The sequence below is a fragment of the Propithecus coquereli genome, unplaced genomic scaffold (genome assembly GCF_000956105.1).
Source record: "Propithecus coquereli isolate 6110/MARCELLA unplaced genomic scaffold, Pcoq_1.0 Scaffold232, whole genome shotgun sequence".
Lineage (NCBI taxonomy): Eukaryota > Metazoa > Chordata > Mammalia > Primates > Indriidae > Propithecus > Propithecus coquereli.
In genome coordinates, this window is record NW_012147864.1 from 3411823 (window position 1) to 3477077 (window position 65255).

General features: G+C 61.8%; 6 protein-coding genes across 7 annotated transcripts in view; 5 read left to right on the plus strand and 1 right to left on the minus strand.

Moving 5' to 3' along the window:
* The window catches only part of ARID3A (AT rich interactive domain 3A (BRIGHT-like)), a 27387-nt gene extending 17433 nt beyond the window's left edge, over positions 1–9954 (plus strand). Inside the window, exons 3-8 of the mRNA XM_012645439.1 lie at positions 2017–2089; positions 5084–5267; positions 5665–5912; positions 7926–8222; positions 9075–9173; positions 9548–9954. Of these exons, the coding sequence (XP_012500893.1) occupies positions 2017–2089; positions 5084–5267; positions 5665–5912; positions 7926–8222; positions 9075–9173; positions 9548–9804 (1158 nt within the window). The 3' untranslated portion in view covers positions 9805–9954. The remainder of the gene's footprint in view (positions 1–2016; positions 2090–5083; positions 5268–5664; positions 5913–7925; positions 8223–9074; positions 9174–9547) is intronic.
* Positions 9955–16552: 6598 nt separating this feature from the next.
* On the plus strand, positions 16553–24072 carry WDR18 (WD repeat domain 18). The gene is made up of 10 exons (XM_012645406.1): positions 16553–16833; positions 17880–17990; positions 20005–20138; positions 20430–20571; positions 20995–21138; positions 21221–21285; positions 21393–21517; positions 21598–21764; positions 23446–23514; positions 23676–24072. The coding sequence occupies exons 1-10, from the start codon at positions 16591–16593 to the stop codon at positions 23805–23807; spliced, it is 1332 nt and encodes a 443-aa protein (XP_012500860.1). The 5' UTR covers positions 16553–16590; the 3' UTR covers positions 23808–24072.
* A 4201-nt stretch (positions 24073–28273) lies between these two features.
* On the plus strand, positions 28274–36320 carry GRIN3B (glutamate receptor, ionotropic, N-methyl-D-aspartate 3B). Its single transcript, XM_012645407.1, has 9 exons — positions 28274–28709; positions 30473–31068; positions 31442–32474; positions 34203–34348; positions 34437–34552; positions 34720–34871; positions 35191–35355; positions 35450–35520; positions 35771–36320. The coding sequence occupies exons 1-9, from the start codon at positions 28284–28286 to the stop codon at positions 36195–36197; spliced, it is 3132 nt and encodes a 1043-aa protein (XP_012500861.1). The 5' UTR covers positions 28274–28283; the 3' UTR covers positions 36198–36320.
* Positions 36251–46697, minus strand: TMEM259 (transmembrane protein 259). 2 transcript variants are annotated; one of them, XM_012645408.1, is made up of 11 exons: positions 46316–46697; positions 40728–41009; positions 39865–39964; positions 39138–39248; positions 38721–38843; positions 38534–38634; positions 38392–38449; positions 38235–38318; positions 38030–38162; positions 37815–37914; positions 36251–37530 (listed from the first exon to the last, which is right to left on the minus strand). In XM_012645408.1, exons 1-11 carry the CDS (start codon positions 46538–46540, stop codon positions 36979–36981), a joined length of 1869 nt encoding a protein of 622 aa, XP_012500862.1. In that variant the 5' UTR covers positions 46541–46697; the 3' UTR covers positions 36251–36978. The 2 variants fall into 2 exon arrangements, with proteins under 2 accessions (XP_012500862.1, XP_012500863.1); XM_012645409.1 differs by having other exon boundaries at positions 36253–37530; positions 38235–38267.
* Positions 46698–53354: 6657 nt separating this feature from the next.
* On the plus strand, positions 53355–60217 carry CNN2 (calponin 2). The gene is made up of 7 exons (XM_012645410.1): positions 53355–53484; positions 56819–56940; positions 57435–57501; positions 57591–57728; positions 58218–58334; positions 58485–58631; positions 59218–60217. The coding sequence occupies exons 1-7, from the start codon at positions 53422–53424 to the stop codon at positions 59491–59493; spliced, it is 930 nt and encodes a 309-aa protein (XP_012500864.1). The 5' UTR covers positions 53355–53421; the 3' UTR covers positions 59494–60217.
* Positions 60218–62755: 2538 nt separating this feature from the next.
* Positions 62756–65255, plus strand: part of ABCA7 (ATP-binding cassette, sub-family A (ABC1), member 7) — a 16671-nt gene continuing 14171 nt past the window's right edge. Inside the window, exons 1-8 of the mRNA XM_012645361.1 lie at positions 62756–62821; positions 62908–63001; positions 63152–63293; positions 63383–63495; positions 63640–63716; positions 64092–64172; positions 64705–64915; positions 64999–65138. Coding sequence (XP_012500815.1) covers positions 62756–62821; positions 62908–63001; positions 63152–63293; positions 63383–63495; positions 63640–63716; positions 64092–64172; positions 64705–64915; positions 64999–65138 — 924 coding nt within the window. The remainder of the gene's footprint in view (positions 62822–62907; positions 63002–63151; positions 63294–63382; positions 63496–63639; positions 63717–64091; positions 64173–64704; positions 64916–64998; positions 65139–65255) is intronic.

Genomic DNA, 65255 nt, shown 5'->3' on the forward strand with positions numbered 1-65255 from the left:
ATGTGTGAGTCGTGGACTCGGGTGGTGGAAACGCTCTTTGAGAGGGTACCCGGGGCAGGGGTCGCACAGCCGAGGGGTCGCATATGTGGCCATATATGTGCATGTGCACGCATGTCCATGCATGTGTGTGTGTGTGTGTGTGTGTGTGTGTGTGTGTGTACCGGCGCTCATGGGCCCAGCCAGCCCGTCTACCTGCAGGCCCCACGCCCCTCAGGCAGGGAAGGGGAAACACGGGCCTCTCTGGCCACCATAAATCAGCGCAGGAATGCGGGCCGGCCAGTCTGGCGCTGGGCTGGCCGGTGGGGCGGAGACAAAGGCCTGGCAGCTGGCCCTCAGTCTGCCTCGACCACCCAGGGCAGAGGTCTGCGCCCCCGGCTGCCCCGGCCCCTTTCCCGAAGCCCTCGCTTTGTCTCCGTTACACAGATGGGGAAACTGAGGCCCAGGGAGGGGCAGAGTGGTTGAGGGGTGGCTGGGCCCTTGACCTACCTCCTCGGATGTCCCCGCGGCAGGAGCTGGGCGTTGTCCTCCTTGTCCTGGTTCCTTAATGATGGATCATCCCAGCTGGAGCTAATTGGTGGTTTCAAGGCCCCCTCCCCAATCCCAGCTGGAGCTAATTGGCAGTTTCAAGGCCCCCCACTGTCCAGCCGGCACATTTTCCGGAGCTTAATGTGAAGCCTGGTATTTGTCTCTGCCCCTCCCCGACAAATTGCCCCCCCGCCTGCCTGACGCTGCTGTCTAGTTATCTCTGCCGGCCTCGCACCCCACACCCCCTACCTACCGGCAGAGCCTGTGAGCTGGCAGCCGCGGGACCCCCTGCCCTGGTACCCCAGATGGAGGCCCTCTCCACACGTCACTCCTGGGGAATAAGGTCTCGCTCCTCCCTGACCATAACCCCGGCAGGCAGCGACTGCCATTTTATAGCTGGCGATCGAGACCCCATGGTGCCGGGCTCTGGTCTGGCACCTGCCATGATGCCTCAGTTTCCTCATCTGCCAAACAGGGCCGTCTCTTGGGAGCCAGTGGGCTTGTGTGAGACCCTCAGGACAGTCAGGTGGGCGCTGCCGTGGCACGAAGTGTGGCCCCCAGAACGGACAGGTTGAAGTCCTGGATCCCCGGTACCTGCAAAGGGGACCTTATTTGGAAACGGGGTCCTTACAGGTGTCTGGTCGCACGCCGGACTGAGGTTTTGGTTAAGGACGTGCCGCGAGTTTCGACGTGTTTAGATACACGAATACTCACCATCTTGTCACAGTCCCCCACGGTACTGGATACGGGAACGCACTGTGTAGTTTGTAGGTCGGAGCCGTGGGCCGTACTGGGTGCCCCGGCTGTGCGGCCGGCTGTGCCGTCTCGTGCCGTGTGGGCGCACCCTGCGTGTCACTGGCGACGCCTGGTTGAGCGATGCGCGACTGCAGTGCGTGCGAGGTTGGCAGGAGGCGAGGCGGCCCCGACTCCAGCGGGCTGCGGTCCTCAGAACAGGGGAGACAGGCAGAGACTGGAGTGACGCGGCCACGAGCCGTGGATGCCAGGAGTCCCCAGAGCTGGGAGAGGCGGGGCAGGGTCCACCCTGGAGCCCTGGGAGGCAGTGCGGGTACCCCGACACCTGGATTCTGAACTTCCGGGCTCCGGGGCCGTGAAAGGACAGCCGGCTGTTGGTTTGTGCTGTGTTAGGGCCCGGGAGGCCCCTACGTGTGCCTTTCTGTCTCGGGCCTCAGAGTCCGGTTCCCCATCTGCCCCGTGGGACCTCAGGAGATGCTCGAGGGCTGGTGTGGCCTCGGGGCCACACGTGGCCTTCTGGATCCTTGAGTGTAGCCTCTTGACTGAATCCACATTTTACAGAACAAACCCTTTTAATTTGTTCTGCGACATTTGGATTTGGTCGGGGGTGTCTGGGCCCTGGGACCCCCATTCCTGTCCCTGCCGGCAGCCCCCTCCTCCCGGCCCTGCGTGCAGTGGGTAGGGGGACGTAGTTCCCACGCTGGCACTGGCTAACCCGTCCCCTCTCTGTCCCCATAGCTCTACGAACTCGACGGGGACCCCAAAAGGAAGGAATTCTTGGACGACCTGTTCAGCTTCATGCAGAAGCGAGGTGAGGACCCCCCTGTCCCGCAGGGAGGTCACAAGAAATGGGGTGCAGTGGGAGGGGCCCTGCTGGCCACGGGTGTGTTGGGGCAGCAGTGAGCTCCCCTTGGCTGTAGGCATCCAAGGCTCCTGAGCTGGGAGGGACGTCGGAGATTTCCAAGGGGCACACGTGCTCTGCTGCAGGGGCTTGATGCGGGTCCCTCGGGGAGGACAGTGCCGGCTCCCTCCTTGAGCTCTGGGGTGCAATGAGGGGGTCCCCGCTACCGGGATCCCCCACAGCCTCTGTGTTTGGGGAGCAGGTCAGGTCCCAGCTGGGTGCGGGGGATGGATGGAACCCTCCCTGGGGCCTCGGATTCGAGGGTCAAGTCCTGGCCCCTCCTCTGCTCCCACCGGGGGCCTCAGTTTCCCCATCTGTAAGATGGGCTGCACACAGTCCCTGCTGTGTGGCAGCACCCCCAAAACTCAGCCACGAGCAGGCGCCCTGAATATGCCAAGGCAGGGCCGCTGGTATGTCATGCACATTTATTGAGCACCAACAGCGTACCCGCTGAGCCATCCCCCTGGTCTGGGCCAAGATGGACCCTGGACAAAGCCCCTCCCCCACCCCGGGAAGTGTCTTGTGACCATGGCCAGAGGACTGGGCTGAGGGCAGGTCTAGGCAGGCGTCCAAGTGGGGAAACTGATGCCCAGACACGGAGCCTCGGGGTGAGCGAGGCTCAGAGAGGAGCTGGTGGGGCGGGGAGGGCGCACAGGGGCCGGGGGGACCCGCTCCAGCCCCCCAGACGATCCCGGGGGCGGGGGGCAGTTGCAATCCCTGCTTTTCAGGGAAGGAAACTGAGGCCCAGAGCAGCCTGCAGAGGCAGGGGGGGTGGGGCGGAGGGTGACATCCCTATCCCCTCGCCACTGGTGTGGGGAGTCCAGCTGCCCTGCTTTGTCCAGACAGCCACCCGGCTCTGGCTTGGCTTCTGTAAACACAGGCCCAGCCCTGCTACGGCCCCCACAGCTGAGGGAAGGGAGGGGGGTGGAGGCTGGCCCAGAGCCACTGCCCAGCGGCCTGCATTAACCCCTCCCATGCCGGGGTGGAGGAAACCGGCCCAGCCCCCCAGGCCCTCCTGTGTTATCCTCTTAGCCCAGCCCTGGCCGGGGCCTGTGGCCCCTCATGAGGCCAGAGAGATCTGCGCCCACTGGCTTTATCACCTTGTCCGTGCTGCGCACCCCCTCCACCTCCGGGGCTCCCAGCTCCCAGGTCCAGAGCTGACCTATTTTGCTGGGTCACCAGTGCCCGGCACAGCACCTGGTATCCTGGGGGAGCCCCAGGTGAGTGTGGGTGAGGCTGGGGGCCCAGATGCCTCAGTCCAGCCCTACCTCCCTCCATTTCTGGAGGTCAGGAACCAACAAGCTCCTATACATCCCTCAAAACCCAGCCTCAAGGACCCCTCTTCCTTGCTGCCTTCCTGGACTGTCCCCCTCTGTAATGGGTGGGCCACTGGGGATGAGAATCTGCTGGACCCCCCACCCTTCACCCTGGACACCACTCTCTGCATCCCACAGGCACTTTCTCCTTCACTCCAGGTGGAGGGAAAGTAGCTGTTTTTCCGGCATCTCTAAGTAAAAGCTTTGAACCAAACTTCTCCGGGTGCCGAGGAGGGGTCCTGCCTGTGCCCCCTCCCTGCCACGGCAGCCTGACCACCTGACCCTGCTGTTTCCGTGACGACCTCCCAGCCTTTCCTTATCGGGCAGCTGTGCCAGGCCCTGCACCGCGCTCCCAGCGCCTCTGTAAACATCCTCCGCCCGCCAGCACGGGCGCAGCCTGGGGTTCCTTGTACTTTCCCGACTCTGAGGCCTGCGCTGGTGTCCTGGGGGGAGGGGGGGCGGCTCTGGGCCTTTCCGAGGCTGTCTGTGTGGCCGAGGCCTGCGCCGGCTTCTCCCTCTGTCTGGCTGAGAAACCGGGTCTGGGGGCCGTCTGGGGTCTGTCCTCCTCCACCCCAGGATGTCATTTCACTGGGGGTTTTGCAACCTGGGAGGGGCCTGGAAGTGACTCAGGGTGGCACGAGGTGGTTCTGGAAGGCGCGACATCAGGGCCCGCCCAGCCCCTCGCCCGAAGCTGGACCCAGTCTCCAGCAGGTCAGACCTTGGAGCCTCGGTTTCCCCATCTGAAGGGACTTACCTAAGGAGCGAGTGGTCAGCAGCTGTGGCCTGGGATGAGGGCCTGTCAGTCTTCGCCATTGCTTATTGAGTGCCTAGTGTATGCCAGGCTGGGTGCTGAGGACCCCTTGCAAGCAGGACGGGCATGGGGGCCACAGACGGTCTACAGCTGGCTTCATACGCCCAGGGTGTCACAGCCAGGGAGAGGGGTTTGAGAAGAGGGGCGGGGGTGGGGTGCCTGTAGCGGCTTTGGGGAGATGAGGCTGGAGGGATGTCAGCTAGCCCAGCGCCCTGCCCTGCCCGGGCTAGCCCACCACCTTCCATTCCCTAAACGGGAAATTGGGCTCACCAAGCCCTCCCCCAGCCCCGCTGTGACTGCAGATCTCCTGGGAAGCTGGCGGGAACGGGCCCTAGGAGGGCAGCGGAGTTGTTTTGGCAGCTGTTGTGGTTGGCAACATGCAGAAGGAATAACAAAGGCCTGAGTGTCTCGTGCACGTCCCCAGGTTGGCCCCCAGCGTCTCCCTCCTCTTTACAGCCTGCCTCCCACGCCGTGAGATTGGCACAGCTTACTGGCGGAGAAACCGAGGCAGAGCTGCCACCTTGGTGCTCTCTTGAGCAGCAGTTCTCACCCTGGGCGATTCTGCCCCTCACCACCGAGCCACATCTGGGGACATCTGTGGTTGTCACAACTGGGGCTGCTCCTGGCGTCGGGGGGGGGCCAGGGACGCTGCTCGGTACCTGCAGTGCCCAGGACGCCCAACCCCAGTGTCCACCCAGCCTGTGTCCGCCACGCTGACCGTAGACTTGCGCCGCGGCGCCAGCGTCCCCGGCTCACCCTGTCCCGCCCTCCCCGCAGGGACGCCCGTGAACAGGATCCCCATCATGGCCAAGCAGGTGCTGGACCTGTTCATGCTGTATGTGCTGGTGACGGAGAAGGGCGGCCTCGTGGAGGTCATCAACAAGAAGCTGTGGCGTGAGATCACCAAGGGCCTCAACCTGCCCACTTCCATCACCAGCGCCGCCTTCACCCTGCGCACACAGTGAGTGGTCCGCCGCAGCGCAGCAGGGCGCTCTGAGCAGCGCGAACGGCCGGTGCAGAGGGCCTGCGGCAGGAGGATCAAGGGGGCGGGAAGGGGGCTGCCAGTGGCCACAGAGGGCAGCTGGCCACGCCATGAGCCTGAGGCCCCAGAACGTCAGGCGGGGGGCATGAGCACCATCAGGCACGAGGTGACGCGGTCTGAGTGTGGAAGGGCCAGCCTAGGCAGTCACAGGGAACAGCATTAAGACAGAGGGAATAGCATTAGCTACTCTGGGGGCTGCCTGGCTAGTCCAGGGCTAGAACCCGGGATGGTGGCACCACGGTGGGGTTTTACTTTATTCAGAGGGCCTGGGGAGGGGGGGCCAGGTGCCATTCTGTCCCCTCGCCTCTGCCCACAGATACATGAAGTACCTGTACCCCTACGAGTGTGAGAAGCGAGGACTCAGCAACCCCAACGAGCTCCAGGCAGCCATAGACAGCAACCGGCGGGAGGGCCGGCGCCAGAGCTTCGGGGGCTCCCTGTTTGCCTACTCGCCAGGCGGGGCGCACGGCATGCTCTCCTCGCCCAAGCTGCCTGTGTCCTCCCTGGGCCTGGCTGCCAGCACCAATGGCAGCTCTATCACCCCAGCCCCAAAGATCAAGAAAGGTGAGGGGCCGTGTGGGGCCTGGGTTTTGATCCCAACTTAGCTTCAGCCTGACTGCATGACCTTGCACAGGATACCTTTTCCCTTCTCTGGGTAACCAGGACAGTAGAGCCAAGTGCTGGTGTGGCAGAAGGCAGGCCATGCATCAGTGCTATTCCCCTGGCAGACATTACCAATCGATCACCATCTCCCCAACCCACACAGGTGGTAGCAGACATTGCTAATCTGATCAATCTATATAAACAGTTATGTGCCACAGCAGACATTACGAATCAAACACAATTTTTCTATCTTTTGGCCACAGCAGACATTATTAATTGATCACTGTTTTTCCTGTCCACCCTAAATCAGACATCATTAATTGAACACTGCAGACTTTCCTAATCCAGGCATTGCTAATCAATCATTGCAGCGTCTGACCAGTCTTTATTCCGTAGCTGACACTGTTCGTTTCCAGGGATTTTTCCAGTCCCTTGTGCATGGCGAACATTACTGATTGGTCCCTGTGGTCTTTCCCTTTGGGCTTTAGAATCCTTCTCAACACAGTCCTGGCAGACATGGAAAGTGTAACGTAGATCTGTCAGATTCGCCCTTGAACCATGCCCGAAGCTATTGCTAGGTGCCCCTACTTAGGTCATTGCCTCTTTTTGAGCCTGGCCTTCCTTATGTGTAAAGTGGGGGAAACCCCCTTTTCTCTGTACAGTTGTTGGGGGGCGTTCAATGTGTAAAGTGCCCGGCGTGCAACCACCCCAGGTTTGCAGATACCTGACGGTGAGTTCCCGCCACAACCATAGCAGACAATCGATCACAGCTTTCTCTCCCACTGAGCATCTGAATCCTTCCTAACACGGAAGCACCAACAGCAGCATATGGCAATGTGACTTCTGTTTGCCTGTCTGAGTCCCTACTGCCCATCCCCACGCGGGCTGGGCTGGCCTGGCAGCTCTCTGTTCCCTACCATTGGCCTGAGGATCCAACGTGATCCCCACGGTACCCTGAAAACTAAGGATTGGTCACATATAAGGTGAATGGGTCTCGCAGACACTAGTCCATTTGGTTCTTGGTGGGCCTCAGTCTGCCCCTCCTAGCCTTGGGGAGTCTGGCAATACCCACTAATGGTTACAAAGCACCCACTGTGCGCGAGGCCCCGTGCTGAGCAGGGACAGAGGAGGTTGTGACCTGGTGGAGCTCTCAAGAGGGCCAGCGACTGCCCTGTTGTTGCAGTGGCAGGTCCACAAAGCCGGAAAGGCCAGTCGAGGCGTGCAGAGAGACACGCGTGGCTCCCGAGGAGGTGGCATTTGAGCCGAGACCAGAGAGGTCTCAAAATCTGACAGGTCTGGGGCCAAAGGTCTGGGGTGGGGAACCCAGCAAGCAGAGGCAGTGCCAGGCGCAGCTCTGGGAGAAAGCTTTCGAGGAGAAGAAGATGCAGCAGCTCAGAGTGGGACCAGTGAGCAGGACCCACGAGAATGTTCGTTTCCGCTGCAGTGGAGGGGGATGGTTAGGAACTAGTTCTGGAGTTGGGCTGCCTGGGCTCGAATTCCAGCTCTGTGACCTTGGGAAAGTTATCCATCCTCTCTGAGCCTCGGTTTCCCCATCTGTAAAATGGGAGTGATAAGAGTGCCTAGGTAGATGTGGGTTATTGAAAGGGTCCATCAAGGTGATTTGTGTTGAATGCTTAGACAAGACGTGGTAGCTCTTGTTTAACTAGTATTTTATATGATTACATACTATTACAGTCTCTCTGTGATGCCAGTGCCAAATACTACTGTAATACTGTTATTATAACTAGTATTGTTAGTTATAAGGTAACCCATATGCCATGGTGACCTTTAGTCACCCTGCTGTTAGAAGGGATTTTATAAGCTCTTATATCTGTTCCAAAACCTATCAACTTCCTTGGATAGGAAGTGAGCACCCCATCCATAGAGGTATTCAAGAGGGTGCACATTCCTGCCTCAGCTAGATGGCAGGGCCCAGTTCCCCCTGGCCACCGATTCCTCTTGTCTCCTGTCTAGAGGAGGACTCAGCCATCCCCATCACGGTCCCCGGCCGCCTGCCCGTGTCCCTTGCAGGCCACCCCGTGGTGGCAGCTCAGGCAGCAGCAGTGCAAGCGGCAGCTGCCCAAGCAGCTGTGGCAGCACAGGCAGCTGCCCTGGAGCAGCTGCGGGAGAAGCTGGAGTCTGGGGAGCCTCCCGAGAAGAAGATGGCCCTGGTGGCTGATGAGCAGCAACGGCTCATGCAACGAGCTCTGCAGCAGAACTTCCTGGCCATGACAGCCCAGCTGCCCATGAGCATACGGATCAACAGCCAAGGTACTGATCCAGCACCCAGACCCTCCTTGTCTCCCGCATGGGAAGCAAAATAAGGGCCTTGGAGCCAACATATGTAAAGAGTACCTACAAATCAATAAGAAAAAAAAAAACAGTAGAAAAAAGGGGTAGCTATGACTTGTAAATTCATATGAAAAGGTGGTCAACTCCATCCAGTCAGGGATCTGCAAATTAGGAAGGAGATATTGTCACCCACCCACAGCTTAATAACATCAAGTATTAGGCAGGATGTAGGGAAATGGGCCCCCTTGGTCCTGCTGGTGGGTGTGTGCATAGGTGACAATTTGGCAATGTTTTTTTTTTTTTCTGGTTGTGGTAGATGGGGAGATAGAGTCTTGCTCTGTGGCCCAGGCTAGAGTGCAGTGGCATCATCATAGCTCACAGCAGACTCCAACCTGGCCTTAAGTGATCCTCCCGCCTCGGTCTCCCAGAGTGCTGGGATTATAGGCGTGAGCCACCTTGCCTAGCTGGCAGTCTCTTTTAAGATAAAAAATGTGTTCACCCTGTGACCTGTTGCTACTGCCTGGCACCTATAGCAGAGAACATTAGTGCAGGTGCCCGAGGAAACATGTATTTACATGGGTGTTCACATCGCAGTCATTCACGTGATGTCATTTGTCATAGCGAAGCCTTGAAAAAAGCAAACTGTAGACAGATACGCTCTTGTTCAACAAATATATATCGAGTACCTGCTGTGTGCACTGGAGACAGCTTAGCTGTGATGATACAGTCCTCTCCTTTGCAATGCTGGTCTAGCGGGTGAGACAGACACGAAACAGAAAGGTTCCCAGATGTATTTATGATCCCAAACGGCCGTTTTTCTTCTCCCCACAGCCTCCGAGAGCCGCCAGGACTCAGCCGTGAGCTTGACCAGCACCAACGGCAGCAACAGTATTAGCATGTCTGTCGAGATCAACGGCGTCATGTACACAGGTAGGACGGCCCTGATCCTGCTTGGCACTGTGCTGGGCACAGGAAGGAGTCCACAAGCACGGATTCATGGTTAAGCTGAATTTTCCACTTGTCCTGTGTAAAAAAATGTGGAGTTGGGTGCATGGTTCACAGCGGCCACCAGGTGGTGCTGTCAACACTAAGCAGCCTGGTTGCTGCGTACGCAGTGGATAAGGCTAATGGAAGAGAAGCTCGCAGGAGGGCGTTTATGTCCTAGCAGGTCCAGGGGGTCAGTATACTCCTGAAATTAAAGGCAAAATGTGGGTACAGTCATGCTGAATCTTACAGGGGCGAGGGCCAGCGTGTACAGAGGGGACTAAATTCTCCACAACGTGTCTCTTCTGTCCTTGCGTTAGGAGTGCTATTTGCTCAGCCGCCGGCACCCACGCCACCCTTGGCTTCCAGCAAAGGCGGCGGTGGAGGTGGCAGTGGCAGCGGTGGTGCTGGCAGTGGTGGCGGGAGCAGCGGGAGCAGCGGGACCAGCAGCAGCAACCACCCAGGCAGCCGGGGAGCAAACACCGGGACCAGCAACAGCGGGGGCAGCCAGGCCGGGCCAGCAGGGTCGTCTGCAGTCCCCACATCTTCTACCTCAAATAACTCTACGTTGCCTTAACCGCCTCACTCCCCGCCCACCACGTCCTGCTCCCCAGGAGCCCGCCAGACCGGGCAGTGGGGGGGGTCGAGGGGGGCCAGGCAGGGGCCAGGATGGCGGAAGATACGGGTGGGGAGGGAAGCTATCCACAGAGGAGCCACAGCTGACGCCAAAAAGAAAAGAAAAAGATATATACATATATATATATATAAAGAAAATTTAATAAAACGGGGGAAAACCAAGGAACACTTGAATTTCTCAGGTTTCAGACATTCGGAGAGATGAATCGTGAGGACAGCAACATGGATCAGAACACAGAAGGAGGCAGGTCTTTCCGAGGGCTTTCCTGCGGGGCCCGGTGTCTGGTCGGACCAGCTGCAACGTCGGGCCAATCTTGTTTACCTCATACACCCCTGCACTGTGTGTTTTCATTTTTTTGTCGTTTTTCCTTTTTTTTTTTTTTCTATTCATCACACACTCACCACTCCAAGCTCCTTGTGTTGAATGAAACCCCTCAGCTGAGATCACTGAATTTTTTTTTTTTCTTATTGCTTTGGGAACTTTTTTTTTTTTTAAGTCATAGTGACATTCAAACTCTATGGGGACTCTTTTTTTTAAAATAGGTTTCAGGGGTTTTGTAAATATTCTTATTTTATTCTTGGGGGGGAAAGGAATCAAACGTTAGGAAGAGGAATATCTATATATCTATATATCTATATATATGTGTTCATTCAGGGAAACCGAACTTGAAAAAGCAAAAACAAACAAACAAAAAAGTAATAACCTTTTTGTTTTTCTCATGGCCGATATGGGTTCCTTTGTGCGTGTGCTGGGGTGCGTCGTGCAGCCAGCGGGCCCAGGAGGCTGCATCCGTGGGGCCAGAGCTGCCACAAGGATGAACTCAGGTGCTGCGGGCGGGGCCGGGCCGGGCGGGGGGTGCATGCCGGGCCGTGGGGGCGGGGTGACGCGGCTTGGCGACTGTGATGTTCCACGATGCTTTTCTTGCGCTGTGGTCTGCGGGGAGAGCGCCGGGCTCTCGCACCTGCAAGTCTTAATTAGAAAGTGTGGAAAAGGGGCCCGGAGCGTGGGAGGGGCTTCCCCTCGTCACGGCCCCCAGGCTCCTGTCTCAGGGATGAATGTGGCCGTCTGGGGGTTCTTCTCTTGCCTGTGAGGGCTGTTTCAGGGAACTGTCGATGTCGGGGAAGGGCGGTGAGGCCGGGCCTAGCTCAGGGTGAGGATACGGGGGGCCACGGCATCTGATTACCCCCCACCCTTCAACATTCTGGCTCCTTCTCTCTCCCCCCACTTCGGCACGGGGCCGCCCCGTGGATTGGGACCCCTCCCCCAGGTTGGAAGAAAGTGGGGTTCAGGGTGGCTGAGCTGGGTTTACTGCGGCTCCAGCTTGAGGGGGGCAGGAGCCCGGCAGCCCTGCCACCGGACGGCTTCCTGCGGGACAGCGCTGGGTTTGCTTGGGTTTCTCTTGGGGAGGACGGCGATTAGCTCAGCTGTTCCCGGGGTGAGTCCGGAGTCTCTATAATTGGTCCCAGGGAGCCCCCCAGCTCCCCCTACCCCAGCCAGTTGCCTTGGAGACCTTGGGGGGGTCCCCGGGCCCCCAGAGTCTGAGTTGGCTTTCCTGTCGGGCTGCGTGGTGTGTCTTTGGGGAGGGAACCTCTCTTTCTTTTCAGCTCTCAGGGTCGCTGTCAAGCAGCCCCGTTCCAGGAGGGGAGGTGGGCATCCCAGGGGTCTCCTCTTGTATTTTTTTCTTCTGGAAGGTTCTCTCTGCCCCAGCTCCTCCGGGGCAGGGGCCTTGGCAGCACAATCATCCCGGGGAGGGGGGTCTTTTTGTCCTACGAGGTTATCTTGCCCCCCTGCGAGAGCCACCTGGACTTGTCTGAAGTCGGCCTCGACACCGGCCACCTCCCAGGCCATGGAGCCCCTTGTCCTGCGAGGCAGGCCCCGCCCGGTGTGGGGGGTGGCGGGGAATGTCTGCTGCATGTTTCTTTCTACCTCAGGTCTGACTTTTGATGCCAAAAACCGCACCCCTGGGGCTGGGCCTCCCGTCCGTCCCTCCCGCGTGCTCTGGGAGCGGCAGTGGCAGGACCTCCACCTGTGACCCAGGCGGGTGCGTGGACAGCACGTGCTGTGTGTGCCTGTGCATGTGTCCGTCACGGATCCAGCCTCCCGGAGGCGGGCGGACGGGCTCTGACTCGGGGGACGTGGCCCACTGTTGGATCTGGAGTTCGCAGGGCAGGCGGGCCCTGGGCTGGGGTCTGGTCCGCTCTCGCAGAAGTAGCTGGAAGGCAGTGGCCACACTGGCCATGGGGATGTGAGGGGTCCTCGCGGTTGGACGGACGCTGAAGCCTCCAGGGTCCCCCAACTCGACTCCCTGCCACACGCATCTCCCGAGGCTTCTTTTTGGGGTGCGACTCAGCACCCCGCTATGGAAACTGGGCTGGGGAAGGGGACAACTGTCCCAGCCTGGAGGACCCTGAAGGCGTGGCTGCTGGTTGCAGGGCCGGCGGGCTTAGCTGCGTGGCAGGCGGGGACCCCGCACGCTCAGGGTCGGGAGGGGCTCATGGGGCCCCCATTCAGGAGATGTTTGTGGACAGGCTACTTCTGGAATCTTCCTGGGGACCTTTAGGGCTGGCCACGGGGCTATCTGGCTGTCCAGCTGTCAGGACAGGCGGGAGGGCGGGGCCGGGGTCGTTGGGGCCGGCTGGGTTAGTTTTTTAACACTTTGTGCATTTGTACAGTTGCATTTTTTTTCTTTTATCATTTTTGCCCACTTTGTTTCTTTTTTTTTTTCCCTAATTTTGCCTTTGCGTTTTTTTTTTTTTTCTTGACAAGCATGAATTCAGCCTTTCATTCTTGACCTGTGAAATTTCAGTTTCTCTGGGGTTTGTCAGACGGCGTGGGGACCACGCCTGAACTCAGGTAAAAGGAGGAAAAAATTTTAAAAACTTTAAAAAAAAAAAAAAGGTATAAACTACTCTCTCTACCTCTGGCTGGGCCCAGCCTGTCACACCAGGTGGCCTGTAACAATTTCAGTTTGTTTTTTTTTTTTTTTTTTGCAGAACATTCAGGTATTAAAAGGGAAAAAAAAAAAAAGACAAAAAGACCAAAAAAAAAAAAAAGTGTGTGAAATTTAAAAGAACACTGAAAGTTTACATTTTATAATAACATTATTATGCAGATTGTATTTAAACTTCAGAAATATTTAAAACAATTGTAACCCTGTAAAGCTGATGAGATATTAAAACAAGACAAAACACTTCTGACTTTTAACAGAAAACTGTCTCCTGAAGTAGTGTTTTTGTTGACATTCGACCCCGAGGGGACCCTGGGCGATGTCTGGGGACATTTGTGGTCATCACCACTGGGGGTGCTCCTGGCGGGGAGTGGTGGCTCCAGCCTGTGCCAACAGAGAGACCTGGGTCTAAGTCTTGGCTGAGAGGGGATGCCCAGCCACTCTGGGGTTATCTGACCGAAGCCCCCAGGGCAGGTAGAGGCCTAGTCCTGCCTCAGGACCTTTGCACGAGCTGTTCTTACGGCCGGAATGGACTTCCTTCCCTGCTTTGAGAGGCTCCTTCTCATGCCCTATAATTGAAACACACACAATCCCCACCCGCCCATGTCTGGACACAGAGGACATCCCTGTCCTATTTGGGTGAGACATGTGTAGCTCCCCGACCTCCGCCCTCTGCAGCTGCCCAGGTGGAGCATCTGGGGCTTCCAGGACGCTTTCATTCCCCTCCGCGGAGGGCGGCTCCGCCACTGCCTGACCCCAGGGACCCACCAGCTAGGCACAGGCGAAGCCTGTGGAGGCCGGGGGTTGGGGGTGGCAGGGGCCTTCTGCTGTTCACACCATCTTCACTTTTTACCTTTCCGCACCATGTGGCCCCAGGAAACAAGACCAAGGGTGGAATTTAGCCCTTGGGTGGCCACAGTCTGTAACCCCCAGACTGTCCCTTGGTCTTGGCCCCCAAAGAGAGCAGCAGGGCAGGAGGTTTCCGGGGTGTCCAAGCTGCCCTCTGCCCTCCCGTGCCCCACGCCCAGGGGACATGACTCGCTGAAGGTCAGTGTGGCCGGAAGGTGGGCAGGCCCAGACTCCGGCTGCCGGCTCCCCTGCCCACCTGCTCCGGCCAGGGCTGGCCTGGGCTGGTGCCTCCCCAGGGCTGCCTGAGGAGTCAGGGATAAACAACCCTCCCCCTACCCGTCCCAGCCAGTTGGTTCCCGAAACCAATTTTAAACACGGGGGCATTTTCCACTCCTGCCAGAAGTGCGTCTGCCGCACCTCGGCACCTCGATGCCGCAGTGTGGAGGTCACCCCGCCTGTCCCCCAGGGAGATAAGGGAAGAGCTATGATTTAAAAAAAAAAAAGGGCCCCTTTCCGACAAACTGGATGGTCAGGTCCTGTTCATTCCTCCCTTCCTGGCCTCCCCCAGGGCCCAGGAGGCAAAACTCAAAACCACATTGGATGAGCAGAGTGCAGAGGCTGCGGGGCTGAGACAGCCCAGAAAGAGAGGGTTTCCCTTGAGCCATCTGCCTTCCCCTCCACTATCAGCGCAGATTCGGGGAGGCCCCGGAGCTGCTGGGCTGGTCCGTGGGTCCCGGGAGCGAGATGGGTCTGGTTTGGCTCAACCATGCGTTCCCAGTGCTGCAAATAGGCGGTGCTCCATAAATCCATGGGGAGTGAAGAAAGCGGGGCTTATACCCAGAGGGGTTGTGTGTGTCTCTGCGCCTCAGTTTCCCTGTTCCGCTCACGACCCCCCAGCCCTTCATTCCCTTCCAGCCTCAGATTTGGGAGCAGCTGCACAGCTGGCACCAATGAGGTCTGGCCGCTGGGTGGTCCAGAGACGTCCCCAAAGTGTGCCTTTTGTCCGCTGCGCTGACACAACTGGTCTGTCCTCATTCCAGGAACCAGGCTGGGGGCGGGGTGACCTCTGACCTCGCACTGAAGCCTGGCCGGGCAGCGTCCCTGGGGAGGGGAGGAGGGAGGCGAACACTGGCTTGGCTGCTTAGCCAGCCGGGGGGCTAGGCCGTGGCAGGGGCCCAAACTGCAATCCATCTGCCCCGCTAGCGTCACCGGTCACCCGGGCATGCACCATTAGCGCCCCCACTCCGGCGGCTGCCACTTCTGTTGCACAATTGGTCCCCTGCAGCTCACACCTGCTGGGTCTGCCCCAGGGTCCTGGAACCCTGGAATCTAAAAACCCATACAGGCCAAATGTCCCTGGATGAGGACCAATCCCACCACCCCTGAAGAATCTTCCAAGGCGCCCACCACGGGGAACCACAGCATCCTCAATTTGCAAGTGGGGAAACTGAGGCTCAGGGCTGCACCGTGACCTGCCCCATAGCTCAAAGTGGTGAAATCAGCTGGGTGTGGTGGCTCTCCTCTGTAATCCCAGCACTTTGAGGGGCTGAGGGGGGGAGGATCGCTTGAGCTCAGGAGTTTGAGATCAGCCTGGGCAACATGGTGAGACCCCGTCTCTACAAAAAACAATTTTTAAAATATTAGCTGGGCATGGTGGTGCACACCTGTGGTCCCAGCTACTCAGGAGGCTGAGGCAGGAGGATCACTTGAGCCCAGGAATTGGAGGCTGCAGTGAGCTATGATGACGCCACTGCACCCAGCCTGGATAAGACCCCGTCTCTAAAAAATAAAAAATAAATTTTTAATAAAGTGGTCAAATCAGCCCTATGTCCCCCTGAGTTGGTGTTGGAAAGGTGTAAATTAGCATTCAAGGATTTCTCTTCCTTGCTCACACTTTAAAAGCAACCTTGGAGGAAACTGGAGGCATCAGCCAGTCCTTCCCTTCCCGGATAAAATCAAATCAAACCCGGGCTCCACTCACTCCCAACAGCCCCCTCCACAGCCCTGTCACAGGGCCTTTGCACAAGCCTCTGCCCGGCGCACCACGCCCTGGAGGGTGTTAGCTCCCTGCTCAAAGGCAGCTCCTGGGGGACGCTGCTCCTGCGGACCCCCAGCCCCGGGAGGTCCCCCGCGGGGGTCGCGCTCGTGTCTAGGGGACCTAGAGAGGGTTAGGGTTACCTTGCCCGGGCCTGCCCCAGCCGGTGGCTCACGCGTGCCACCTGGCGGCCGAGCCGGGCCGCGCGCCCCCTGCCCGGAGCTGCCGGGGCGCCAGGGTCCGGGGCAGGAGACCACGACTTTCACCCAAATTCTCCCCGTTCCAAGGGCTGTAAACGCATTTTTTGTTTAAATCCTGTTTTCAGACTTGGCCCGGGGCCGGCAACCGCGACCCGCGCTCAGGCGCTGCGCGGACAGAGCTCGCGACCCGCACTGAGCCGCCCGTTGGATATTCAAATTCGGGGACCCCAAAGCGGCGGGGTCAAAGGGGAGACGCAGGCGTCCATCAGAAAGCATTTAATTACGACGCACGGAGCGCCAACCAGAGACGCGGCGGTCAGGGCGCCGTCTGCTCTCCTCGCAGTGTCGCCTTCAGGCCCGTGAGGTCGGGACCTTGCTATTCCTATTTGCACATTAAAAAAGGACCCGAGAGGTTTAGTCACTTGGCCAAAAACGCCCAGCAGGGAAGGCCCAAGGCAGACCCCAGGCTCTGGAGCTACTGTCTTCTCGCAGAAGGCCCTCGGCCTTGCAGGAAGTCGCCTCCGAAGACCCAATCCGCCCGCGCGACCCCCAGTGCCCCAGTAAGCAGAAAAGCCCCTCCAACAGGGCAGGGCCCTCCCCGAAGCTGGTGCGCACGCGCGGGTCCGCCAGCCGCTGGCCCCCGCGCAGGCACCGCTCTAGCCCACGCCGTGCAGTGGTCCCGCGCCTCGCTGGTGATGACGCACATCCGGGGCGGCTTGGGAGGTAAGATGGCGGCGCCCATGGAGGTGGCTGTGTGTACGGACTCGGCGGCTCCGCTGTGGAGCTGCGTCGTGTGGGAGCTGCACTCGGGCGCCAACCTGCTCACCTACCGCGGCGGCCAGGCGGGACCCCGCGGCCTGGCGCTGCTCAATGGAGAATATCTGCTGGCGGCGCAGCTGGGCAAGAACTACATCAGCGCCTGGGAGCTGCAGCGGAAGGTGCGGCGGCGAGGGCCAGCCGCTGGGCTCCTTTGTTGGGGAGGAGGGTGCGCGGGGTGCCCGGGACCAAGGTCGGAGGAAGGGCCAGTGGAGGGGGTGGGCCGCACGCGCCCTGAATCAGGGTGGGGAGGTCTTGGTCAGGGCGCATGCGCAGGCCTGGGGGCTTTTGGAGGGAGGGAGGTGTGCGCCCTGGGGCGTTTGGGACCAGCGGGACACTCTGCGCACGCGCAGAGCTGTGGGTGGGCTACGGCCGGGGCAGTTAGAGGGGCTCTGGTCTCCAGGCAGCCGGCCTTGCGCATGCGCACATGTAGAGCTGAGGCGAGGCTGGGGTCCCTTGGGGCGACTGCGCACAGGGGAACCTGGAGCGCGAAATTTGATTAAGGATGCAGTGTGGGGTTGCGTGGATCTCGTGGCTTTGGAGGAAGAGAGAAGGTCTGAGGTCTGGGCACCTCCTGAAGGGGTAGCCCTAGCCCAGGAGACTCATACATTTGTAGATCACAAAGTGTGGCACAGACCTTCGTCATCCGCCCACGAATCCACCCCCCTCTGTCAGCAACCCCAAAATGCAGCCCCTGAAGCTGCCCCATCTCCCCCCTGAGATCTCTTGGGGCAGACTCTGTGCTGTGGCATCACCTGGTCAGACCCACACACAACCTATGCAGTGTACCCACTTTAGAGAGGAGGAAACTGAGGCTCAAGGTCATAGGTTGGATGTTAGGAGAGGAGGGATTAGGGCCCAAGCCTACTGGCCATTGGGCTCTCAGGCCCCAGAGCCCCCCTGAACCCTCTCTGGCCCCTCTACCCCCAACACTGGCCTGCTTATGTCCTCCACCTCCAGCCTTCAGAGCCTGCTGTGAATACCTCCTGGACAGACCGTGCATTTCCTCAAACCACCCTGTTCCCGACTCCTTTCTAGCGCTCGGGAGTCTGGTGCTCTAGACTAACCAGCTAGGTACCCCTGGGCGTCCCCTCCCCTCACCACCCTCCACTGCCGCTGGGGCCCCATGTCCTGCACGAAGCTCACGAGGCCTGTTGTGTGTCCCTAGGACCAGCTCCAGCAGAAGATCATGTGTCCCGGGCCTGTCACCTGTCTGACCACGTCACCCAATGGCCTTTACGTCCTGGCGGGAATTGCAGAAAGCATATATCTGTGGGAGGTAAGAGGATCGGTGCACAGGGGTTTTCACATAGGACACACCTACCTCGAGAGGGAGCCCACCTGAGTCTCACCTTCAGGGCACCAGGAAGCCACCATGAGGTTTAGATCCCAGGCCTGGGTCACCTGGACCAGTGATCGCTTGGGGGCCTCAAGACCCTTGCGAATCCCAGAGAGGCCTAGTCTTTAAATGGCCATGAATGCTCACCACGCAGAGTGCAGGGCAGCCTGGTCCCTGGCCACCCAGCTCTGTCCTGGTCAGAGAAAGCTGGTTGGGTGGTACGAAATGAGTGGGCATGGAAGCGTGCCCATAAAGCTTTATTTGCAAATTCAGACCTCCGTGGGGCTGGGACTGCAGCTGCTGGGTTGGCTCACTGGCCATGTTGTTACGAACTGGCCGTTACAAACTGGGGGGAGACCTGCCCGCGCCCCGTGTGGAATAGGGTGGACAGTGCTGGACGCCTCCCCCAGGGCGCTGCCCAGGGAACTGTGTGCCCAGCTGTGAGGTCTCTGAGTGACGCGGTATCCAGGGCTTTTAAATCTCAGTCTATGATTTTGAAACAAGGATGCAGTTGCTTGGGCACAGAGGGAAACTGAGGCAGGGAGCCATGCCTCACAGGTTGCCCATCACTATAGAAGGCCTCATCTTGGTCACTGACAGCCCGGTGCGAGGGACACAGGTAGAAATGAAATGGCTCATGAGATGATGGGAGGTGTCCTAGTTCCTGAGGGCCTGTCTGTGTGCGGTGGGGCAGGGTGCTGCCTGGCCGGGGCTCCCCCAGCCTCCTGGAGAGTTTTTGACCCATATGAGCTGTGGCCACAAGAGGGCACCCTACATGGCCAGCCAGAGGCCAGAGCTCAGGCCAGGGGTGGCCTGGCTGTACCTGCCACCGTTGTGGGGTGCAGGTGAGTGGAGAGAGAGGTGTGAATCCTAACGCAGGGCTGTGGGCTCAGCGGCTGGTCTGTCCCTCTTGCTGGCACCTGGTGACAAGGACCTCCCGGGGGTGGGTGTGACAGGCCCCATGCTGGTCCCAGGCCTCAGACTCCGAGACAGTAGAGGTCACGTGAGCTGGCCTCTTCGCAGTTTGGGGTTGACCCGGAACCCATTTAATCTGGTACCATTCAGTCCTCCAGTCCCCTGAGTTAGGCCTGTCTTGCAGGCCAGGAAACCCAGGCCCGGGTCGGGGGAGGTGGCTTGTCAGCCCCCGGGGGCTCCAAAGGCACAACAGAAACATATGCCCTCCCAGTTCTGGAGACCAGAAGTCCAAAATCGAGGTGTCCGTGGGGCAGCGCTCCCCCACCTGCCTCTTCCAGCGCCCGGGGCGGCCAGCAGTCCTTGGCGTTCCTTGGCTTGTAGACGAGTCACTCCAGCCTCTGCCTCCATCGTCACATGGCCTTGTGTGTGTGTGTGTCTGTCCAAACCTCCCTCTCTTTACAAGGACCCCAATCGCATCAGATTCAGGGCCCACCCTGCTCCAGCCTCATCTTAAGCAATTATGTCCGAAAGACCCTATATCCAAATAAGGTCACGTTCGCAGGTTCCAGGAGTCAGGACTCGAACATGTTTTGGGGGACGTACAGTTCAGCCCATAACAGCATCTCTCCCCACCCCGACCCTTCCCGGGCATCCTGCAGTAGGTTTCTCCTCCTCCCACCGCCCCGGCACCTGCCAACATCCCTCTTTCTTAGACTGAACCGCCAGCCTTCCTGCGGTGCTCGAGTCACCCACGCCGGGGGCAGCACCCCCAGCCCTCTGCCAGCCACTGTCACAGCCTGCCCACAGGCGACTTCCCATGGTGACCAAACAGTCCTGAGGAAGACCATAAGGTCAGCCCGCAGGTCCTAAGTGCAGCCGTTCCCGAGGAACCCACGTGGGAAGCCCTGTGCCGCCTCTGCAGTTGGTCCTGGGCCAGGGGTCGCCCACTGGGGCGACCCCATGCTGTAGTGGCAGTGGGGGGTGCTGGGAGCTGCAGCCCTGTGTCCTCCCCTGACCCAGTGCCCCTGCCCCCTCCCAGGTCTCCACCGGGAACCTTCTGGTCATCCTGAGCCGGCACTACCAGGACGTCTCGTGCCTGCAGTTCACGGGGGACAGCAGCCACTTCCTCTCGGGGGGCAAGGACTGCCTGGTGTTGGTGTGGAGCCTCTGCAGGTAGCGCCCGGGACGCGCAATCCGGGGTCCCACTGGGAAGCCGTGCACCGAGGCGGGGGCAGAAGGGGGCTGCGCCTGGGGGCTGGAGTGCAGAGGACGGGGCGATTGTCCAGGGGCCTGGCTGCCTGCGTCGGGGTCCAGGATGCTGTGGGGCCCATTCTGGAGTTGACTCGGGTGAGGTGGCAGATGCCGGGTGCAGGCAGGTGTGCAGGCAGTGAATGCAGGAGGACCTGGCCTGGGGGCCGCACCCCTCCCCTGCCCTCCCCTCCTGAGCTCCTGCGCCTCCCCCAGTGTGCTGCAGGCCGACCCCTCCAGGATCCCGGCCCCCCGGCACGTCTGGTCTCACCACACGCTCCCCATCACAGACCTGCACTGTGGCTTTGGGGGACCTCTGGCCCGGGCGGCCACCGCCTCACTGGACCAGACTGTGAAGGTAGAGCCCGCCCCACGAGGTCTGTGAGCCGCAGGCCCCTGGCTGGGAGCAGTGACTCGCCGCCTCCCCCGCTGCTGTCCGTGCTCCAGACAGCTTGTAATCCCCGATGCTCTCAGCCCAAGGACATCCCCAGAGGGCGGACAGTGCAGGTCTCTGTCAGCCTGGAAATTCCCACTCAGCCACCCGCGCCTGGCGCCCTGGCCAAGCCTGGGGAAGTTTGAGGGCATCACTGCCCTTGAGTCTTGGCCGGGGGTCCGGGGAGGGAGACCCAGGGGTCACTGGCCCAGGGAGGGAGCCCCGTTTCAGGACAGGCCGACTGCCTCAGCCCCAGAACAGCGTCTCCCGGTGGGGGCTGGCCCGGCTCGCAGTGCCCGTGCCCCGGCCCCTGTGCCCACTCGGCCCCCACGTGCCCCTGCCCCGCAGCTGTGGGAGGTCTCCTCCGGCGAGCTGCTGCTCTCGGTGCTCTTTGACGTGGGCATCATGGCCGTGACCACAGACCTGGCCGAGCACCACATGTTCTGTGGCGGCAGCGACGGCTCCGTCTTCCAGGTGGACCTCTGCACCTGGGTGAGTGGCCGGAGGGCGGCGTGGGAGGACTGGACCCTGCGGGTGCCAGTCCCTGCTGCTCACCCCCACGTGACCCCCACAGCCCGGGCAGAGGGAGCGGAGCTTCCAGCCGGAGCAGGACACCGGGAAGGTCTTCAAAGGGCACAGGTGGGGACTTGGCCCAGGGCTCCCAGGTGTGTCCTGGGGGCAGGGCGCTGGCACCCTCCTCAGTGCACCTGAGCAGTGGGACTCTGACACCTGCCTGTCCGCCCCAGGAACCAGGTGACCTGCCTGTCAGTGTCCACTGATGGCAGCGTGCTGCTCTCGGGCTCCCACGACGAGACCGTGCGGCTCTGGGACGTGCAGAGCAAGCAGTGCATCCGGACAGTGGCGCTCAAAGGTGGGGTTCGGTGTGTCCCCGCGGAGGTGCGGGAGGGTGAGGCGGGGCCGGGGCGGGGCCTGACCGCTGCCCGCCCCCAGGCCCCGTGACCAACGCCACCATCCTGCTGGCGCCCCTCAGCATGCTGAGCTCGGACTTCAGGCCCAGCCTGCCGCTGCCCCACTTCAACAAGCACCTGCTGGGCGCCGAGCACGGCGACGAGCTGCGCTGCGGGGGCCTCACCCTGCGCCTGGGCCTGCACCAGCAGGTAGGGCCCCTGTGGGTGCCAACCCCCCCGGCCCTCGGGAAGAACCCCCAGCTCTCACCCTTCCCTCCCTGGGTTCTGGCGCCCACGGGGCTGGCTCCACCCTGGCCGAGTACCGGTGGGTACGTCCTGCCGAGGGAACGGTGACGACGAGGTGGCCTCCACACGCCCTCGGTAACCATGGTCACTGCAGTGCGGACTGGAGGCTCCGGAATGTTACCCCCCTGCCGTGACCCTGGAGGGCCAAGCTGCCCACCCCACACGCCCGCCTTCCTTCCGTGGGCGGCTCCAGGACGCTCAGTGAGCTCTTTCTGCAAAGGGCCAGGGCAGAAGGGTTCCTGTCTGGGCTTCTGAAGGTGCAAAAGCGGCCCTGGGTGCAGGGGGCGGGGGTCCTGGGGGACCTGCAGTTCCCCAGTGCGCTGGCGCCGCCTCCCAGCCCTGCACACACTTTCCATCTGTGGGGACGGACCACGGTTCTGGGACGTTCCACGCGGTGGGGGCAGGCCTCAGGACACTCGTGGGAGCCAGTGCGGTGGGCTGGGGCGAGCCAGGGATGGGGGCTGAGGGGTCCCTGGGCTGCCAGAAGCTTCTCGACGACCTTCAGAGAGCTGCCGGCATCCTTGGTGTCTGGTGTCACTGTCTCCCTCGCTGGGCTCCGGGAACTTGGCACTCCTCACCACGCGGCTGCCTTCCTACGTGAAGTACAAATTGATTTTTTAGCTGAAGGGCGCCCGTCCTGCAGGCCCCGCACCCAGGAGATGCCGTTCTCTCTGCTGGGAGACCTGCGTGTGGCTCTGTGTCTGCCCAAACCCGCAGGCAGCAGGGACAGAAGCCGCCCACGGTCTGGCCGTCCATGTGGCAGCCTCTCTTGCCACCTGCTGGGCCAGGGGCATGAGCTGGACTGGCTGCTGGCAGCGTGGGGAGGGGGCACCTGAGTTCCAAAAGTGCTGGGACCCTCCGGAGCGAAACCGGTCTCTGCCGCTCGGTGGCGTTTTGTGTCCTGGCCCTGCCTGCTCCAGCGGGGCAGCTGTGGCTCCGGCGGTTCGTGGGAGATCGTGGCCAGGCCTTCCAGCGGTGCCACCCCCTGCCTGGTTCCCTCCCTGACCCCAGGGCTTCTAGCTCTCTCTACCCCATGTTCCCAGCCGGCCCCACCTGACCGTCCTCATGGGGGGCCTGGCTGCACTCAGGCCGTGCCTTGTCCATTGCTGTGGAATCACCTGAGGCCCCCGGGGGTGTCGGCTTTCCTACAGACGGGAGTGGGGGCACCCATGCTGGGCGGGTGGTCAGGCTGGCCCCCAGCCCCCACAGCCACGTCCATCTGCCCTGCCTGGTCCCTCTGCTCAGAGCAGTGGCCTAGCTGGGCGGTCAGGCTCCCCCTGCGGACTGTCCGCAAGGCCCTTGCCCGGCCCTCTGTTCTGGAGCCTTCTTGACTCTGGTCTGGTCCTTCACGCCCCATGCTGTGCTGTGGCTGGTCCCAGGTGCAGAGGCCCAGAGCAGATTTGAAGAGTTGGGGGCACGTTGTGGGCTTGGGGGTGTAGCCTGCAGCCTTGAGAGGGTTGGCAGTCACCCCCACCCCGCCTCAGTCTCCCCTTCTTTTGGGGGCATCCTAATTAGGATGACGCGGGTGCAGCGCGGGGTGTGAGACAGGAGCCCCGGGGTCACCTACTGGCCCCTTGTGTTGCAGGGCTCTGAGCCCAGCTACCTGGAGCGGATGGAGCAGCTGCAGGCGGTCATGTGCAACACCATGGAGAAGGTGGGCGGGGCTCAGTCTCAGGGGGCGGGGCCTGGCTGGTGTCTGAGGGGGTGGTGCCCCGCCCTTGGTCCTACTCGGGGGAATGGGTGACCCTCATCCTTGCAGCTGGGGTGGGTTGTCCTTGGTCGCCTCTGTCCTCTGACCCCGTGCCCCTCCCCCAGAACGTCCTGGGCGGCCAGGACCAGCTGCGGGTCCGTGTGACCGAGCTGGAGGACGAGGTGCGAAACCTGCGCAAGATCAACCGCGACCTCTTCGACTTCTCCACGCGCATCATCACCCGGCCCGCCAAGTGAGGCCAGGCCGCTGCCGGGGCAGACCCCGCCCCAGGAAGCTCCCCCAGCCGAGTGCAGTCCAGGCCCCTGCGCCAGCCTAGCGGAGCGAGCCTTGGCGGAGGTGGCCCCCAACGCTCCGGGGCCAGGCTCGCCGAGCCACTCTTGTGTTTTCTTTGGGGTTTTTCCTCCTGTGATTGGGTGGATTTGTCTCATGTCACTGCACTGATGTCTTGTGTCACGTTAGGTCATGTTGGTGCTGGTCTGTTTTTAACAAAAGATGACATGAAAGCTATCCTCTTTGGCTGGGTGTGTGCCCCGCGAGGCCTGGTGGCCCGGTGCTCGGGGCCCTCCTGGGGCGGCAGAGGCAGGCCTCAGCTGCACTCCGCCACGAAGAGGCAGATTTTAGATCCAGTATCCAGGGACACTGCCATTCTCTCAAATGGGTCTGCTGCCTTGTCCCTAAGACCAACCCGGTCCCCTGTGGAGCGGCGTCTGAGTGGTGACGGCCACATGGGGTCCCAGTCCACAGGGGGAGATCGGTCTAGAGAGACCCTGGGGGCCGGCCCAGGGGTGAGCAGTGCTCCCCCCACTGCAGCATCTAGCTCTGAGTGTCACAGGGGCCCCTGGTCCTTGCGTGAACCCACCACTCTGGAGCTGGCTGGTGGAGGGGGTGCCAGGTGTGGCCTGGGACTGGGCGGGCACCTTGACAAAGGCTCCCGCTGGCCATGCCTGGCACAGAAGCCCCACTCCTCCCCGCCTCCCCAGGACCCGGCAGCGGCCCCTTCCAGCATACAGTGGCTTGAACGCTGTAGCAGGGCGTTTCTCTAGGAGGAGACATCTGGCCTTCTCAGGCAGGGGGTGGCTCACCCCACCCAGCGAAGGTGGGTCAGGGCCGCGGTCCCCAAAAGGGACATTCCTGTTGGCATCAAGGTTTGGAGGAGGCTGGGCCACCCACCCCCCCACTGCCATGGGGAAGCTGCCAGCTGCAGCCAGCATCTGGAGGCAAGCCCAGACAGCCGCGGAACCTTCCAGAAGCCTGCCCCCGACTGACAGCCCTGCTTAATGGTCCAGAAAATCCATGTGATTTAGCGGGTGCTGTAATAACTGCGGCCACAAGCCAGCCGCCAGCTCTGAGTTCATGCTTTTAGGCTAATGCGTGTCCTTGTTTCCAGCTTCGGGGCTCTGTGCCCTCGTGGCTGGTGGCCCGGCCGGGCCATGCTGCGTCAGGACGGCTGGGGCCTCGTCCTCTCCCTGCCTGGTGTCTGGTGGGCAGGGCGCCACTGTGTTCCCATCCCTGGCTGGGGGCGAAAATGGAGACGTCACCCTGTGGGGTCAGGTCCTCCCACTGGCCAGGCTCTGACTCTGCGGGGCAAGGTCCATGCCCCCTGGGTGGTCGCTGCCAGTCACACCCCAGCCTAGCTCTCTCCTTTAGCTGACCCCAGGTTGCCCCTGTGCCAGAATTAGGTGCTCACTCTGGGGGCCTGTGAGGCTGGGCCCTGCCTGCCGGGAGCGGGCAGGTTTTGGGTGACGCGCCTGGGGGACCCTGTGGGAGATATTGACAGAAGCCGTAGGCAGTAGCTGGCATCCCCACCCCTATCTGCATTGTTGCCCTGGGGGGCTGTTCCCTCCGCCCCCTTCCAGGTGCTCCCCCGACCAGCGCGTCAGTCACTGACCTGAGGTCTGGTCGGGTTAGAGTTCACCTCGCAGCAGCCGGCAGGCCCCACCCCCACCCAGGCCCCAAATCACCTGCTGGCCTCAGACAAGCCGCACCTGGCCCTGAGACTTGGTTTTCTTACCTGTGACAAGGAGACTGTCCCTGGTAGGTCTGCCCGGAGCCCCTGGGAGCTTGGCAGGTGCACGCACCTCGAGATCCTTCGTTTCCCTGTTTCACGTGCACGTTCCGCAAGGGGGCCTTGGACACCAGCCCCTATCGATGCTGGCTCAGTGTCCCCTCCCAGGGCATTGTCACACTGGGGGCACCACCACACAGAACACAGCGGAGGGGGAGATCTCTGCGTAACTTACACGCCTGGTGAGATGGGACAATGGAGACCCCACAAGGAACCTGCTAGGCGCTCTGCAAGCCCGTAAGGAGGAGGCACAGGAAGGCCCAGCAGCCAGTGCTCGTGGCGGGGGGCGGGGGGTGACCCTGGTGTGCTGGCAGAGCCTGAGTATGCGCAGACCATGGCATGCTCCTGGTGGCTTCACACCACCAGGAAATCCAAAAAAACAGAAAATAGCAAGTGTCCGCAAGGATGTGGAGAAAACAAGGCATCCACTGTGGAAAACAGTCTGGCTGTTCCTCAAAAATGAAACCTGGAATTAACATTTGAGCCAGCAGTTCCAGTCCTGGGTTTACGTTCACAGCAGCATAAGCGACAACAGCCGCAGGGTGGGGGCGGCACACGTGCCCATCAACAGGTGAGTAGACACACACCGGCACATCACTCGGCCATGAAGAGGGACACGAGGCTCTGACACAGGCCACAGCGTGGGTGGACCTTGAGGACGTCGTGTTCGGTGAGAGATGCCAGACACAGAAGGACACACAGTGTGAGACTCCGTTTATGTGAAACGTCCAGACCAGGCAGCTCCACAGAGACAAGATGTGGATTCGTGGTCAGCAGGGGCTGGGGAGTGAGTGTTTCATGGGGACAGAGTGTCAGTTTGGGAACATGAGAAAGTTCTGAAGATGGAGGGCGGTGATGGTTGCGCAACCACGTGTGTGTACTTAGTGCCACTGAGCTGTGCACTTAAGAATGGTTGAGATGGTACATTTTATGTGTATTTTACCACAATAAAAAGATTTTTTAAAAAGCCTTCCTGTGTTCACATGTTCAGCCTGCATGGCAGCTGGGAGTAGGAACTCCTGTTGCCCTTCTGTGAATGGGGAAACTGAGGCACAGAGCATGAGCCAGCACACAGCACTGTGGGTGACTAAGCGTCAGCTGATGGCATCTCCAGCCCCGAGCCTGTCCCAATTTCTGCGGACTCTTGCTCCGTCCTAGGAAACTGGCCCCAGGGAGGGGTTAGCCCCGGCACCTCACCCAGAACCAGGGCAGGTTGGGAGTCTGGGGGCCCTCGGGCAGCAAGGGGCCCAGAATCCAGGACCCAGGGGGACACCCTGGTTCCTGGGGTACCTGGCCAAATGGCTGAAGGAGGTGACCTCTCGGTCCCTGGAACGGAGCCACCCAGCCCTCCTGAGTGTCTCAAAATTCAGTCCATTTTGTTGGCTGGTACTTGGCATTTTGTTCATTTAATGGAGTTTTTTTCCTTCCTCTCCAGCATTGGCACCAAAAGGAGATGAGGTTTGTGTGTGTGTGAAAAAAATCACCCAAGTCTAGATCCATTCATCAGAGCTGACGTCCCCGCTGCCAGGAGGGATCTTGGGAGACGCCCAATACTTGCCGCCTCTGCCACCCCGGGAGGACAGGATGAGAGAATTCCATGCGGGGTGCTGCCTGGGCAGGAGGAAGTCCTTCACTCCCTGATTGGGCCAGCCGGCATTTATGAAGCGCCTGCTGGATGCCAGGGCCACGGAAGGACCCCTGGACAGCTTGGAGATTGGTAGACAATGGGGAGCTACAGAAGACTCTGGAGCCATGGAGGAGGGTAATGGAACCAAACATCCTTGTTGGGGCAGTTCAAGCAGCAAGCAAGTATAGAGTACCTACTGTGTGAAAGCCCTGGACACAGAGCAGCTACCAAGCCAGACCCACCCCCGCCCTCCCAGAGCTGAGTCCAGGAGAGGGTCACTAAACAAGGCAAATAAACAAACAAAAAGCCTGTGATGGAGATAATGTCAGCAGTGGGTGCTTAAATGGGGTGGGGGTGTATGTGCATCTTCCTGGGTGGCAGGCAGGGAAATTTTTCCAGAGCAGGGCATTTGGCACTGGGTTTTGAAGGGTGAAGAGGAGTCTTCTGGTCCAAGTTGCCTGCCAAGGGCTGGAAGGCAGGAGATCTACTTTCTAGGTTCCCATCAAACATGCCTCAGTTTCCCCAGGATGCACTCCATGTTAGAGCACCCCCATGGGTTGGTCTGGTTAGAAACTGCTCCCTGGAAGTGGGAGGCTAACCTGACCCTTCTTGGGCCTCCACATCCCTATCAGAGCAGGGGGGAACATTCCCAGGTTGGGGCAGCGAGGGGCCAATTTTAAAGCGCAAAGTCCCTTCCTGGCGCGGAGCCTCCGTTTCGTCTCCAACCTGGCTCAGACCACGATGGGAGTGGTTAGGGGAGCCCAGCCCCTGCCAGGTGTGGCTATCAGCAAACGACCCCTCTGAACCTGCTTCCCGCCCTGGGCACTGGGTCCCACTCCTCCCTAGTGGGTAGCTGGCGCTCGGGGACCGCAGGCCGAGAGGGAGGGAGCGGGTCGGCGGCCCGGCAGGGAGGGGTGCCCGGCGGGGCGGGGAGCGAACGGCTGGGCCAGGTCGCGTTCCCCTCCCCTGCGGTGGCACAGGCGGCTCCGCCCCCCGGCGAGAGGCGCCCGCAACTTTGCGATGGAGTTTGTGCGGGCGCTGTGGCTCGGCCTGGCGCTGGCGCTGGGGCCCGGGCCGGCCGGGGGCCACCCGCAGCCGTGCGGCGTCCTGGCGCGCCTGGGGGGCTCCGTGCGCCTGGGCGCCCTCCTGCCCCGCGCGCCCGTCGCCCGCGCCCGCGCCCGCGCCGCCCTGGCCCGGGCCGCCCTGGAGCCGCGGCTGCCGCACAACCTGAGCTTGGAGCTGGTGGTCGCGGCGAGCCCCGCCCGCGACCCCGCTTCGCTGGCCCGCGGCCTGTGCCGGGCGCTGGAGCCGCCGGGCGTGGCGGCCTTGCTCGCCTTTCCCGAGGCGCGGCCCGAGCTGCTGCAGCTGCACTTCCTGGCGGCCGCCACCCAGACCCCCGTGCTCAGCGTGCTGCGGAGGGAGGCGCGCACGCCCCTCGGCGCCCCGGTACGCGCGGACGGGGGACACCCAGGAGGCGGGATGCTGGGGCCCCGGGTCCGGATGCGGGAGTCCTTGGGGATGCCCAGGAGGCAGGAGGCGGAGGGCAGGGGTACCCGGAGTCCGCATGAGGGGGATGAGGGAGGCCCGGGACTGCCCCAGGAGTGCGGAACCCGGGCCGCTGGACGCAGGGTGCTCCCGGGGCTCAGGGACGGTATTCAGACGTGGAAGACCCTGGGTCCCAGGAGCGTGGGGTTCCCAGAGCTGCAGCCCCAGGGCACAGGGACCTAGACGGGAGGCTGGGAGCCCCGCCGGACGCCCTTGGACCCTGGATGCCCAGACACACAGGACCCCCCTCGGGAGTGGAGAAATGCCCATGCAGACCCCTTCCTGGGGCCCTGGTTATGGAGACCCGCCACCACGGCCCCTGCCCCTTTGCCCGCTGACCCTCCCTGGTCCGTGGGTGTGGGGCGTGGGGCTGGAAGGCAGGCAGGACTCCCTCCTGCTCCACGGGGTGCACAGTTTCAGGCTCTGCGGTCCGGACCGGGACCCCCCTCTGCCCCTCCCAGAGGCCTTCAAGGCCGAGCCCTTTTCCCCCTCCGCGCCCCGCAGCCTCCTGGGTGCCCCTCTCAGGTCCCCAGAGCGACTCCCTTTCCAAACCCCGCTCCGTCCTCCACCCGCTACAACCTCGCAGTCCCCCCTCCTTGATCCCCGGCCCAGATCCTGGGAGGAAACGGGGCAAGGAGAAGAGAAGGGCAGTTGGCTGGGCTCTGGGAACCCCGTTGTCCCCCAAAGACCCCCCTTGTGGGGCCAGCAAGGAGGGGCTCAACTCGGGACATGGGGGCTTGTCAGGGAGCTGGGGAAAGGGGGTGGGCGACGGCTTCCCTCTAGGGGAGGGGAGACCCCAACCCTGGGGGGAGTCTTGTTAACCTGGATCTCCAGGTGCCCAGGCAGGTCCCCCACCCCGCTTCCACCTGGATCTGGAGAGAGAGGGAGAGGACCCAAGCCCAGGCCTGTGGCACCCTCTGCTGCCGCCTCCAGGAACTGCACCATGCCCGCCTCTTGGAGGCTTGGGACCCTCCGGCTTCTCTGGGGCTGGACCCTTAGGGACGGGGCGGGGTGGCTACATTCCCCAGCCCATCTCCCAGCACTCAGCACCCTGTTCCCACCCTGGGCAACACCCTGCGCACCTTAGGTGTCTGGGAAACCTCTCCCATCTTCAACTGGGCACGGCAGGGCACTCCTGTGTGCCGAGGGGTCCTGAGAGGAAGCCGTCTGGCATGGCTCTGAGGCACCAGGGCACCCTGGAGGTTGCCACTATGGAGCCAAGGCTCCAGGCCCTCGAGGGGCTCCCAGGCAGGTGGGGGGTGGAATGAGGTCAGGACTGGAGCTGAGGGAGGGGCCCGAGGCTGGGAGAGTTCAGAGGTGAAGCCCAGCTTCTGCCTGGAGGACGAGGAAGTCTAAATAGAGGAGGGGCAATACAGCTGGGTTTTGAAGGATGTGTAGGAGTTGGCTGGCATAGAGGGAGAAAGGTATTCTATCTGGGGAATGGGGTGCTACCAAGGCAGCCAGAGCCAAGCAGGCCCTGAAAGGCTGAGGAGGCTGATGATGGGAAGCCTGGAAAGGGCTTAGAGCAGGGGTGGGGCTGGGGGAAAGGGGGGGGAAGGGAGGGGAGGAGAGGGGGCCAATTGTCAGGTTGACAGCTACCTACGGATGGAGGCGGCCAGGTGTCTGGGACCTCGCCAGCCCTAACTGTGGCCGTCCCTTGCCAGAACCCATTCCACCTCCAGCTGGACTGGGCCAGCCCCCTGGAGACACTGCTGGATGTGCTGGTGTCTGTGCTGCAGGCACATGCCTGGGAGGACATCGGCCTGGCGCTCTGCCGTGTAAGGGACCCCAGTGGCCTGGTGGCCCTCTGGACAAGCCGGGCCGGCCGGGCCCCGCAGCTTGTGCTGGACCTGAGCCGGCAGGACATGGGAGACACAGGGCTGCACGCACGCCTGGCCCCGCTGGGGGCGCCCGTGGAGGGTGAAGCCCTGGTCCCTGCGGCCGTCCTCCTCGGCTGTGACGTCCCCCATGCCCGTCGGGTGCTGGAGGCCGTCCCCCCTGGCCCACGCTGGCTCCTGGGCACGCCGCTGCCAGCTGAGGCCTTGCCCACGGAGGGCCTGCCGCCGGGGCTCCTGGCACTGGGTGAGGTGGCCCGGCCCCCGCTGGAGGCCGCCATCCACGACGCTGTGGACCTAGTAGCCCGAGCACTGGGCAGCGCGGCCCAGGTGCAGCCGGAGCGCGCCCTCCTCCCCGCCGCGGTCAACTGCGGCAGCCCGCGGCAGCCGGCTGCACCAGAGTCCTCGGGGCACTTCTTGGCGAGGTGAGTGGGGACTCTGCTCGGGAAGGGTGGCCATGGCTCACAAGAGGCAACATTCATTATTGGGCACTTGCTGTGTACCAGGCTCTGCTTCTCCACAGTCCCAAAGTCACGACACTTTGCTGACAGATGTCCTAGGTCCCTGGGAGCAGCCACTGCTTCAGTCACTGGCTTCAGGCCACAGCGCCCAGGGGGTGATGCCCCAGCTGGTCAAGGGATCTCGTGGAGTTGGGGGGACACCAGTAGCGTCCGATCTTGCCCCGTGATACAGACGGGGCTGTCGAGTGATGTCGGGTGTGTGCTCAGCAGAGGTGAGGGGTGTGGGCTTCTCTGAGGGCTTCCTCTGCCCCAGCTGACACCCCCGTGCCCCGCCCAGGTTCCTGGCCAACACGTCCTTCCAGGGCCGCACTGGGCCAGTGTGGGTGACCAGGACCTCCCAGGTACACGTGTCTCGGCACTTCAAGGTGTGGAGCCTGCGCCGTGACCCACGGGGCGCCCCGGCCTGGGCCACAGTGGGCCACTGGCGGGACGGGCGGCTGGACCTGGAACCTGGGGGTGCTGCCGTGCAGCCCCCACCCCAGCCGGGTGCCCAGGCCCGGCCCAAGCTGCGAGTGGTGACGCTGATAGAGCACCCGTTTGTGTTTGCCCGCGAGCCGGACGAGGACGGACAGTGCCCGGCAGGGCAGCTGTGTCTGGACCCCGGCACCAACCACTCAGCCACGCTGGATGCGCTGTTCGCCGCGCTGGCCAACGGCTCGGCGCCCCGCGCCCTGCGGAAGTGCTGCTATGGCTACTGCATCGACCTGCTGGAGCGGCTGGCGGAGGACACGCCCTTCGACTTCGAGCTGTACATCGTGGGTGACGGCAAGTACGGCGCCCTGCGGGACGGCCGCTGGACTGGCCTGGTGGGGGACCTGCTGGCCGGCAGGGCGCACATGGCGGTCACGAGCTTCAGCATCAACTCGGCGCGCTCGCAGGTGGTGGACTTCACCAGCCCCTTCTTCTCCACCAGCCTGGGCATCCTGGTGCGGGCGCGCGACACGGCGTCTCCCATCGGCGCCTTCATGTGGCCGCTGCACTGGTCCATGTGGCTGGGCGTCTTCGCGGCCCTGCACCTCACCGCGCTCTTCCTCACCCTTTACGAGTGGCGCAGCCCCTACGGCCTCACGCCCCGCGGCCGCAACCGGAGCACGGTGTTCTCCTACTCCTCGGCCCTGAACCTCTGCTACGCCATCCTGTTTGGACGCACCGTCTCCAGCAAGACGCCCAAGTGCCCCACGGGGCGCTTCCTCATGAACCTCTGGGCCATCTTCTGCCTGCTCGTGCTGTCCAGCTACACGGCCAACCTGGCCGCCGTCATGGTCGGGGACAAGACCTTCGAGGCGCTCTCGGGGATCCACGACCCCAAGGTGAGCAGCTGGCAGGGTTGGGGGACTAGGCCCAGGCCGGGCTGCACTGGGGGGTCAGCAGGGTGTGCAGGACACCCACCCAGCCAACTCCTGTCTCCAGAGACACTTACTGAGCACCGAGTGTGTGCCAGGCTCTGGGGACCCAGCAGGGACAAAACATGGGGAGCTGACAGGAATCCAAGATAAATCAGGAAAACAGGTGATGTGGAAAAGGCACCACGGAGATAGGCGTGGGGTGGGCACGGGGAGAGTCCACTGGGGAGGGACAATTTCTCAAGGGGGAGGTTGGGGAGACCTGTGTGTGGGGTGACGCTGCGGGACTTTAATGTAGATATCAGGGAAAGGTTCCAGGCAGAGGGCACAGCCCGTGCAAAGGCCCTGGAGCAGGACGCATCTGACGTGTTGGAGGCACAGCATGAAGGCCCGTGTGGCTGGAGCAGAGGGAGGAGGGGGAGAGAGGGAGGAGGGAAGGGTGCGGGAGGGGACAGGAAGGTTGTGCAGGGTCCTCAGGTTGCAGGGAAGACTTGCAACAGGCTTTGACCCTCAGGAAGGTGGGAGCCATGGAGGTTTGTGGGCAGAGCAGGGGAGTACCCTGGTCTCCATATTTTATTTTCAATGAAAAATTTCGAATACTACCGAGTAGGATGCAATGAACCCTTTGGCTCCAAAATCAGCTCCCAGCTGGCTCCACCCACGCCCCACCCTGAACACTGCACCCCACCCTGACTGTGGCCGCCAACAGCAAGCATTGCAGAGACTCTGACACAATCAACTAGACCCCTGATTTCCAACTGCCTTTTTTTTCATGGCTTGTTTGAATCTGGATCATTCGATGCCCAGCCCTTGCGTACGGTGGGACCCCTCCCTTTTCCCTCAACCTCTGGTTACCCCCCCACCCCTTTAATTTTTGCCCTTGCAATCTGTTGGAGAAGCCAGGTTTTCTGTCCCACAGTGTCTCCCACCACTTGTGTCTGGTCCATTCTGCTGGCCTCCGGCGTCCCCAGCAAACTGGTAGTAGAATCCAGACGCTGCGCTGTCCGATGAGCGCGGCTTCAGTGGGCGCGCTCCACAGCCGCGGTGGGCAGCACAGGCACACGCAGAGCTCCCGAGCTGCTGTAGAGGCGCAGGCCCCGTCAGGAGGCATTGGACGGAGGCCAGATCCACTTGCTCCCAAGTGTCCTTCTGGGAGCTGCTGGGAGACTAGGGCCAAGGGGACCAGGCCAGATGCTGGGGCCTGGCTGGGTGGGGGTCATCCCCGGTGTTCTGAAGGTGGAGCCCCCAGGGTGTGCAGATGGACAGGGCGTGGGCATGGGGGTGGGAGAGGGGGAGGGAGGCGGGGAGGACAGAGGTGCCGGGGTGGGGGCAGGTGCAGGGGGCAGATCGGGAGTGGGGTCTTGGACACCCTGAGTGTGGGGCTCGCGTGGGACCCAAAGGGGAGGCAAGAACGCGGCGGTGGGAAGGAGTCGAGTCCAGGGTGAGGTCCGGTGGAGATGGACTTGCAGGTGGTCAGAACAGGGGGTCTCAACGTGGGTGTCTGCCCCACCCTAGGGGACCCTGGGCCATGTCTGGGGACATCTGTGGTTGTCACACTGGGTGGGGGGGTGCTCCTGGCACAGAGTGGGTGGGGGCGGGGACACTGCTGGGCGCCCCGCAGCACCCCCCAACAAGGGCCCAGCCCACTGTGGGCCGCCCTGAGGGGCAGAGGCAGCTGACGGGGTCCCCGCGCAGCTGCACCACCCGTCGCAGGGCTTCCACTTCGGCACGGTGTGGGAGAGCAGCGCCGAGGCCTACATCAAGAAGAGCTTCCCCGAGATGCACGCGCACATGAGGCGCCACAGCGCGCCCACCACGCCCCTGGGCGTGGCTATGCTCACGTGAGGCTCGCGGTCCGCGCGGGGCGGGGCGGGGCGTGGGGTGGGGAGGGTGCAGCGCAGCCGCTGACTCCACTCCTGGCACCCGCAGGAGCGACCCTCCGAAGCTCAACGCCTTCATCATGGACAAGTCGCTCCTGGACTACGAGGTGTCCATCGACGCGGACTGCAAGCTGCTGACTGTGGGCAAGCCCTTCGCCATTGAGGGTGAGGGGCCGCCGGCGGGCTGGCTGGGCGGGGCTCCAGGGGTCTCCAGGGAGCGGTGGGGAGCCACGGAGGGTGCAAGGCTGGCACGGGTGAGGTCCATGTGTGTGGGCGGAGTTCCCCTGGGGCTGCACACCACCCAGGCCCCACCAGGCCCCTGACTCCTCCAGGCTACGGCATCGGACTGCCCCAGAACTCACCGCTCACCTCCAACCTGTCCGAGTTCATCAGCCGCTACAAGTCCTCAGGCTTCATCGACCTGCTCCATGACAAGTGGTACAAGATGGTGCCTTGCGGGAAGCGGGTCTTTGCGGTTACAGAGGTGGGGCAGGACCCGGGACACAGGGCGGGGGTAGGCGTGGGGGGCCCTGAGCCTTGTCTGAGCTGGCCAACCCACTGTTCATTCCCAAGATGTGCATTTGTCTGATTTTTGCACACTTCTATTCGTCCTTCAAAACCCCAGCTCCGGTGTCCCTTCCTCTATGAAACCTCACTTCCAGCTATGGAGCTCTTGCCTCCCCACCCAGTTCCACAGCCCCAGCCCCCTCTCTCTGGCCCAACCTCCATCTCCCCCAGCCCTAGGCTCCGCAGGGTTTTGCCATCACGTGACCATGAGGGGTTCCTGCCTGTGTCACCCCCAGACCCTCCAGATGGGTATCTACCACTTCTCCGGGCTCTTTGTGCTGCTCTGCCTGGGCCTCAGCAGCGCTCTGCTCAGCTCGCTGGGCGAGCACGTCTTCTACCGCCTGGTGCTGCCACGCATCCGCAGGGGCAACAGGCTACAGTACTGGCTGCACACCAGCCAGGTGAGGGGGGTGCTGGCTGCACGCCAGCCAGGTGAGGGCTGTGGGCGGGAGGCCAGCCCGACCTCGTGGCCAACGGGTCTGTCTGGGATCTTAGAAAATCCACCGCGCCCTCAACCTGGAGCTGCCAGAAGGGCAGAAGGAGGAGAGGCTGGAGGCTGAGCCCAGGTAAGCGGGATCCTGCCTGCCCATTCCGTGGTCGCCGCCCCCCAGCCCACCAGCTCCAACACTTGCCCTGAAGGAGAAGCCCCTTGGCGCACCTGAGCTCCTTGCTGGTGGTGCCCTGCCCACTGGCCCCCCAGCTCTGCCCACACTTTGGCTCCGTGGTGGTTCCTGGTGGCGAACCTCTCCTCCCAGATGGCAGCGCGGGTGCGGCTGCCCTGGGAGGATGTTGCCCACCCTCGTACCCTGTCTGCAGTCGCCCAGAGGAGCACCAGCAGCAGCAGGATGCTCCAGCAGCGCCCGAGGGCTCTGGGGCCTGTAAGCGGGTGCGCCGGGCTGCTGGTAAGGAGCGTCGCGTGCGCTTCCTGCTGGAGCCCCCTGTGGCTGCGGCGCCGGATGCAGACGCAGAGGCCGGGACGCCGGAGGGCCCCGTGTGGCTGTGCTCCAACGGCCGCCCGCCTGCTGCGCTGGCCACAGGCCCCCCGCGGCCCGGAGAGCTGCAGGAGCTGGAGCAGCACATCGAGGGCGTGCGGGAACGCCTCCGCCAGGCCCTGGTGCGGCGAGGCGAGCTGCTGGTTCAGCTCGGGGACAGTGCCCGGCATCGGCCGCTGCGCCTGCTGCAGGCCAGAGCGGATGCCGGGGAAGCCCCCATCCACTCGGGCCCGCCGGGGAGCCGGGAATAGAGGCCGTGGCTTGGGTTCCTGTGGGCGCACGCACACACACAGACGCTGACTGGGCCGCTGTCGACAGTTTATTCTATATACAAACACAATTTTGTACACTGCAATTAAATAGAATGGAATGAGCGCGCCTCCGCAGTCCTCACCGAGTGATTGGCTTGGCCGTCTAGCCCACTCCCACCCTGAGCAGGGCTGACCCCTACTCCCGGCCCTGTGCTGATGCTGGCGCCTGCACCCCACATCCCCGTGCCCGAGGCACAAGCTCTGCTCTCCCAGGGACCCCAGGCCTGGCGTGTACGAGGGGAGGGGGCCGGGCGTGAAGGCACTGCACACGAGCACCAGGCAGAGCCCTGAGGCTGGGACAGCAGGAGGTAGTGCTGCCCGGCCCATCCTGCCCGCCCTCCTCGCGTCCACCTCGCTCACAGACCTGCACTATCTGGCTCTGCCCTCGGGATGCTTTGTTCCAGACCTTTCACCAAGCCCCTTCTAGAACCTTCCATGGAGCCCCCACCCCCTCTCCTCACTGGTCACCACAGACATGGCTCACTAGCAGGGACAAGCCCCAGGCTGGACCCCACAGCAGAGAGAGAGACCCCCCACCTCCTGGGCAAACCTGATGAAACCCTGAAACTACCAAAACAGGCTGGGCAGGCCCAGAGGAAGGGGGAGGGCCCTGGTGCCCCCACCGGGGACAGCCTCCCCCAACCCCATGGGCTGCCACGAGGTCACATCCAGCCAGCTGAGGACAGCCAGGGACAGAGGTGGCTCAGCTGCCGGTGGTGGCTCAGGACCCAACCTCCGAGGGTGCGTCCGCTGGGGCTGTGGACACCGGGCTGGGCGCGCTCCCTAGGGCTGCTGGGGGGACTGTGTCAGGTGCCAAGGAGTCACTCTGGGGGACACTGTCCTGGGGGGTGTGAGTGTGGGGGAGGCCCCCACCAGGGCCCAGGGGGGTGGCCGGCCGCCGCTCCAGGAGGGAGGCGCTCAGGCCGGACAGGAAGGAGGCATCAGTGATGATGGCAGCCGTCTCTGCCATCCAGCTCAGGTCACCACCAGCTGCTGCCGCCACCGAAGCTGCTGCCGCCACCAGGGAGCTGGGTGCTGCGGCCGCAGGCCCAGGACTCCCACCGGCACCCTGCGAGCCAGGGCCCAGGGCAGGGGGCTGGCCAGTGGGGTCGGGGGCAGCGGCCAGGGTGCCGGAGTTGTTGTTGAGGTCGTCGGGCAGCGCCGTAGGGGTCCCAGGGCCCAGGGGCGGGGTCTGCAGCAGCATCTCCTGGATGCGAATCTGCTGCAGGATGGCGGGCAGCTCGTAGTGGTGGAAGAAGTAGATCATGGAATGCTGCGGGCAGGGGCGGAGTCAGGCCGCGAGCCACGCCCACCGTGGACGGGCCCAGTGCTTCGCCCCAGGACAGCCACCGGGACCAAGACACAAGACAGGGGCTGGAGTCTGGGGACTTGCGCTGCCCTCCGCCCCCGGCTTGGCCCACCCCAAAGGGCTTCCCCTTCCTCGGAGTCCAGGACGTGGCCAGGCCTCACTGATCTCCGTCCGCCCTGCTCACAAGGGGGCGCACGACCTGGCGGGGTCACGGGTCGCAGGCAGCCCCGCCCGCCGAGCGGCCTCACCTGGATGAAGAGCCAGGAGGTGACCAGAGCCAGGCTGCTGTACTGCCCGTTGAAGCGGTAGTGGTAGGCGTAGAAAGCGAAGTGGTACAGGTAGAAGAACCTGCGGCCGGGGCACAAGGGCCGGGACATGCAGGAGGATGAGGACCTCCTAGGCCCCGCCCCCACGGGCGCAACCCCCAAGGTCCCACCCGCTACAGGACCCGCCCCGCCCTCACCGCAGCCAGTGCCGCTTGCTGGTGTTGGTGTGGCAGCAGATGGCGTCATACTGATCGGCCAGCCACACGATGAGGATGATGTAGAAGGCCGTGGTGGTGTCGTTGAAGAACTCGGACATGATGGCCTCCATCCCTGCGGGGACAGGCGGCGCCGGGTTGGAGCGGGCGGGGCGGGGCGGGGCAGGGGCGGCGGGCGGGTCCTCACCGACGAGGGCCAGGATGACGGTCAGCAGGGGCGCTGCGGGGAAGGCGATGGCCATGTTCATCTCCAGCATCTGCAGCAGGTCCACTGCGGACACAGGGCGGGCGCCCGGTGAGGGCCTGCGTGGCGCCCGCCCGCCCCGCGGCCGCGGGACACTCACCAATGAAGACGAAGATCTGGTGGTGCGAGTAGCGCAGCAGCATGGACACGCTCAGCGTCTGCGGGGAGCGCGCGTGAGGACGTGGGCCGCCCGCCCCGCCCCGTCCCCGGCGCCCCCTCCGCCAGGGCCCGGCCGCACTCACGAAGATGACCATGATGACGAAGGCGGCCAGGTAGGACGTGCGCGCCATCCACATGCTCACAAAGCGGTAGTGCTCGCCGGACACCACGTTCCGCAGGAAGCCTGCCGGGGCGAGCGGCCTCATCAGCCGCCCAGCCACAGCCGGCCCTCGGCCCTCACCCAGCCCCGGCCACGCCCCCCCTTGTTACCCTTGTTCTCCTCGTTCTCCGCCAGGCCCTTCACGCTGGACATGAGGATGTCGTCGTAGCCCAGGAACTCATCCAGCAGCAGGCGGCTGAAGCGATCCCCAAAGCACTGGTCCCTCGTGGGGTCTGCAGGCCGGCGGGTCAGGGAGCTGGGGACCTGGCCGGGGCCCTGCCCAGGCTGCTCCTGGGCCCCACACCAGCCCGAGGCCCAGCCGCCTCCCAGCCCAGGCTGGTTGGCAGGTCCCTGTGTCAGGCCCAGAGAAACCCCACCAAAGGACCCCAGCCCTGGGAGGGCCTTCCCAGAGCAGGGACTGCAGAGCTGCTGGCCAGCCCCTCCCCACCCCTGCAAGAGGAGACCCCAAGGGTGGCAGGAGAGGCCTGACCACACTCAGCTCCCCACGACAAGGCGGTCCGACTCACCCAGGGTGACCACCATGACCGGGATGCTCAGGCGCTGCCGCGTGGCCTGCGAGAGCCGCAAGAAGCCATACTCCAGCGAGTACTCCACGATGTACTCGTCCTGCGGCCACACTGAGGGCAGAGCAGGCATCAGCCCCGGCCAGGAAGTGGTTGAGGACCCTGAGCCCTGGGCCTCCCGGACAGATGCTGGGAGCCCCACCACAGGTACACTCCAGATGGCCCCCCTCCATTAGAAAGAGAGGCTGGCCAAGTTCCTCCCACCCACCCTGCTGGGGCCTGCCTTCCTGTCTGGGGCCAGCTGGTACAGGGCTGCCCCTCTGCTCTCTAGGGAGGGAGGGGGCCTGCCCAGCTGGAATGCAGGAAGGAGGGCCCAGCACACCACAGCTGGGACTTTCGGGGCTCAGGTGGGCAGGGCAGGGGCCGGCTTCCCTGAGCACCACAGGTCAGAACACACAAGGTTAGAGCTGGAGGGGCCCAGATCCCCTCAAAGCTGCCATTACAAAAGAGGGTCCCAGAGAGGCTGAGCCAGTTATCCTGGGCCCTGGAACATATCCCATAGTCTCACGTGCTGACAGATGGGGGAACCGAGGCACAGAGCTAGGCAGGGCTCACAGCTAATGCCCCTTTCTCCCTGGCCAGCGGGCTGCGACCCCAAGCAGTGACCTCCCAAGGTGACTGCCTGTCCCTCAGCACCCCACGCCTGGATGCGCCCTGCGAGGTGGCGTACCTTTGGTGGGCGTCTCGGGGAAGGGGAACTCTTGGCTGTCATTCAGGGCCTCGGTGCTGCCCGGTGGCTTGAACACCTTGGGCTCGATGTCCAGCTCAAACTGTGGGCAACCGGGGACCAGGGCGTCAGTAGACCCAGCCTGGGCCTTGAGGCTCTGACGTAGATGTGGTCCCTGGGCGCCCCCTTCTCCTGCTGACTGGAAGGTGTGATGACTCCCGAGCCTCAGTAGGACAGCCACCACCTCCAGAGCTGGCAGGCTGCTAAGCCAGCACAGACCAGGCCAGGGCAGACTTGTGTACCCCTAAGACCACGTCTGCCCCGCCACGGGCCGTCTTGGGGCGGGGTTGTGTGCTGGAGTGGGGAAGGGGGCTGAGCACAGGCAGTACTGGACGCAAGGCAGCCTCAGGGTATAGGAACCACGGGATCGGGGCCACCGGGCCCGGGTCTGCACCAACACCCCGACTTACGCCTGTCCCTGCCCCGAGGCAAGCGGACTTGACACTGGGCAAACACTAATTCTTGGGGTTGGCTTTGAGGGAACAGGAGGGACCCCGGCCCCCAACTAGCGAAGCATGAAGATTTCCCAACAGGCCATGGGGCCTACCACAGCCACCTGGGCCACCTCAGGATGGCCGGGACAGGCCTAGAGCTCTCAGTTCCCAGTCCCCAAGCCGCCTTCTCAGCTATTTGCTCTGGAGCCCCCAGGCCTCCAAAAGGACACAGCAGCTGGAGCAGGCAGAGGGTGGCTTATCTGTGTGCCAGACCCTGCGAGAGCAAGAACCTTCCAAGCAGCCAATGTTCTGCGGGCAGCGGATTGCTCCATCACACACACTTATTGAGCGCCTGCTGTACTCCCGGCTCACCTTGATGGAGCTGTTCCCAAACATCTCCATGGTCAGCTCCTCCTCCTCCTCGTCTTCCAGCTCCAGGCCGCTGCCTGGCTCCATGGCCAGGCCAGGGAAGCTGCCGCGGCCGTCGCCGTCACAGAACTGCAGGAAGACGGGCGCGCGGCTCGAGTTGTGCTGCACCTCGACGCGCAGGATGCCCTCGCGTGGCCACTTGTCGCGCACGTGCTCCAGGCAGTTGATGGGCGAGCGGGAGAAGACGATGTGGATGTAGGCCAGGACGAAGAGCACGAACAGCGCCTGAGGGGCAGCCGGCAGTCAGTGGGGAGCCCGAGACCCACTGCAGCCTGCGCCTGGGGGACCGCTCAGCAGGGGAGTGGAGGAAACCCCAGGAGGCCAAGTGGGGCTGGAGGACCTCCCAACCCAGGAAAGCCCCTGTGGCAGGGCTCTGGCGGCCTCGGGACTTGGGCAAGGGCTGGGATGGCACTGGGCCCCCTGGGGCGAGCCAGGACAAGGCCCAAGGACCGGAGCCTCCTAGGTGCCTGCAGGACACCTGCCCAGGAAGAGAGCCAGCTGGACTCAGGCAGAGCAGAGATAGGCACCCACCACCAGAGGCTCCCATCCCGCAAGGCCAGCCCAGGTACCGTGCCCCTAGGCTGCCCGCCGGGTCCCCGTCCACGAGGCCAGAGCAGCCACCCCACGACCCACCCAGATGTCTCCTGCCTCACGCTCTGCAGTGCCCTCAGGCCCCCTGATCTCACTGGCTAAAAACAGCTTCCCTTACCTGGGTGGGCACCCTGTGTACCCCTCCCAGGCCTGGCAGAGCCAGCTGCAGCTGCCCAGGACACAGCTGACCCTCCATGGGCTGCGCTGAGGCCAGGCTGCTCTGCCTCTGAGGCACAGCCTCTCCACCTCTGCGACAGGACAGTAGCGGTCCAGCGAGTGCTCCCGCCCCCAGGGCACGGGTGCCATGTCTGGGACATCTAGGTTGTGGGGGTGCCCCCTGCTGTGGAGTGGGCGAAGCAAGGCCAGGGATGCTGCTCAGGACCCTGCAGTGCCCAGGACTGCCCCACCACAGAATCCCACCAGGCCGTGGGCATGCCGTGCGGCAGGCTTCCTCCTTGGGCCTAAGGCTGCCCCTTTTCTCGGGAGCCCACCATGCCGACGGCTGTGCGTCTCACAGCACCCCCAGCTGAAGTCCACGGCAACGAACCAGAGCCTGATGCAGGCCACGTCCTGCTCCCCAGCTTCACAGAGCACCGCCCGGGAAAGGCAGGTACCAGGGAGCCGGGCGGTGCTCAGCCGAGGACCTGGGTGTTCCGTCAGTGGGGCCACCCCTCGAGCACACTCCCCCATGGCAACCCCAGACTCTGGGAGTTACCTCAGGGGACTCCAGACCCACAGCCCAGAGAGTTCCAGGTCGTGGTGGCGCCACAGCAAAAGCCCCTCCCTGACGTGCTGGCAGGGACACTGAGGCTTATGGTGTGTCGAGCTGCCTGTGGCCACAGCCACAAGCAGGACTGCCAAAACCCTGATCCTTTCTGTGCCCACAGCAGGCCTGGCCTCCCCTCTGGAGCCCTCTGCACACTGGGCCAAGGACTAGGTCAGCCAAGCCACTACACCCCTTCTGGCCTGGACACAGTGGCTGAGACCCGAGGGGGACACAGAACTTAGCATCAGGAGGCCCTGATGTGTGCGTACTGCGAAGTCCTGGATCCAGCCACACCTGAAGCTGGGAAGCCCCACTACAGACTCCTCAGCCAAGTTAGCTCAAAATAGCCCTCTCGTGGGCCAACGTGGATTGAATTTCTGGCCGCTGCAGCCAAAAGTGCCATAGTGTGGAGATTAGTGCGTTGCTAAGATTTAAGCACAGACAGAAGAGCAGCCCCTGACCCCTGACATTCAGGCCCCTACAGACAGATGCTACAGTTGCAGATGGCGTAGGGGAGACGTGAGGGAGGAGCAGGGGAGGTGGTGTGGAAGGCCAGCTGCAGGGGGCCTGAGTCGTTCTTTCACAGCCTGGCCACTACTACCTCCAGGGTGGCATATGGGGATGAGTTGGGGACAGGAGCTGGGGATGCGAGCCATGGAGTCAGGGAGCAGCAGCAGGCTGTGGTCAGAGGAGCTGAAGACAGTCCCTTTGCTGAGCACTCCCAGGAACGAGGGGCTGGCAGGAAGCCGGATGCCCCACGGGCCACGCTGTGCTCCCCAGGCCTGGACATCCCGCAGGAGCTGTGCCCGGGACAGGGAGGGACCATTTGCCAAGACGTTATAAAAAGTGCTGACACACAGCCGGCCTGAGGCTGGGGCTGCCCAGCGCTCCTGCAGGACACACCCGTAGGACGCACCTGTCTGCCATGGCCCAGCTCACGGATGAGGAACAGAAGCATAGGGGTTATGTGGCCAAGAGGGAGGAGCTGGGGTAGTCCCAGCCACAAACCCGACCACACCACAGACCAGTGACCCCAAGAGGACGAGCAGCTCTGGGGACGTGCTGGGCAAGGGCAGCTTGGCCTGGGGGCGCTGGACACATCCTGCGACACCCAGCACAGATGCGAGTGACCTGTCCTTTGGGGACAGGGGATGTGATGAGTGGCCCGTACCCACACGTAAATGTGCATGGACTGGGCTGGGGGGCCTCCACATCCACAAACGCTATGACTTGGACGCCACCCAGGCGCCTACGCCAGCATCCTGCACGGGGGCCCCACCGCCCCAGGAACCCCGAGCTGACCTGGCTTGGAGAAATTCTGGCCCAGGACCCCTCCCACTTGACAAGGCCACCCCACGGGGCCCACTTCCCTCCCGCAGAGCTGGACGCCACCTCAGCCCGCGTCCCTGGGTCCTCCCTCCCCTGTGCCAGCACCAGCCACACACAGCAGCTGTCTCACCCATGGTGGGCCCTGGCCACCCTCTGCCCCTTGGCCTGGCTCAGCCACTCCACGTGCCCTGGCTGGTCCTGACCCCACCCTTGCCCTGAGATCCCCAGCCGCTGGCCCAGGGCCTTCCCGCACGCCCTTCCTGCTGCCCGGACACCCCACCCCTTCTCCGGCAGGCTGCTGCTCGCCTCCTCAACACCTAGCCCTGACCACTGGTCACACCCCGTGGCCCTTCCCTCCCTCCAGGTCTGCCCACTACCCGTGTCCCAGAGCCCACGAGTTGCTTGGCTGGCCAGGGGCTGCGTTCCCGCCACCTCCTCCAGGAAGCTTCCCTTGATGTCCTGGCTGGGTCTCCCGGGGCACCCCAACACTCTGCCACCCAGGCAGACCTTTCCCTCCCTGTCTCCTCCAGAGACCAGGAGGGCAGAGAGCTGTCTGGTGCATCTCTGGGTGTCTGACTGACCGGTGGACAGGCCTGAGGGGCCACACCTTCTTTCTCACGGAGGGAGTCCAGCCATACTTGGGGCTCCCCTCTCTCCAGACACAGGGTGTTTCCCACCCTGAAGGCACAGAGGCATCTCCTTCCAGCCCCACTCCACAGTGACAGCTAACGTGACAGGTTCCCGCGATCCCATGTGTCCTCCCCTTAATCCTCACAATAACCTCACAAGGGTGCCCATGGCTCCCCACTGGCCAGAGGTGAGCCCTTGCCCACATCGAGGCACCACGTGTCAGGGCCACTCAGTGGCTGCCAGGGTCAGGCTGCCTGGGGCCCAGGTTCCCACCACACAGGCGTAGGCACTGATGGCAGCGTGGCCCCTCAAACATGCGCCCCAGCTGCCATCCATCTCCCCACATCTGGCACTGCTAGGAGTTTCCTAAGACAACTCGAACACAGGCGTGGGGGACAGGTGGCTCGAGGCCGGGAGCCCAGCCGCACAGGCATCGCAGGAAGAAGTGATCTCGCGGGGAGCCCCGGCCTCTGCAGGAGCAGCACAGGAAGCCGGCAGGGCGGGGAGCAAAGGGGAGAAGCCTTCTGGAACTCAAAGCAGCCTCAGAAGTCAGCGGCCCAGCCCGAGGTTTGCAGATAAAGAAAGCAAAGGCAGCAGGGCCTGATTCCGTGCCGGCAGGTAGGGGATTCACAAGAACAGGTCTTGGGGCTCCAGCATCCCCAGAGAGGGGCAGGGGCTCTCACTCTGCAGGGGGTAGCCTTGAGCTGAAGCCTGGCCCCACCCAAGGTGGCACGTGCCTGGAGATGGGGCTGGGTCGGCCCAAACACCAGACCCTTTCCCAAATTGGGTAGTGGTGGGCCCAGAGCCACCACTGGCTACTGGGACGTGTTTTCTGGGGAGGCTGAGCTCTGTGGGGGGATCCAGCACAGGGCACACACCTGCAATGACAAGCCCGAGGATGCAGTGGCTCCTTGCTGGATCCAGGCTACTCTGTCTGTCCCCAAACACACACCCACAGACAAGTGTCCACGATTTCAGGCCATCTGTGGACCCCAGGAAGCCCAAGAAAGGATCTCTGATTCAGTAATCCTCTACAGTCCTGCCCGGGTGTCCACTGAGGTGACCGCGCTGTTCTGGGGGCCGGAGGGAGGGACAAAGTGGGAAGGATGATGGGGCAAGTTCTGGCCAGAACAGGCCAGCTCCTCACGCCGTGGTGCATACACCTGGCGGCTGTGGTGGGACCAGCCCCCACACGCAGGGCTGTCGGACAGCCCAGCTCCTGCTCCCTCCACTGAACCCAGAAGAGCAGCCAGTTCCTGACCAACCTGTGTCAGGCGGGACCGCGCCCACAACCTCACCCACCTAGTCCGCCGGGATCAGCCCCCTTTCTGGGATTAGACCTGAAAAGCTCACTCTGTGACGTTAGTATCCCCCGTGGAAAACAAAACAACCATTTCTCCATTTCCTCCAACAAATCCCAGAGCCCAGGAGGCCCTGCAGCCCCTCCTGTCACCCATTTCTCACGGCTGAAACCTCTGTGCCATCTGGGGTGGCCAGGAAGGGGACAGAGCCCAGGGCACAGCAGCTTGGCCCTGGCCACGGTGAGTGACTCCTCATCTGAGAGGGAGAGTTAATCAGACCCACACCAGAGCTTCCCAAGTAGAACAAGGAGGCTGTCAGTGCTGGCTGCAACTTTGCCACTAGCCCTAGCGAAGTGACCTCAGCTAAGCCACATTCCCCCGTGAGGCTCAGAAGAGGGACAAGCAGGGTGGGGGCAGGTGGAAGGTCCCAAGGACGGGGAGATCCTCACCAGGAGGAAAAAAGGGGAGTGGGGAGTGGACTTCCAGCGCAAGGGGGTGGTCCGAGGCGAGGCCTGGGATGGGGCTGGGTTCTGGCCCGCACAGGCCAGGGTGGGCAGGTGCAGGGGATCCTCTCGGCTGAGGGTGCCAGGCGGCAGAGTCAGGGGTCAAAGGGCAGGAGAGCTCCAAGCTTCCCGGAGGTGGGAGACCCAGGGAAGGAGGCCCGGGGCGGGGCGGCGCTGGAGGGGGCAGGGAATGAAGATCCGGAGCCGGGACCAGGGGCTACTAACGGGGTGGGCGGACGTCGCCCAAGACTGTGTCCCTGGGCACCCCAGGGGTCAGAGGTCGCGGGCTTCGTGGAGAGTCTCTAACCAGTGGGGCCGGGTCTAGGCCTCCAGGTGAGGGGGGATTCGGCGTCCCCGGGGTCAGGGGTCGCGATCGGAGGTCGCAGACTCGAGGGTCGGGGGCGCGGTCACCTTGAGCAACACGAAGAACTCGAAGAGACGGCGGAAGGCGGGCGGGAAAAGCCGTGAGTAGGTGACAGCCATCTTGAAGAAAAGCGCGTGGAAGAGCCGGTCGCGCACGTTGATGAGGGGATTGGGGTTCAGGTTAGGGGTGCGAGGCCCGCGCGCGGGGGCCGGGCCGCCGCCGCCGCCGTTGGGCCCGGGCCCCGGGGCCGCGGGCGCCGCGTGCTCCGACATGCCGCCCACCGGCGCGCCCTAGCAGCCCGCGGGTCCCCGAGGGCGCCTCCCGGCCGTCATCAGCCGTCCTAGCCGCCGCCGCCGCCGCGCTCCTCACGGACTCCCGGCCGCCGCCGCCATCTTCCGCCTCCTCGTCCGGCCGCGGCCCAGCTGACGCCAGCGAGCCGCAGCGCAGGGCAGGAGCGGGCCCCCTGCACCCGCGGGGCACGCTGGGATGCCGGCGGCCGCCCGCGGAGGCCTCGCCTCGGCGTACCGTGGGGCCGGGGGGCGGGGCTGCGTCTGGAATCTTTTGCATATTGCCGCCCCACAAGCCTCCGCGGCTACGAGGCTGCACTTGGGCGGTAAAATTAAGTCAGCATCTACGATTTTACATCTCAAAGACACTCAAAGCAAATGTGATCATAAGAGATCATCTGTTCCATCGAGGTCTACATACTTACTCAATATAAACGGCAAATTGATCTAACCAAAAAGTAATTGCAGTAGAGGGCTTTAAATACCCGTATGAGGAAAACAGTGATTGTGCTCGCTTCGGCAGCACATATACTAAAATTGGAACGATACAGAGAAGATTAGCATGGCCCCTGCGCAAGGATGACACGCAAATTCGTGAAGCGTTCCATATTTTTGGGTGCCCTGTGTATTCTCTTTTCGCCGCCGTGACCTCACAGAGCCCTTGACGTCATACACCCTCATTGCCCATCTCCCCTTTCCCGGTACCGCGAGAAGGTCTGTGATTTGACGTACTTCCGGCACACCCCGCTTCCTGCTGCTGTAACCTCAGCGCTACTGTGCAGGGCAGGGACGTTTACTGAGTGTTTGCTGCATACACTAGAGGAAAGTACGGTTTGGGGGAACTATGGATTTTCCAGCAGTTTTCTTCGTTTTTCTCCCGTGACTAAGCCCGCGAAGTCGCGACCCTGGCTCCCCAGACCCCTACTCTTCGGGGCTGACCCAGGCTTGTCTGCCACGTGCCACCTGCGCGTCCTTGGCCCGCCCTGGGGCGGCGAGGTGGACAGGACTCCGCAAGCCAATGCCCGGCCACAAATGGTGTGCACCTGGCCCCGGAGTAGTGCCCTAACCCTAACCCTCGGGAGGCGTCCCTAGGGCCGACCCCCACCCCGCCCTGCCGCCTTTCCTAGACCCTGCACAAGCAGCCTTGGCAGTGTCCCGGCCTGGGTGGGCACCTGTGCATCGCAGGTCGCCTCTCCCTTAGGCATTCTTGAAAACACCTTGTTCACTGAGCGCCTGCTGTATGCCAGGTCCTTCTGCCCCACACTCCAAAGCGAGGCAGGGACTGACGATAGTGGGAAGCCCTGGGGGCAGGCGGAGGAGGAGACAGGCTCTGCGTGGGGCGAGGACGCTGGAGCAGCTGCCCCGGGGTGGACACTTACAGTGTTGGGAGCAATGAGCTCACAGCCCTAGGGCTCTGTGTGGGCGTTGGTGACACAGGGGGGTCACTGCAGGCAGGTCCTGGCCTTCACGGAGCTCCGGGTCCTCAGGGAGACAGGCCGCCGGCCGAGGGGATGTCCTCCGCTGCAGGTGTTGAGGGACCGCAGACTGGGCCTCCCAGAAAGAGGCGACCCGGTGGGGGTGTCTATTCTGAATTGGACTGGGGGGTCAGGGAGGGCAGTGACATTTCAGCTGTAACCTGGAAGTTGGGAGGGCCTCCCAGACCTGACTACCAGCTTTCATAATCCACCTGAGTCACTGTCTTCCTGCCGCACAGAGAGTGTCCCCCCTTCGCAGAGCCTGGCTTACAGCACTTAATAACTGCACACTCTGGAAATTATTATGGAAATCACCCACCACCGGCCCCCCTACCCACCCTTCAGGTCAGCTGTTGCGCAGAGAAAAAAATTAGGGGCCAGGCCATGTCACCCTGAGCAGAGGGCAAACCTGGCCTCGCGGTAGGGGGGCTTTGGGGGCCTCTGCCCGGAGGCAGAGGGGAGCCCCTGGCTCTTCCTGGGAAGGCCAACCAAGTCTCTGTCCAGCGAGGTCCAATGTTAGCCACAGGAGGACCCTGGGCACACGAAATGTGGCCAGTGCCACTAAGGAACAGAATTTTAAACTTAACTCTTTTTAAAATTAATTTATGTTGAAATAGCCACATGTGGCCAGCGGCTGCTATTTCAGGCAGCTCAGCCCTGCAGCTCCCTCCCACGGAATGGAGACATGGGGCCCACAGGAGCAAGTTCAATCACAACCCCAAAATATGTGGCCAGCTGCAGGACAACTGCCTGGCCTGCTCAGAAAGTGCCCCTCCTGGGACTGGCAGGGACAGTTCCAAGTCTAAACCAAAAGGGAAGAGCGATGGAGGGAGAATGGCAGAACACAACGCCTGAGCTTTTGGACACAGTCGGGGACGCTGGCAGGTGGGCTGGACATGGAAGGATGCTGCGGTGTCGTCTTGTCTGGGATGAGGAGCCCGCGACGGGCAGGTTGAGAATTACACGGGGGCTCCAGGAGCCTCCCCAAGAAGGTGACCCTCCAGCAGGGGTGGGAAGGAGGACAGTGTACAAGCCAGGTGGGAGGGTTTTCCAGGCAGACAGACAGCCAGGGGAAAGGCCCTGTCGCCGCCTGGGTCTAACCGTTTGAGGAACAGTGAGGAGAAGGTCTGTGTGCCCGGAGCAGAGGGTGCCAGGGAGAACATGGGCTGAGATAATGCCAGAGCTGGGGGTGAGCGCAGGTCACACAGGGCCTGGGGGACATCTTTGTTGAGGGATTAATGGGGAGCCCTGGGCAGACTGGGAACACAGGAGGTTCCTGCACCAGCTCTGGAGTTCAACGCTACCTCGAGTGGAGATTTTATTGTCACTATCTTTTTTTTTTGAGACAGGGTCTGGCTCTGTCACCCAGGCTGGAGTGCAGGGGCGTCATCACAGCTCACTGCAGCCTCCAACTCCTGGGCTCAAGTGATCCTTCTGCCTCAGACTCCCAAGTAGCTGGGACTACAGGTGTGTGCCACCGTGCCTGGCTAATTTTTTCTATTTTTATTAGAGACAGGGTCTCCCTCTTGCTCAAGGTGGTCTGAGTTTTGCTCCAGCCTCGGCCTCCCAAAGCACTGGGATTACAGGTGTGAGCCACTGCACCTGGCCATTTTTGATTTTTTATTGCTATTCCTGTTTTGTTGTCCACATGTTGTGCGTGTTCCCCCCACAGGTGTCCTCCAGGGGACGCATCAGGAGCAAGCCGGGTTGAGGTGAGCAGAACGGTGGAAAACAAAGAGAGCGTCTGAAGCCTGCGAGGGGGTGCCCAAAGCCCCCGCCAGGGGACCCAGCCTAGGTGCTGCCCTGACCCTGGGGACCCACTCAGAACCCAGACACTACAAGGATGGGATGGAGCAGGAGGTGGTTGCAGTGAAGGGGCCACCTGCCCCAGGGCCTTTGCCACACCTGCAACTCCCTATGCTCTGCCACCAAGACTCCCCAGCTGGGCCTCCCAGCCCAGCACCCAAGGCCCTGCCCGGTGCAGTAACGCCCCACAGCATCTGCACTCGGCCCCCTCCAAACCCTGCATCCTGCCACAGCTGCCTAAGTCTCCCCAGGGGTCCGTCCTGGACAAACCGGTGAGTGTCCGGGGAAGGGCAGCTGCAGAGGCCCAGACCTCCCTTTGGAGAGAAAGGCGAGGAGTCCTCAGGGCCTTGCCAGATTCCCGCAGCTGATGCCAAATTCCGAAGATTTTGACATCTATTGACTCAACAAGCCCTTAGCTCTACGCTGGCGCCCTCCGAGCACTTCACAGATATTAATCCATTTCATGTGGACAAGAGCCCCGGGAGTGGCAGCTTATCAGCCCCGTGTTACAGACAATGACTTAGGCACAGAGAGGTGGAGGAATTGCGTAAGGTCACACAGCCATTTTGGGAGCTGAGATTCAAACCCAAGTTCTAAAGTGGGGTGTTGGGAGTGTTGAGGTCAGTCCATAAATTTGAGGTTCTTGGGTTTCCAGAATTATATTATTCTAAGGTTCCCCAGGATTTCCAATTCTGGGATGTCTGAGTCTTGATCTCTTGGGCTCTGGGATACTGAGCATTGAGAGCTGGGGTCAGTAAACTTTTTCTGTAAAAAGCCAGTCTATATTTTCAGCTTCGTTGACGATGACTCGACTGTGGCACTGTAGGGAAAAAGCGTAAATGACACGTAAATGAACGGGCATCGTGAATAAACCTTTGTCTATGTGACTGCCGGTGGAATGTTATGTAATTTCCACATGTCATGGAATATTTTTCCTTTTTTTATTTTTTTCATTTTAACCACTTAAAAAACGTGAAACCCATTCTTAGCTCCCAGGCCTTACAAAAATAGGCAGTGGCTGGATTTGGCCATGGGTCGAGAGCACAGCTGTGCCCGGCCTGTGGGGGAATAGGTCCTAGAGAAACGATATTGAAATAGAAAGAAAGAAAAAAGAAAAGAACACAGCTATCCAACAGGAACAGAAGGCAAGCTACCTATATAATTTTTTAAGTTTTCCTGGCAGCCACATTAAAAGAACTAAAAGAAAACAAAGTGACATTCACTTTAATACTGTATTTTATGGAACTCAATATAGTCAAGCAATTTCCATTTCAACACGTAATTAATATGGAAAATTATGAATGAACTATTTTACAAATTTTTGGGTACCGAGTCTCTGGAATCAGGTGTGTGTCTCCCGCTCCCAGAGCATCTCAACCTTGGTGCTAACGTCCCCTCCGAAACACTCACCCGTACAGCGTTTAGACTTCTCAAAGGTCACACTGAAAAGGAACATCCACACATAACCAAACTGTTCTAAATATACATGAAAGTTTTCCAAAAACTGAATCCGCTGTCAGTTTTAAATTTGTCATTGAAATTCATTGGAATTAAAGACAATGGAGTAGTTGCTTCTCTGGTGGCACCAGCCACACTTCAGACCCCTGGGCTGCGTGCCCGGTGGCGGGCGGGTTCTTCTAGAGTTTGGAGGTCCCCGGGGTCCTGGTCTGCTGTGTCTGTGGTTCAGCTCCTGTCTGACCCTTGGAGGCCCCCAGCCAGCTCCCCCTCAGACCCCGTAAGACACTGTGGGGGGACCCAGTGCCCAGGAGACGGCCTCACATGCAACCTCCCTGTCCCAGAGACCCCCCAGCTCAGGACAGTGTCCCCCGAGGGTTGCTGGGGGCCCCCCTGGGCCACAGCATGGTGAGGCGACCCAGGAACATGGCGCCCACATCCACCAATCCCCACAGGCTGGAGGGGCGCCCGGGGGACTGGACCAGCCACATTCCTGCCGCCACCGGCCTCCAGCGCCCCCGGTGCCTGCGCACCTGCGGGACCCGCAGAGGATCCACCCAAACCACCCACACCCCGCCGACCCCGCAGCTCTCCGCCCGGACACCCCTAAACCACACTGTTCCCACGCTCAGGGCCGGACTGTCTCATTGTCACTGTTCACTGGTCCCCATTCCAGAGATGATGAAACCGAGCCGGAGGGGAAAGGGTTTACCCAAAACCGCCGGGAGGACTTGAACCCTGAAGAAAGGAGCCTTCAGGCAGATGGAAGGGGACAATGTCAGGCAAAGAAACAGACATCCGGGGAGCAGGGCATCGGGGAGGAATGTGCCCCAGGGAAGGGACAGGGGTGAGTCATCCGTGAGCCCTCGCAGAGCCCAGCCAGCCACTTGTCCAATGTGTCAAACTCCGACTCACGCTTCAAAACCCCTTCGCCCCCATCCGCTTTTACATGCAGCTTTCTTGGACCCCCTAGTTCCTCTAGCCCCAAGCGCCTCCTTCTGCCCTGCACCTATTTACGTGGGGAAGGGGAGGGGGTGCCTGGCTCTGTCTTCCCAGGTGTGGGCATCTCCTAGCACCAGACTGTCCCAGAAGACATGGCAGGCAGCTTTTGATGATTAAACATGTGCATGCATGAACAAATAAGTGAGTGAATTACTGGATAAATGAATCCACTTATCTGGCTATTCACTTATTAATTTATTGATTTATCTGTAAGGAGTTCACCATTCCCTTTCGGACTGGTGAACTCCTACCCACCCATCAAAGCCCCAGCTCCAGTGGCAGATACCGCCTATGGAATGCCAACTGTGTGCCCAGCCTGCTGTGCTTGGCAGCCTCAGCCCTGCCCCTGGGGCATCTCCTGACCTCACTTCTCTGCTGTTTCACCCCTTCCCCACCTCCCCGATTCCCCAGTGGCCCTCAGCCCCCAGTTCAAAGCCCTTTCTCATACACTGCCCCATTCTCCAACTGCTCTGATCTCTACAAGCTTTCAACCTCTGACAGTCAGTCCTCCAGATCTTTGTACCTTTTGTTCTACCAGGAACACCATTCGCTTTTGGACTGGTGAACTCCTACCCACCCATTAAAGCCCCAGCTCCAACGACCCCTCTCCTCTGAGGAGCCTGCCCTGGTTCCCTTGTCCATCCCCAGCTATCAGAGTTCCTGGGAGGGGGCTAGACTGGGACGCACCTGTAAGAGGCAGACAGGGGCTCTCATTCGTGCCCCAAAGGGACTCCAGGGCCCACCCCTCAATTCCCCCTCTCCCACCATCGTGCCGAAGGATACACGGAGACCCAGAAAGTGTGACAGAGCCGCCTGGCAGCTCCCAGCAGGGAGAGGGCAGGGATGCTGTGTCTCGGCAGTCCGGAGCCCCTGCCGCTCCCTGCCTCAGTTTCCCGTTGTTTCAGAGAGTTCCAGGAGCCCCTCCCAGCCGCTGGGGATGGGGGTCCGGGGGCGACCGAGGGGGATCAGGAAGTGTGCGACCGCAGGAATTCGGCGCTTCCAGGCCTTATAAGGACATTAGCGCTCCGGGCCAATCGGCGGCGGGGGGCGGGGCTCCCCAGCCAGGCCCGCGGTCCCCGCCCGCGTCCGCCCCGTCCCGGCCCGCGCGCCCCGCCGCTCCCGCCAGCCATGAGCTCCACGCAGTTCAACAAGGGGCCCTCGTACGGGCTTTCGGCCGAGGTCAAGAACCGGGTGAGTGGGGGGCGCGCCCCGGGGCCCCGCGGTCGCGGCCGTCGCGCGTTCGGTGCAGGCGACAAGGGTGGGCGCCCCGCTGGGCTCCCCCACGACGAGCGCGCAGTGCGTTCACACCTGGGACAAGGGTGACCTCTCCCTGGCTTCTGGGTGGTCTGGGGGGCGCTCCCTGGGGCTCCCCAAGTCTAGGGAGCAGTGAGCACTGACATCTGAGGGGAGTGACCCACCCATCTCCCCAGCATCTAGGGGCAGCTGTGCCTAACCTTCCCCAGCCCTGCCCCCAGACTCCCCCCGCCCAGGCCGGGGCCCCTTGAAGGCTTCAAGGCCGAAGAATGCCTTGGGGGGCCTGGGGGACCCCGCAGCCCCTGCTCGTCTCCTGGCCACACTTCTTTTTTGGCCACTTAAGATTCAGGAGGGGAAGGGGGGCCCCCGGTGGTTTTTTGAGAAGGGTGTGGGCCCCCCCACGGGAATTTCCCCGCCTCTCTTACACCTGAGGGGGGCTCCACTTAGGCAGCTAATTCCCTTCTGCATTCTCCTCCTCCCTAGCTGATAAATTTAAAGGGACACCAAGGGGGTTCCCTGAAGGTGGCCCTAAAAATGGGTTTTGTAACCTGGAAGCATGAAATGGGACCAGGAGGAGACACTTTAAGAAACCACTTATGATTCTGGCTCAGAGAGGGGCAGACACTTCTGAAGGGTCACACAGCAGAGGCCGGGGCATCCTGGGGAGAGGAGGTCCATGGCCTGACACGCTAGGGCCCTTCCAGCTGGAGAGGGTGTCATCCTGCCCATCCCCCCCCCACACCCACCAGGCACCTGGGAATGTGGCCTCACCACCGGCTCCTGCCCGGATGCCTGCCCGGGCACACCAAGGGCACGGGCACCAGCCCTGCCAGCCCCTGCTAGGCACCTGCCCCTGGTGGGCCCACAGATGGGGTGGGGGAGAATTTCTGCCTCGCCCCTGTGAGTTCCTGGGAGCCAGCCCATCTGACAAGCCCTGTGGAAAAAGGGGAACCCGCGGCTTGGGGAAGCCAGGGTCCCCCAGTGAGCCCAGAGGCTCTGGACTCCCCGCTAAATGTGCTGCCCCACTCTGGATGTTGGCCCCACCTATAACTGCACAGAGGCACTTTAGGGGTCCTGCTATGCGTGTGTGGCTCAGAGATGGTGTTGCAGCTGCCCAGAACTGCACAGCCTGCAAGTGGCAGAGCCGAGACTAGAACCTGGACCAGTGGGATCCAGTGCCTGTGGCCCCTGGCTCCCCTGGGCAGTCTGGGCACCCCCACACCTGGAGCAGCGGAAGTGGGAGAGGGCAGGGCTCCACGAGGGTGGGGCAGCTTCCGGAGACGAGATGGGTGGGTGGGCAGGCAGGCTGCCACCTGCCCTGGCGGGGCTGAGGTGAGAGGCCCGAGGGACAGCCCGGCGGGCTCCCTGTGGCCGGGCCTCAGTTCTCCCGTCTGGCCAGCTTGCCAGGGCCGCTAAAGGGTCACACCCCAATCGGAAACCGGCTTCCTGTGGCTTCTACCCACGCCCTCACCTGTGTTACCAACTGCCTAAGACAAGGGAGACCCGGAGACCTCCCTCCTCCTCCCCTCCATGCCTCAGTTTACCCCTGGCTGGACGGCACTGGGGCGGGCTCATGTCCAGCGTGCCTTTCTGAGATTCCAAGGCCCTGTGATCCCCGCTGGGGGTCAGGACCCGCTGGGAGCAGCTGGTCCCGATTTAGCAGGGGAGGCAGCCGCGCATTCCTGGCGGTTTGTGGTGTGCAGGAATGTGCTGAGGGCCGGCTGCGCAGCATTGTGGGGGGGAAGCTGCCGGGGCTGCTGGCCTCTCCGCCCCAGGAGCCGGTAGGGACAGGGCCCAGCTGGGCACGGCAGGGCTCTCGGCATGCCTTTCTCATTCCTCAGGATGGACAAAGCCACCGTCTGGGCAGGGCTGCCCCTCCCCCCAGAGGCCGTGGGAACTAGGGACAGGAGAGCAGGCGCCTTTGTCTCCTCTATGCTGCGGGGTTCCCAGGCGGGAGCCAGGAAGTGAGGGCGCAGCTCCGGAGACCCTAACCCACGGGAGATGGGGAAACTGAGGGTGGCAGACATGCAGGGAGGTGGGCGCAGAGCTGGGGGCAGGGTCGGGTCTGCTCCCCCTGCTGCCCCCCTGGGGAAAGGCACCCTTTCTCATGGCACAGAGGCGGGCAGGGGGCTCTTCAGCAGAAACGCCCAGAGCTGCAGTCTGGTGGTGGATGGGGAGCAAGGGGGGATCCAGGAGCTGACCCAGGCTGACTCCATCTCCCCGCATCTCTCCTGGGTCTCCCTGGGCCCAGCCATTCCCACTTTCCTGGCCTTCGATGCTCTGAGACGCTACAGTGGGGAACAGGCAGGTGTGTGCTCCTGGGCAGTGGTGGGCACTGATCTCACGGAGGACCTTGAGCATTTTCATACAGCTACCCGGTGACCACAGAGACGGCACCGAGCAGGATGTAGGGGACTTGGACCTTAAGCAGGGAGATACATCATGTAACAGAGGCGGAAGGCTAGAAGAAAAAGTCAGGTCAGAGAGACAGGGATATGAGGAGGCCCATCATAGCCAGGGTGGTCAGGGAAGTCCTCCCCAAGGAGGTGACCTTCGATCTGTGGCTGGACTAAAGGGAGGGACAGAGCCAGGCAAACATCTGAGGCCACAGTGACAGTGCAGTATGTGCAAAGGCCCTGAGGCAGGAACTAGCCTGGCAGGTTTGAGACACAGAAAGGTTTGGCAATTCCTCAGTAAGTTAGACACAGAATTTCCACATGGCCCAGCAATTCCTCTGCTAGGTACACACCCAGGAGAATTGAAAGCAGGTGTTCCAACAAAACTTGCACACCCATGTTCACCCACAGCAATATTCACAACAGTTAGAAGGTGGAAACAACCTAAGTGTCCATCAAGGATTGGTGGATAAACACAACATGGTCCATTCATGCAATGTATACGGTGGAATACTACTCAGCCATGAAAAGAGATGAGGCTCTGACACAGGCTACAATGTGGGTGGCCCTTGAGGACATCGTGCTCAGTGAGAGATGCCAGACACAGAAGGACACAAAGTGTGAGACTCCATTTGTATGAAATGTCCAGATCCACAGAGACAGGACATGGATTCATGGTCACCAGGAGCTGTGGACAGGATGGGATGTCCCTGCTGGTGGGAAAGGGGAGGGTGGGCTTGGATGGGGTGGGGACCTCCAGGCTCCTCTGTGACTTCTTGCCTTGGAGTCATTGGCCCCACCCCATTAGGAGCCTCGGGGGCTTTCTCTGGGTGTCCCCTCACCCTAGCTCAGCCCTGTGCCCTTTGCCTCACCAGCTCCTGTCCAAATATGACCCTCAGAAGGAGGCCGAACTCCGCAGCTGGATTGAGGGTCTCACTGGCCTCTCTATCGGCCCTGACTTCCAGAAGGGTCTGAAGGATGGGATTATCTTATGCACGTGAGTACACATACAGACACGTGCTTTATCACCCCGACTGGTTGCGCTCTACACACTGTTGGAAGCACCACTTTTCACTTGCAGAGTCTTGGATCTTTCTTTTTCTTGTCTTACTGCTTTGTCAAGGATCTCTAACAGGGAGCATCTTTACCTTACGCCCTCCCTTTTGTGGGAGAATAAAGTTTCCAGAGGCCTTTCCTTGTTGCGTCCTATTCAACTATCCTTCAAACATTCCGCGGTTTTGCCCATTAAACATTTTAATGGAAACTCCCAGGTTCGCTCCCCAAAATCAGTGGTTCCGGGTTATACTCCCAACACCGGCTGTTGTCGGAGTTTGGCAGCTTTGCTTGTTTGATGGGTGAAAATTGCTTTAGAAGAGGGAAGGCTGAGGCTCAGGGAGAGGTTTGCAGGAAGGCGTGAGCGTGGCTGAGATTAGGACCCTGGTCTTTGGGGTTCCTCTGTGCTAACGGAGGTTCCTGTTCCCTCCCCCACAGACTCATGAACAAACTGCAGCCAGGCTCAGTCCCCAAGATCAACCGCTCCATGCAGAATTGGCACCAGGTGAGGGACTGGTGGGGTAGAGTTAGGACCCCACCTGGCAGATGGGTAGACTGAGGTCCACTCACCGTCCCTCTCCTGCCCCCTCCCAGCTAGAAAACCTCTCCAACTTCATCAAGGCCATGGTCAGCTACGGCATGAACCCTGTGGACCTGTTCGAGGCCAATGACCTGTTTGAGAGTGGGAACATGACGCAGGTGCAGGTGTCTCTTCTGGCCCTGGCGGGGAAGGTGAGGCCCAGAGACGGGCAGCAACCTGCCCAGAGTCACACAGCAGGCAAGATGGCTGCAGATGTGTCCACGTTCTTCGTGGGTTGGAACAGTGAATCAGACAGAAGGAAAAGGGACTGGGTTGGAGTGTCACAGGAACAGGGAGGAGGTTTTTATGTTGGGGAATTGTGTTCCAAATGGGGTTTTCAGAAACCCCCCCTGTGGCTGCCATGTTGGGAGTGCAGGCCAGGGGGGCGCTGGGGGCCGGTGTCCAGGTGAGAGAAGGACCAGGGTGGCCAGGGGGCTGGATAGAAGGAGGTGGTGGAAGAGGAGAGGGGGACAGGGGAGGACACCCCCAGAATACTTGTTCTGAGCCTCAGAAGGTTGCATCTGCTGTTGCCTAAGGTGGGGGTGGCCGGGAGCTCTGTCATGGGTGCACAGAGTCCCCTGGCCTGGACTTGGGGTCCCCGGCTGCCCATCTCTGATCCTCCTGCTTTCTCCCCCTGCCAGGCCAAGACCAAGGGGCTGCAGAGCGGCGTGGACATCGGCGTCAAGTACTCGGAGAAGCAGGAGCGGAACTTCGATGACGCCACCATGAAGGCGGGCCAGTGCATCATCGGGCTGCAGGTGCGAGTGGACACTGGGGCCCCCAGCGGGGAGGGCAGGGGGTTCCCGTGTTACCCACCCCCTGGAGCCCTGAGACCCCCTCAAGTCTGGGGGAGGGGCTGAAGGCCAGTGGGGGCCGGGGCCTGACCTCTCCTGCCCGCCTCCCTGCAGATGGGCACCAACAAATGTGCCAGCCAGTCGGGCATGACGGCGTACGGCACGCGGCGGCATCTCTATGACCCCAAGAACCATATCCTGCCACCCATGGACCACTCAACCATCAGCCTGCAGATGGGCACAAACAAATGTGCCAGCCAGGTGGGCTTGCCCTGTCCCTCCAGCCCATCCCCGCCTGTCCTCAGCCTGTCTGCAAGAGCACCTCCTGCTGAAAACCCCACTCTGGGTTTCCCTCCTCCCTCTCTGTCTCTGCAGCCTCAGCTCTCGTTTCACCTTGCTGTGTGTCCCTGGGGAAGTCACTGCCTCACCCTGGGCCCCAGTTTCCCTCAAGGATTGCCCAAAGGTCCACCCAATTCTGATGTTTTTAGATCCTGCGATTCCCAGGTTTTCTACCATGTGGAACGTATCAGTGTGAATGTTCTGGAGACCTCAGACCCCCAGGAGGCCTCAGCCGCCACCAGGAGGAGCTTCCTGGCTGGCAGGGAGAGAGCTGGAACCAGACATTCCTGGTTCCAGGTGGTCAGGGCTGAAACAGGGGAGAGGGTCCCTGGTAATGAAGGTTCACGCTCAGCATAGAATCAGAAAGGAGGGGTGTCCAAGCAAAGGTTGGGGGGACCTCTGGAGTTACACACCGAGTGCAAAGGCGAGGCAGAGGGAAATGGTGTGGGAATTCAGGAAGGGTCCCCTGTTCTGTCCAGCCTGACCACACTCTCTCCTCCCTCTCCAGGTGGGCATGACAGCTCCTGGGACCCGGCGGCACATCTATGACACCAAGCTAGGGACCGACAAGTGTGACAACTCCTCCATGTCCCTACAGATGGGTTACACACAGGGTGCCAACCAGAGCGGCCAGGTCTTTGGCCTGGGCCGGCAGATATATGATCCCAAGTACTGCCCACAAGGCCCGGCGGCCGATGGGGCCCCACCAGGTGCTGGCGACTGCTCAGGCCCTGGGGAGGCCCCGGAGTATCCCCCCTACTACCAGGAGGAGGCCGGCTACTGAGGCGCCCGTGCATGCTGTCTCCCCACATCATCATCCTATCTGGGTTTTTGGGTTTTTCTGTGTTTTTGCCTTTTTTTTCTTTTTTAACATGTTCAGTGCTGCCAACCGAGGGTCTCTGGGCAACTGGGTGGGATCAGGCGGCAGATCCCACCTGCCTTGCAGGACTGAGCCACCAGGCTGAGGGTGAAGGGGCCCCATCCAGATGCCTGTGGGGTGGGGGTAGGGGTGGTCCCTGCTGCGGGACAGGCAGGCAGTGAGCTGAGCCAGGCTGAGGTGGGCTGAACTGAGCCGTGTGGGGCAGGAGAGACCTGCACAGGGAGGGGAACTGGCCCCCAAATGGTTTCCGGTTTCAACTCCTTCTCTTCCCTTTTGTCTACCAATCAGTTTGTGGTTTCTGTACCCACAGAAGTTTCAGGAAGTTTTAACGAAAGAAAAATATTTTTTTCCCCAAGGGAATGGGGCGGGGATGGTGGAGGCGTGCTGGGAAGTGGGTCCCCTGGGAGGCAGCCAGGCCACAGGCCTAAATTATTTTGGGATCCTGAGCAACTGGATTTCCTTAGGACCCTCAGGCCAACGACCCTGAGCTGGCCTAGAGATCCCGTGGGGAAACTGAGGCCCATGCACGACAATGGAGTTCTGAGTGGTTAAGGCAAAGCCAGACCCCCCACCAACTCCTGCTCCCACCCCCTGTGGAGACTAATTAGGGTTTTTTTGTTTGTTTTGTTTTTTTGAGCCAGAGTCTCACTGTCACCCTGGGTGTAGCACAGTGGCATCATAGTAGCTCACTGCAGCCTCCAACTCCTGGGCTCAAGCCATCCTCCTGCCTCAGCCTCCCGAGCAGCTAGGACTACAGGCGCCAGCCACTGCACCCGCCCGGCTAATTTTTCTATTTTTAGTAGATGCACCTGCCTGGTCCTCCCAGCCTGCTAGGATTACAGGCCTGAGCCGCTGCTCCCGGCCCTTGGTAGGTTTTAAAGAGCCCCCAGCTCCCTTCTCCCCTTTCTATCCTGTGTCCCGCCTGCCAATACTGCACGGGGACCCCCACCTGGGGCCCGGAACCATGAGATAATGTGAAATACCGACTGCGGACCAAGAGCAATAAAAACCTCTGTTTTCAGGAAAAGAAGTGTCTGAGAGCTGCAGTGGAACTCAGCCTTGGTGGGGAGGGGCTGTTTTGCTTTGGTCTTTTCTGGGACCCTGCGGGATAAGGGGGTGGGGGCAAGGAGGAACACAGCAGCCTTGGGAGAGGGAGAAGCTGAGGCCCAACGTGAGTCTGGGTTGAAGGAGTGATTCCGGGGGCCAGGACCAGGGTTAAGGGAGGAGGCTGGGCTCCCACCAGTTAGAAAGGAAGTGGGCGTCCCCAGCCTCATCCCACACCCCGTCCCAATCAGCTCTGGCTCCACCATCAAACCTCCAGGCCTTTGCTTGTGCCTGTCTCAGCCTGGAGTTCTCTCCCTGGTGAACTTCTATTCATCCTCAAAGCCCCATCTCCTTCGTCCCCACACGTCTTGCTCTCCGAGCACCGTCAGAGCTGTGGGTCCACACGCTCTCCTTTTATCCTCACTTCCATCCCCTTAAGTGTCCCCGGGCACTTAGTGGGGTTGCCATTATGACCCAAGGTTCTAGTCTTAGAATGTTGGGATTCCCCTCCCCCCTCTGCCATCGCCTTGCCCGCCGTGGGGACCAAGGAATGTTTGTGGAGGGGCGAATGAACGAACGATGATTCTGGTCGAACTCCCATTCTACGGGTGGACAAATAGAGTCCCGGGGTCTGAGAGCGAGGCTTCCCCAGGGACAGTGGGGAACAGTATTGCAGGCGGCTGTGCAGTAGGAACACGGCCTGGTTCCTCAAGGACGGCCTAACCTCGTGCCCGGAGCCGGGTCCTCTAGGGACCAGCCGGGCACCCCATCACCCCACCGTGATGCAGCAAGAGGCGGGCGTTCCCTTTAAGAAACCCGGCTCCTCGAGGCCCTACTGTGGTCCCGCCTCCTCCCGCGGCTCCAGCGGGGCCGGCCGGTGAGTGGCGGGCATAGCAGCCAATAGCAGCTGGCAGGGGCGGGGCCGGGACCGGGCGCGGCCGGGACGCGAGGAAGCTGCGGCTTGTCCGCAGCTGAGGGGCGCCGCGCCTGCCGCAGGGCTCCTCTTAAAGGGGCCGCGCTCCCTGGCTGCTGTCCGGCGGAGGGAAGGCGGCAAGAGCTGGGCGGGGTCCCGGAACGGTGAGAGGGACCCAGAGAGGGAGGAAGGCCCCAGACGCGGGAATGCAGGGGTAGGGGTTGGGAGGGAAGCGAGCTCCCGGGAATTAGGGGGTCCAGACTCTTACCCGCCCTTCCCTTCCTCCGGGTGAGTGTTGGGGTCAGCTGAGCCGAACGCTAATTCTCAAGGAACCGGACGCCTAGGTCCATTGGGGGGCCTTTGCCAACATACACCTGCAGCCCCTCTCCCCGTTAGCACCCCTCCAAGCCCCCCGCCCCATTTTACAAATGGGGAAACTGAGGCAGTTCCCTCATATCCTAAATCCCACCCGATGTAAAGGAAAGAGACCCGGCGTGGGGGGTGGGGTCCTAGGTCCTGGTTCCGGCCTGGGTGGATGACCTTCAGCAACTTCCTGCCCCTCTGGCAGCCTCAGTTTCCCCATCTGTGCCAAGGAAAATCCAAGATCAGGAATTGCTGGTTCCAGGAGCTTCTATCCCTGCCGCTCGTCCTGGGTCTTGCGGTCCTTCTGAGCGATCAGTGACACAGAGGGGTGGCCAGAGCTGGGGCCCTGCCTCCTGCCGGGTGGCCTCCTGTCTCTCTGGGAGCCCGGGCTTGCTTTCCTGGGCCTCAGTCCCTACTCCCGTAAAGGGGGGGTGATGGTGTAGCGCTTCCAGCCAGACGTGTGACATGTTCGTTGCTGTTATGTCTGGGGAACAGTGAGGGGGTCAGGGATGAGGCTGTGGGGCCAGGACTTGGAAGAGGCCCCCAGGTGGGGCTGGGGTGGAGCTTAGTGACAAAGTGTTAAGCCAAGGCTCCACCCCCCAGAGGATTAGAGGCCGGCCTTCCAGACCTTCCAGACCCCAGCCTGCAGGGAGGCAGTCCTGGCAGGGGCGGCTTTGGGCAGGGCTCCCATTGGCTTACTCCACCCACCTGTCTGCCTCAGGAACCCTGCACGGTGGGATAAAGGAATGAGGTTCAGGGAGGGGCAGGCAGTTGCCCTCAGCCTCACAGCATGTCCTCAGCCTCTCTGTCCTGACCTCTCTGCCCTGTTCCCCGTCCAGTTCCACCATGACCTTCTGGACACAGCTGATGTTGCTGCTCTGGAAGAACTTCACGTATCGCCGGAGACAGCCGGTAATGCCAGGGCAGGGTGGGCCGGGCCGGCCGGCACCTCCCCCCACCGCCGTCCCCCACCATCTCCCGCCTGTTCTCCCCGATAGCTCCAGCTCCTGGTCGAGTTATTGTGGCCTCTCTTTCTCTTCCTCATCCTGGTGGCGGTGCGCCACTCCCACCCCCCGTTGGAGTACCATGAATGTAAGCTCCCTTAGCGGGGAGGCGGATGGGTCAGCCCGTGCACAGGGACCCCCAGTACGTGGCATTGGTTGAGAGTGAGCTAACTCTCTGTCGCTGGAGGTGTGCAAGCCTTGGGGGGTGGTCAGACCGTGGAGGCTCCTCTCTCCACAGGCCACTTCCCCAACAAGCCTCTGCCATCTGCGGGCACCGTGCCCTGGCTCCAGGGCCTCATCTGCAATGTGAACAACACCTGCTTCCTACACCCAACGCCCGGCGAGGAGGCCGGGCTCCTCAACAACTTCAACGACTCCCTGTGAGCAGAGGCAGTGGGTGCAGGCCTGCAGGCTTGGGGTGTGACAGTGCCCCCTGGAACCCCGCCTCCTGCCCTCCCTCTGTCCCCAGGGTCTCCCGGCTCCTAGCTGATGCCCGCACTGTGCTGGGGGGCCCAAGTGCCCACAGGACACTGGCTGGCCTGAGGAAGGTGATGTCCACGCTGAGGACCACACGCAGCGCAGGTGAGCAGGGCGGGGTCCCCTGGCAAGGCTGAGCTCTGAGCCTCGACTCTCCAGCTTTGAAATGGGCACAGGGAGGGGGTGGGGTGTCTCAGGCTAAGGTGGGGGGCGTGTTTAACCTTGTGCCTTTCTGCATTCACCCCCCAGCCCAGCCTCGACAGAGCGACCGACCGCAGGAGCAACCTTCACTGCCCACTGAGCTGCTGGCGTCGCTGCTGCAGGGGGTGAGGCAGAGCGGGGTGGGGAGGGGTGGGACCAGGCTGACTCTCTGGGATGCTGCTCACAGGAGGTCGCAGCACTGCCCCATGCTGGGCCAGCTGCCTTCCCCTACCTTGGCCTCTGACTCCAGCCTCTAAGGTTTTGCTTGGGCTGCCTATGGCACCTGTCTGTGCCCAGACAGCCTGTGTCTGGCCTGGTAATGAAGACTCCAGTCCGCGAGACCTTGAACGAGTCCGTGTGCCTCTCAGAGCCTCGGTTTTCCTGTTTGCAAAATGGAGGCAGTGATTGTATGAGCCACCTGGGAACTGGGCAGAGTGTTTGACCCCTAGTGAGCCCTCAATCAAGGTCATTGTCACTTTTGTCCCATTCTTTCTCCCCAGGAATCCCTGGGGTCTGCGCTGAGCCAAGCCCAGGAATCCCTGGGCAGCTTTGTGGAGGCAGCTGAGGACCTGGCCCAGGAGGTAAGAGGTGCCACCCATCCTTGACCCCGCTAGGAAGCAATAAGGGCAGGCTGCCTGGGTGGGGTGGTGATAGGGCAGCCCAGGGCACTTCCCTTGGGCAGGTTTTCAGGGTGCTCCTGGCAGGGTGCCCACTTGGGTTAAGGTGAAGGATTGGAGGTGGGGCCGGGCGCAGTGGCTCACACCTGTAATCCTAGCACTCTGGGAGCCCGTGGCGGGAGGATCTCTTGAGCTCAGGAGTTCCAAACCAGCCTGAGCTACAGTGAGACCCCATCTCTACTTTAAAAAATAGATACATTAGTCTCTACTAAAAATAGAAAAATTAGCTGGGCGTCCTGGTGCGCACCTGTAGTCCCAGCTACTTGGGAGGCTGAGGCAGGAGGATGGCTTGAGCCCAGGAGTCTGAGGTTGCAGTGAGCTATGATGATGCCACTGCACTCCAGCCTGGACGACAGAGCAAGACTGTCTCAAGAAAAGCGTTGCAGGTGGGATCGTGCAGAGGGGTCACTCGCGCCCTCTGGTGGCCTCTCTCTAGCTTCTGGCACTGCCTAGCCTGGCGGAGCTTCGGACACTGCTGAGGAGACCCCAAGGGACAGGTGGCCCCCTGGAGTTAGTGTCAGAAGCCCTCTGCAGTGCCAGGGGGCCCAGCAGCCTAGCGGGCCCCTCTCTCAACTGGTACGAGGCTAGTGACCTTCAGGAGTTGGTGGGGTCGGAGCCAGCATCAGCCCTGCCCGACAACAGCCTGAGTGAGTGACTGACCTCCGTTTCCCAATCTGGGAAGTCGGGTTGGGGGACATGGGGGCGGGGCCTCATGGCTCCCCCACCCCAGGCCCCGCCTGCTCTGAGCTGATTGGAACCCTGGGGGACCACCCACTGTCCCGCCTGCTCTGGAGGCAGGTGAAGCCACTGCTCCTGGGGAAACTGCTGTTTGCACCTGACACACCTTTCACCAGGCAGCTCATGGTAGAGGTGAAGGCGGCTGCGTTGCTGGGGTGGGGAGGGAACTGGCCAGAGCTCACAGGACACCCTCAGCCCAGGTGGGTCAGGGCCAGGTGGGAGGGCCCTAGAAGCTGGGTTTTATAGAAG

Bases quoted from the DNA above. Each gene is read 5' to 3' on its own strand.
- WDR18 (XM_012645406.1), top strand. From the start codon at position 16,591: ATGACGCACATCCGGGGCGGCTTGGGAGGTAAGATGGCGGCGCCCATG. The intron at 20,139-20,429 runs GTAGCGCCCGGG...CGCCTCCCCCAG, and splicing joins TTGGTGTGGAGCCTCTGCAG to TGTGCTGCAGGCCGACCCCT. The intron at 20,572-20,994 runs GTAGAGCCCGCC...CCTGCCCCGCAG, and splicing joins CACTGGACCAGACTGTGAAG to CTGTGGGAGGTCTCCTCCGG.
- TMEM259 (XM_012645408.1), bottom strand. From the start codon at position 46,540: ATGTCGGAGCACGCGGCGCCCGCGGCCCCGGGGCCCGGGCCCAACGGC. The intron at 38,450-38,533 runs GTGAGTGCGGCC...CGCTCCCCGCAG, and splicing joins TCGTCATCATGGTCATCTTC to ACGCTGAGCGTGTCCATGCT. The intron at 38,163-38,234 runs GTGAGGACCCGC...CTGTCCCCGCAG, and splicing joins CGTCATCCTGGCCCTCGTCG to GGATGGAGGCCATCATGTCC.
- CNN2 (XM_012645410.1), top strand. From the start codon at position 53,422: ATGAGCTCCACGCAGTTCAACAAGGGGCCCTCGTACGGGCTTTCGGCC. The intron at 56,941-57,434 runs GTGAGTACACAT...CCTCCCCCACAG, and splicing joins GATGGGATTATCTTATGCAC to ACTCATGAACAAACTGCAGC. The intron at 57,729-58,217 runs GTGAGGCCCAGA...TCCCCCTGCCAG, and splicing joins TTCTGGCCCTGGCGGGGAAG to GCCAAGACCAAGGGGCTGCA.
- GRIN3B (XM_012645407.1), top strand. From the start codon at position 28,284: ATGGAGTTTGTGCGGGCGCTGTGGCTCGGCCTGGCGCTGGCGCTGGGG. The intron at 31,069-31,441 runs GTGAGTGGGGAC...TGCCCCGCCCAG, and splicing joins TCGGGGCACTTCTTGGCGAG to GTTCCTGGCCAACACGTCCT. The intron at 35,521-35,770 runs GTAAGCGGGATC...CCCTGTCTGCAG, and splicing joins AGGCTGGAGGCTGAGCCCAG to TCGCCCAGAGGAGCACCAGC.